This window comes from Natrix helvetica (assembly GCF_964273705.1).
Source record: "Natrix helvetica genome assembly, chromosome: 1".
NCBI lineage: Eukaryota > Metazoa > Chordata > Lepidosauria > Squamata > Natricidae > Natrix > Natrix helvetica.
The window spans coordinates 167,069,472-167,141,560 of NC_138548.1; the positions used below are offsets into that span (position 1 = coordinate 167,069,472).

Consider the following 72,089-nt stretch of genomic DNA (forward strand, 5'->3'; position numbering starts at 1 on the left):
GGAGAGGAAAACCAACAAGGCTACCTTTCCTGCCCTTGTTTCCTCTCAAGCATATATTGTTCAAGATTTAAGCTTTTAAGTTGAACCATTTATGCTGCTTTTTCACGATATCCATACAAAATCCCAGCACAGCCATCTCTCTCCTTAATTAGTTTTTTTCCCTCTCCACTAAGAAAAAAAAATAGCAGACATCATAAAAGGGCATATATTCCCTTTTTTGCCAATAGCTTCCATTTTTTCAGTGTGTTTCGTCTAGAGGACTGATGCAGCCTATGCAGAAGATGAATCTCTAGCCTGATTTTTTGTTGTTGTTGTTCTCATGTTGTCTAGCCGTAACTACTTGGCTCAAAGCTAAAAATCCTCGGATAACATTTGTCTTTTCTTGCAGAGGATCTATCTTGGTGTCCTAATAGTTGGTGTTGTCCCTTTTAATCCCCTTTCAATGTTTTACAAGGCCACTTTCAATAGCAGCACCCAGAAATGGTTTCATCATAATTTTAAATAAAGGTAAAGGTTCCCCTCGTACATATGTGCTAGTTGTTCCCGACTCTAGGGGGCGGTGCTCATCTATGTTTCAAAGCCAAAGAGCCAGCCCTGTCCGAAGACATTTCCGTGGTCATGTGGCTGGCATGACTAAATGCTGAAGGTGCACGGAACGCTGTTACCTTCCCACCAAAGGTGGTTCCTATTTTTCTACTGTCATTTTTTACATGCTTTCGAACTGCTAGGTTGGCAGAAGCTGGGACAGGTAACAGGAGCTCACCCTGTTACGCTAGGAATTTGAACCACCAAACTACTGACCTTTCTGATCGACAAGCTCATTGTCTTAGCCATTGAGCTACCGCGTCCCTCTTTTAAATTTTAAATAGGTTGTTTTATATCTAGGTTCCTCCCTAATGGTCCTTAGCACGGATTTTGCCTTCATCCCTCCACACCTTTTGATGCAGGAGCTGCATGGGGAGCTTTCCCCAATATTTCACCCTTTTTTTAGATTTATGGGAATTGAAAAGCTAAAAAATAATTCCTAAGACAATTGCAAACCACTTCTGTCCTATGACCAAGATAACTGTGTGAAATGTCCATGAATTCATTAAGGAGCAAACTCTACGCCCAGAGGACTGTTTACCTCTTTCGTACTTATTTTGGATTGGATCCCTATTTCCTGTAACAAAACTCCCACTAGAGGAAAAGGGGAGGGGGAGGGTAGCGGGAGAACAAGCCCTTCCTTCCCCTGAAAGCCTCCTATTCCCTAGAACAGCTGTAGTAGATATGCAAAACATTCCAAATGATAACAATCCTTCCAACTGTCCCAAAGTTGAAATGCATTTCAACAGTTTGGTCTATTTTAAGCAGCTTTTTCCCCCAAGTCTTCCACCTATAGTTGACTTTACATTTGTACCTTGTACCTTGAAATTGTGACAACCCCCCTTTCAGGCTAGTGAATGCAGCACCAGGAACCAGTCAGACCCTTAGATGGAGAGGGTGATGAGAGAGGAAATCAGTAGTTTGGCAGGTGGCCAAACAGAAGAGCATATGGAGCAGCTGCCCCAGGAAGTTTCTGCTCTTTTAAACAATTTTGTTCTATATAAGTTCAGGTGGGCGGGCAGGCTGCAGTTAAAACTTAGATGCCTGGATTGCAGTGTGTTGTATCATGCTTTACTTTGGTGGCAGGTAACACAAAGAAGGGCATGGATGATAGGCTATGTCAGTGGCCCCCAACCTTTTGGGCACCAGGGCACCGGTTCTGTGGAGAAAGGTTTTTCCGTGGACCGGAAGGGGCGTGGTTTCACGTGCTGCGTGCATCCCGCCAATGGGGCTTTGCTAGTTTGCGCGGCCTGGTTGCTGATATGCTATGGCCCAGTGCTGGTTCCCAGACCTAGAATTGGGGACCCCTGGGCTATATTTTGGCTTTTTTTGTGTGTAGTAATGCTGCTGAAATTATATAAATAAAAGCTTGACACACAAACACACACCCAATATGTGTTTGGCTTGTGGAGCTTTAGTATGTGTGCGCACTTCAAGCATGCTTTTTCACTGTATTGTAATATTCGTGCAGTTAAGAAAAACCTGCCTGCCTTCTGTCCTCTCTCTCCCCTTCCTTTTCTGGTGCAGACAAAAAGAGTGACATAAATCAACACAGTTCCTTTTGCTGAGGTTCTGCTTGGCAAGCAAGTTGCCAAACAACACCAAAACTATAACATGCTGAATCTGTTCCTTGAATTTGCTAAGTAGGTGAGGGGGCCATGTCCATATAAAAATTGGACAGGATTATTTCTTTAAAAAAAAAAAAAACCTCAGCAATCGAATGCAGTATGAGTAATAGCAACAGATTGGATTATGTTTAAGTTGGGATAGTTACATAGTATGAGGAATAATACATAGATCAAATTGGGGGGGGGTGATAATATCTTAACTAATAATTCAGGATTTAAAGAAGTACAATTTCTGTTTTGAAATAGAAAGGGAAAATACTTTTTATGTTAACACTAGTTGATAACTCGACGTTGGCCAGATATTTATTTATAGGGGGAAAATGTCTGGACCAAACATACTTTCTAATGTTGGATTTTTCCCCTTATCAGAGGGAGCCCACTTGTGGAGTACTGTGAAGATGTTACCATGGCAACTCCACTGAGCTGTACAGTAGAAGCCATTTTACGGCAGTAGAGTGGAAGCCATTTTAAGGCACAACAGGCTGTATGTTAACAGAACACCATCCCCAAGGGGTGTTAGGGGTGTCTTACCCCTACAGTATTTTTTTCCAGAGAGTAGGTCATCTGTGTACCAAGTTTGGTTGAAATTGCTTGAGACGTTCCAGAGTTATGCTGGAACACATACACACACACACACAGCCATATACATACATACATACATACATACATACACACACACATACATACATACATACACATACACACACACACATATATATATACATGCACATACATATATATACACACATACATACACACACAAAGACACATATATATTTGTACTTATATTTATACTTATATTTATATTTTTAATCCAGATCATTTTTCAGTAAATAAAAACACAGCTATGTTCTCACTGATTTCTATGAGATTTTGTTTTAGTGTTTGCATTTATATATATCCACCAATCTTTTTGTTCAATTTTTCAGCAAGTTTGCTGGATAATAGCAGTCAGCATGGATGGCATACTATCTAGTGGCCTTTTAGCCCAGGGATGAAAAACAAAGATATAAAGGGATTAGTCTGAATTCCAATTGACAAGATTTAAGGACAGCACTATTGTAAACTTCCATTTTGTAATAAACTCAACACAGTACCGAGGAAGTCAATAAAAGCAAAAACTTAAAAAATTTCCTATCAATACACACACACACACATGGGCTGGGGTGGGTCTGGATCTTTCTAAATAGCACTCAGTCTTTTGGGTCGAAAGTTCTTGAAGAAATTGGGAAAATCATCCCAAATTGATTGGATTGGATTTGATCAATTTGATTTGATTTAGAAGGCTGGCCAACTCTATGAAGACTCTGAGTGGATTTTATGATGAATCTTGTTTTAGTGTCCATGTTTTCTAAGGCAAATAAATCTATGCAATTTAAGAAATGGATTCAATTCCTTTGTTAGCTGCCAGGTTTTCTATGGGAAAACACAGGAGCATTTAAATTTGTCTTTCATTTGATTGGTGGCATTTAAAGGTCTGAGGATTTGCTCTTGTTGAAAAACCTGCCACTACATTAAAGTACTTAGAAAAACTGTACAATGGAAGATAAATTAATTCAGGCCCAGTTACCATTTAGTTTCAACAATGATTTTTTTTTTTTGGAATAGAATACCTTCATATTTACAAATGTCATTCTGATACTGTATTGAATATAAATATCAAATATAGGTGTTTGAAATCTTATTTTAAAACCTGTATTTCTCTGAACACAAAACATACAGAGAATTATACAAATATGCAAAGATGCACATTTATTTCATTTCTTGCAGTTATTTTTCTTTTTGCCCATTTGTCTACTTTTTCTTTGAATCACTGTTACCTATTACGTCTACCTATCCGTCTACCTGCCATCTATTTATCATCTATCATCTATTTAAAAATATCTAAGGCTGTTCAGCTTTATAACTATTGTGACTGCCATCCCTCAGCAGCAGTTTATGCATTACTGGCCAGAGATAATGTGTTGTGGCCTGCCAGTGGCCAGTGGAGCTGGTTGCAGACTCAGACAGTGAGGAGGTTGGGGAGGAACATGGGCCAGTCCTGGAGTCTGGGGAAGGCTCTGATAAGAGCTCTATGATGGAGACAGAGAGGGGGCCAGCTACCTTCGGAGTCAGAGATCAGTGGGGCAGAAGAAGAACTGGCGCCTGTTCCTGATGTGCCCATGCGCAGAGCTGCCAGGAGAAGGGAACAGTTAAGGAACAAGTGCCGACTTGGGAGTAAAGGCACAGGTGGACAATGAATGGCCCCTCCCATTGGGAATAAAGAGGAGCGAAAGGGGGGTGGAGTTTGCAGGATACAATTAATTTGCTTAATTAGTGTGAAGATTTGTTCGTGACTCTCAGAGACTCCTTGCCAGGTATTTTCTTGTACAGCATTGGGTACAATGGCAGGTCTCCAAGCATGATGAGGTCTGTGGTTGTAAATTCAGCCTTGAAAAACTGTTTGCCGGGACTTTGCTGGATGTGAATGAGAACACTTCACATTAGCTTTTAAAAAAAAGAGGGGGGCCGGTTGTTGGGACAAGGAGTCTGCCTCATGATTTTGTGAAGCTTAGGTCAGAACATAATGGGAGTTGTAGTGCAACACCTACCATATTTTTCGGAGTATAAGACGCATCGGAGTATAAGACGCACCAAGGTTTTGAATAGGCAAATTTTTTTAAAAAAAAAGTTTTTGCACTCTGCAGACCTCCCAAAAACGTCCTGTTTTTCATGAAAAGAGGCCCAGTGTCTCCCCCCAAAAGGCATGAATAGGCTTTAGGAGGCTTGTAGAGTGCTCCTTGGAGGTGGGGGCCCCAAAAGCGAGCAAAAACCAGGCAATTTTTCGCTCATTTCTGCCCTCCCCAGCCCCCAGGAGCACTCTGGAAGCCGTTTTTTGTCACAAAAATTGCATGCATAGCCTTTAGGAGGCTTATAAAGTGCTCCTGGGGGCTGGGGGGGGGGCAAAAGTGAACAAAAAACAGGCCATTTTTTTGCTCATTTCTGCCCTCCCCAGCCCCCAGGAGCACTCTGGGAGCCTCCTAAAGGCTATGCATGGCCATTTTTGCAAAGGGGGCAGAGTTTCAGGAGGCAAAAAATGATGTATTCAGTGTATAAGATGCACCCAGATTTTCTGCCTCTCTTTTGAGGGAAAAAGGTGCGTATTATACTCTGAAAAATATGGTATACCTGTTGTCAGATAGGAAAGTTCATTCCAAGCCACTTGTTCTATTTAGGAACGAAAAACCAATAGCTCACAGAAACCTCTTTCCCTGCATTCTCATCCCTGTACATGCTGCAAGAGAGAACTTGGCAGCCTCATCTGTCCATGGTATTCCCAATGACGCCAGTGGAAATGGGAGTTCTCTGCACAGGGTGAATGTCACAATGTGGCAGGAAACATTTCCTTCATCCTCCCCACCACCACCACCTTCCATAGTGTCAACGAGATGATTCCTAACGTGCTTGTGCAACAACCCATTTTTCATCTCTCTTTTTTTTTTAACTTTCCCAAATACAGCCAGACGCATCAGAAATAATGTACTGGGGCACTTTAAATCTTGGAAAAACAATTCCCATCTGAGGATGGGAACACAATTTGGCAGAGGCCTCAACCAGATCAGAAGGCAAAAGAAAAGCAAGTGGAATCATTTACTTGGTTAGTGGATTACATGTATGGTGCATTCAGAAAGTATTCAGACACACACACTCCTTTGCTTTTGTCAATTTTGTTATGCTGCGGTCTGATTCTACAGTTGCTGAAATTCATTTTTCCCCCTCATTAATCTACGCTCAGTACTCCATAATGACAAAGTGAAAACAAGTTCAGAAATGTCCGTAAGATTATTAAAAATAAAAAACTGAAATATCACATTGACATAAGTATTCAGACTCTTTGCAATAAGACTTGAAATTTAGGGCAGGTGCCTCCCATTTCTCTTGATCGTTGCTGACATGTTTCTACACCTTGATTGGAGTCTACCTGTGGTAAATTAAACAGATTGGACATGATTTGGATAAGGCACATACCTCTCTACAGAAGGCCTTACAGCTGACAATGCATATTGTAGCAGAGCAAAAGCCACGAGGTCAAAGGAACTGATAGGAGACAGGATTATTGCAAGAAAGGCTACAATAAAATTTCTGCTGCACTGAAGGTTTCTAAGAGCATAGTGGCCTCCATAATTCTCAAATGGGAGAAGTTTGGCACAATCAGGACTCTTCTAAAGAGCTGGTCTCCCGATCAAACTGAGCAATTGGGGAGAAGAGTCTTTGTAAGAGAGGTGACCAAGAACCCAATGGTCACTTTGACTGAGCTCCAGAGATCCTGTGTGGAGATGGGACAGAATTCCAAAAGGACAACCATCACTGTAGCCCTCAATCTGGGCTTTATGGCAGAGTGGCTAGACGGAAGCCTCTCCTCAGTGCAAAATACATGAAAGTCTGCTCAGAGTTTGCAGAAAAGCACCTCTCAGACTCTGACTCTCAGATTGTGAGGAACCATATTCTCTGGTCTGAGGAAACCAAGATTGAACTGTAGCATCAGTGCTAAATGTTATGTCTGGAGGAAAGCAGGTACCACTCATCACCTGTCCAATATCATCCCAACAGTGAAGCATGATGGTGGCAGCATCATGCTGTGGAGGTGTCATTCAGCAGCAGGAACTTGGAGACTCGTCAAAGTTGAAGGAAAGCTAAATGGAGCAAAGTACAGAGATATCCTCAATGAAAACCTGTTCTACAGCACTCAGGACCTAAGACTGGGCCAAAGCTTCACTTTCCAACATGATGCCTAGAATCTCCTAGTTACATACGTTAGGTTAAGGTAATATAGGTGTAGTCTGGTAAGATTCTGTCTACATAGTTTATGCAAATAAAGAAGTGAACTTTAGCGGGATTGTTTTATGTCGTTCTTGGGCTAGACCCGACAGACTCCCTATTCTGTTGCAGGAGAGATGTGTTAGTCTAGCACTGATGATGTTACCTAGTTAGAGTAGTGAAACGTCTGCAAGAAAACAAGGAAACTCAGAGAGCACCAAGGACCCCTCATTTCAACCCAGAGCTACAAATATTCTCCTATATTGGTACCCACTAATAATTACCCAAACTCACCTCGCTATTGATTAAGGACAGCGATTCATGTTTTGTTCTATTAGCAGGAGGTAATTCTTGATTGGGAACACGCAGCTTTTACTAAGGGAGGTCTACTAAGTACTACCCTTAGATCAGGGGTGTCCAAACTTGGGAACTTTAAGACTTGTGGACTTCAACTCCCAGAATTCTGTCTTAAAGTTCCCAAGTTTGGACACCCCTGCCTTAGATTGTCCCATACAAATGTTGCAGGGACAGCACCAGACAAAAGCTCATTTCTTCTGGTAATAATACACATAACAATAATGATGCATTATTATTAGAAATATATATGTTGGTTGAATGTAATAACTATGATCAGTTTTACTAGTTTTATTTGTATTAGAATGTATGACACCCAGGTGCCACACTGTTCACGCATTGATATGTATATGTAAAATAAAATAAAATAAAACTTGTGGGGGGGGGGCACTCATTCCCGAGACAGAAGAGACTCAAACTTTGGAAATGTGCAATTTATGTCTGTTGGTTTTTTCAGCCAACTCAGGGTCTGGGGAATGTGTGGCAATCTAGCTGTGAGGAAGTTTTAACTGAATTGCCAGGATGAAGAGATTACTAGATAAAAAGGGAGAGGAGAATGAATACAGTCTCTGCTCCCACTTTTGATTCTCCTGTTTCCAGTTTCTCCTTCCTGACATTCTCTCTTTCGCATACTTTCCTTTTCCAGAGCACATTTTGGGGGCCCTTTCTTTCCTAAGGAGTAGCAAGGCTTCTGCTCTTGTTGCGTTTTTAAAAGTCTGGCTCTGACCCTGGAGGCTTCCTTGGTGGTAAGACCTTAGACTGTTGTCCTAACTGCACTGTGTTGCACTTCACATACTATAATCCCCAGTCAGCACAGCCGTTGATGGAATCAGGGAAGATTTGGCTAGTCTAAAGAAAAGAAGAATTAGGGGTGACATGATAGCGGTATTTCAGTATTTGAGGGGCTGCCACAAAGAAGAGGGGGAGGGTGTCAAATTATTCTCCAAAGCACCAGAGGGCAGGACAAGAAACAAGAATTGGAAACTAATCAAGGAGAGAAGCAACCTGAAATTAAGGAGAAATTTCCTAACAGTGAGGACAATTAGTCAGTGGAATAGCTTGCCTTCAGAAATCATAGGCTCAGATACAATCTGAGATTGTATACTGTAGGTTCTCCTGCTTGAGCTGGACTAGAAGATCACCAAGGTCCCATATAGCTCCAGTTCTATTCTATTCTATTCTATTCTATTCTATTCTATTCTATTCTATTCTATTCTATTCTATTCTACTCCACTCCACTCCACTCCACTCCACTCCACTCTACTCTACTCTACTCTACTCTACTCTATTCTAAATTCTAAAATAGATGACGTCTAAGAAACTAGGAAGTTGCCAGGTTGGGAGACCATTTAGGATTCTGTGGGAACACTTACCCTACACAAAATTACAATGATCAATTAGTCATTCCAGACAGCTGGAGTATTTTATAAGAGAGAAAGACTGTGAACAATGCAATGAAAATAAAGCAACTTCACGAACTATGTGATCCCAAGATGGGATTCATCAAATTTGGCTGCCTCAGGACGTCCTCTTCAGGGAACAACATAAGAAAAGACTATGCCCTTAATCCTTCTGAACTGTTCCTTTCTGGGATACTTTTTTAAAAAAGCAAAAGAAAGGAAGGCAGCTGTAGGTGGCACCTGGTGAGGCCGGGAGGGTTGACTTCCATGTTTAAAATCTTGTTATCAGTCCCAAGCAAATCTCCTGTTTTGTATTAGTGATTTGTAGCATTGTTGTTTACTTTAGCTGTCAGTCAGCCAGACACACTGTTTAGATCCCGTGGCCTTAAGAACCATTTACAAGCTCTTGGTAAACTGGTTGGGCCAGACAGAGGAGGCATCTGGCTGTCAGTTATAATTGCCTCCTTTGCCAGGAGTTGTTTTCAGAGATGTTCTCTGTTCCCTTTGAACCTGATGCACAACAGTTTCCAGCCATTAACGCAAGAGGTAGAGTCAGCCAATGGCTTGAGCAGAGTTTAAAACAAAGATTTATGAGATATGCCAATCCAAAGAGGAAGGAGGGGTTGCTTTACAAAAGAGCTGCTGTTTGAGGCTCCTGGGTTTTTAATGATACAACAGCTTCCTTTCTGGTCTGGGCAATGTAGTCTTTGCACACTGAAAGAGAGGGTGCATCAGAAAATTATTTTAATGGTGTTACTATGTTTATAGTTTCCTCTTGTCTTTTCTTATAAAATCCACACCCCTGGATGAAAGGCTGTCACTTTTTAATACTTTCTTTTCTCTCTCTCCCATCTAACATGGAAGGACAGTGATTTAAATTTAAAAGCCTGGGTAGAATATGGCATATTTTAAAAACATAAATCCTAATCTTTGTAGTTTTTAATCACTCCAATTTTTGCAATCAGTTTTAAGATGCTGCTGACACCACATTAATTTCTTGCTGAGATTCCTGGATAAATCAGTTGCACAAAGTCTTGTCGTTTTGGTCAAGAGGCAATAGAATGTCTCAAACAGTTTTCAATGTCAAGACACTGAATTCCCTTTTATACCTACATCTCTTTTGCAGCACAGAAACCTGACTGAGGTTGCTTTAAAAACACACTATGCTAAACCAAGATAACAAAAAGCAATTCATTGGCGTCAACAAAACCCTTGATTTCAGTGGAAACACTTCTGTCCCCTTGAAGTCAGTAAAATAAGTAGATGCAGGATTGTGCTATATAACATGAATATTGCCTAATCATTCATCAAATGTCTCAGTCTTTAGACTGGGTATTTTCCAATGATTGAAGTTTTAACCAAGAGTCTGGAATCATGGAGGTGGGCTTGTGGTATATAGGAAGATCTGAGCAAAATGCAGTAAGCTTGGGGGCTTTCATTTGTTTCTTTTGCAAAATCAACAATGTTACATCTGATAAAATTCCTTCAGCAATTAAATTGATCGCTATTTGGAGTTCATCACATTTCATACATTTTTTTCTTTGCTAACTGCTCAGTTGCTTCTAGTTTGATATCCTGGAAAATTTTACTTGAAAGGACAAGGTATCATTTGTTTTGTTCAGTAATATTTGAACCCAAGCGTTTGTTTCCAGATTTTAGGGTGGTGGGTTTTTTTTTGAACCGTCTTATACAGTACTTAGCTTAAATTGGTAATAAAATTCCATCATCAATTGTTTTTCCAGTTTTCTCCAAATGATTCTTTTTTTTTTCTTGTCACCAAGTTGCATTAGAATCCTGTAACCTATTTAACTCAGAAGCTATAGCACCTTTGTTAATCTGGATAACAACTAATTCAGTATGGAAAGTGAATTTCTTGTTTTCACCATTATTAATAGGTTTTTGTGGTACTTAGTTTGAGAGAAACAATACTCTCTAAATGACTAGCTAGCTTTAAAATGTGTGTGGGCCATCCCATCGAAAATGTGCTTCTTGGGGTTTTCTAAATAGCTGAGTGCAACGTTCCTCAAAATGTCCATTTTGTACAATGTGTATAGCTGACAGTAACACATATGTGGAGGAAGATAGGGACCTAGAAGGAAGGAAGGAAGGAAGGAAGGAAGGAAGGAAGGAAGGAAGGAAGGAAGGAAGGAAGGAAGGAAGGAAGGACAACTCTACCTCTTTCAAGATTTTGTGCTTTAGAAATATAGCATAATCCCATTGTTGTGGTTCTCATGGCAAACATTTGTATACAGCTGAATAGGCACACTTTTCCTCTTGGTTTCAAGATTAATGGCTAGAAAGTATGGTACATTGCTCTTCCACTGCTGAATCCTCTCTCTCTCTCTCTCTCTCTCTCTCTGTGCGTGTGCGTGTGAATGTGTGTGTGTGTTTCTCTCTCTCTTCTCTCTCGCTCCTATTTCATAGCAAGATGTGGAGTCAGTCTGATGTTGTGGTAAAGGCATCAAGTTAGACATCAGGAGCCTGTGAATGCTCAATCTCTCAGTCCTTAGAAAAAGGCAGGGGAAAACCACTTCTGCAATTCTGCAGTAACTGCACCAACTGCATTCTGAATAGTCTCTTGCAGTTTTGGATGAAAAGCGTGGTTCTATTATTTCTTCACCACCATTTAATCATTTTCTGGTTGAAGGTAAAATGGTGGCTATAAGGACTTCTGCAAGCCAAAATGTGCACAATATTTAGCATGCTGTTTTGTTAGCAGGGAGAGGGTGCTCCCCCCCCCCAATGTGCCAAAATCCTTCATCTTTCCTTTAATTTAAAACCACATTGTGATGTTTTGCCTTTTAAGATGTTATGAAGTTCTGTTGTCTTGTCTTGTTTTGGTTTTGAGGCAATGGTCAAATACAGCTACAGCTTTCATAAATGTCTTAATATAAACAATTTGGGAGTTAAGAAGCCAAGGATCTGAAATCAATTTGTGCAGGAAGGGGGCTTTCTAATTGTTTCCCAACAATTCTCTTCAAATAAAGATGACCATTCTTCAGGCAGATGTGGAAAGAAAAATTACTCCCGAAGCCACCTGGATTTATCTGCTATTCCAAAAAGGGGAAGAACAGACTTGATCTAGTAGCCCATCTTTATTCTGTGCAGAGCAGCTGAGCGTTGTCTCTTTTGCTTGGTTTTCTTTTGGCAAATGGAAGATATATTCAAAAGGAAAAAACTTGGCCATGGTCTTCATCTAAACAGCAGAACTGAAATTTAAATGCAGCCCAAAATGCCACCCTTGGATTTGGAGCCCTTCCTGGGCCTTTCACTTTCCCACTCTAGCTCATAAACTTCAGAACAATACAGGGGAAAACTATTTTATATTGAAAAAATATTAGGAAGAAAATGAAGGGAAAATTAGTGATAATACTTGAAGAAATAAGTACAGGCCTGTATAGCTATTAATAACCTAAGCCGTCACACGAGACTGGCACTGCTTGAGGACAGTGAGAGATGTTTATCAATGAAAGAGGATACACTTTCTATGGTGTGTGTATGTGTGTGTGTGTGTGTATCTACATATCTGATATAATGCTATTTCTGACAGGAACAACAATTTTATTGTCAGTTTTGTAAAAACAAGAAAAGGGTACTCTGCTAAATTTATCAGTACCATGTTTCCCCCAAAATAAGACAGGGTCTTATTTTCTTTTGACCCCTGAAATAAGCACTTGGCCTTATTTTCGTTGAGTTCTTATTATTTTTGAGGTGCAGGAGGAGGTGAGTGTGGTGACCTCATGCCTGCTGCTGTGTTGCAATATTTTCAGGGGAGGTCTTATTTTAGTGCATGTGCTCAAAAGCCTGATTGGGCTTATTATCCGGGGAGGTCTTATTTTCAGGGAAACAGGATAGCAATTCCCAGTGTATTGTGCCAGAATAGCTGGAAGCTTTCTTTTTCTTTTCTACTAACATCTTTGTGTTAAGTTCTCTGATGAAAGGAGGAATCTGCGTGCAGTATTATATATTTACCACCTTAAGTTGCTTGTAAAGTAATAAAGACAGGATAACGATCCAATAAACAAGCACGCATGCATGCAAACAAACAAACAAACAATACAATATTTACCTTTCTATGAAGACTTCCGAAGAGAGACAATGGACAGATGTCCATTTCTGGAGGATGCCACCTGGTGGTCAAGAAGCAGATGGTGGGTGGCTGACTCATAAACTCAGGGAAGAAATTCAGTCACTGGGGAATTCACACAGTGCACAGCTTTAAATATCATGTTGAGATAGATTTATATTTCAAGGCGAATAAAATGGAACAATCCCCTGGAGTTTAGAATTTCACTGACTTGTCAGGTCTCCAGCCAAGTATTATCCAATTTTCACATGCAATCTGGTTTGTGAGCTGGCTGTGCATTTCAACATGTTTTATTTTGATGACACGGTCATATTTCTAAATAATTTGATCTCCAAATATCTGCATCCTATCATGACCTTGCCAGGAAGAAGGGAGAAGGAGGGAGGGAGTGGAATTTGCTCCATAGAAATTACTCTGTCTTTCTTTCACGCAGAATCCTAATGGGAAAAAAAATGTTGCTTTTTTCTTCTGGTTTCCTAATCTTAAGAGTAGATGGAGTTAGATTTTCTGAACAACAAGAAGAGAACCTTTTGTAAACCGACTCAGAGAAATTTAACTCACTAGGTGGTGCCTTATATTTGAGAGTGGAGGAGAAAGAGGATTACAGCAATAAAAAAAAACAACCCTTTCACATAAGGGGCATTTTTTCTCAGCACATTCCTAATACTGCATGATTAAAATATATCATACCTTTTTATATTTTCAGGTAAAAATCCATATTGTTACCCAACCCATATTCTGGCATATTCTGGTATAATAGGCATACCTTAAACGTGTGATGAATGAATAAATAAATAAAAATACCATCTAATGTTACGGCACATGTTTTTCTTATGTGCAGGTAAATGGAAGATGCCACAATTTTCACCTGACTAGCGTGATTGGGTTTTCAAATCATATTAAAGGTAAATTAGTGTCTGTGTAGCACAGTAAACACATATAGATATGTTGATATTTCTCTGCCTTTCATATGCACAAGAAGGATCCTAGTACTTCAGTTACTGTGCTGAGCATGCATATCATTTGCATCCACGCAGAACAATCCAGTCACCCTTCCTTGGGCATAGCTCAAAGCGAAACACTTTAAAATCCTATCAGATTTAAGTGCAAATGTTTTGAATATGTATCTGGTTTTTCTCACTGATTTAGCAGGATTTCGACCAAGCTTCAACTTGACTCGAGTGGGCAAAGGTAGAAAATGCATAGAGATGAATGAAAAAATATAGACACAAAGCACACACGCACACTTTTCTGTGAGACATAGGTGCATTTGTTTAAAGGATGTAGAAACCAGATCTTCCTCACGAAGATGAGTCCTGTAATACAACATGCATACTCTGCATCCAGACAGCATTAGACCACCAGATCAAACCCTCAACTGTACTAATGTTAATGGAGAGAGCAGTCAAGCAAAATGCTGCACAAAAGAAAGTATGTCAGGAGGGTGAGCTTGTTGTCTTTTTATTGCATGTACATATTGTACCGAGAAGCCCTGGGACTCATCATTTTCTTTGCTTCTATGCGCGCGGAAGCTCTGCTGCAGAAATGCTCTTTCTTTCTGACTTAGCTTTTGCGTTTTGTTAATATTTTTTTAGCAAACGCAAAATACGTGTCAAAAAACAACAACACCCAGATGCTAATTTATTTTTGTGCCCAGTTCCTCTGACACATTGTTAATTGCGCTCTGTGTAACTATTGTTATGCGTTATGTCAAACAGCTCCTCTTTTGGGATCACGGGTGAGGATATGCACATGTATACCTATGGATAATATACAGTATGCACATGCATACAAACCCAGACACACACAGAGAAGGGTGTTTAGCATTCATCTGAATCTCACTGCTTCAGCAATCTTTTAATATACAGTATTTATTTGGAAACTCCCCCTGATTGATAGCATGTTTTGATATATGCTACTCTTTAACGTGCTGATTTCCTATTTGGCTACTGCAAAAATAATAATTACAAAATCCTGACTGATTTTTCTTTCTTTCTTGTATTGATCTATTAAATTAAAGAAGACCTTGAAGGAGGAGGAGCTATGCACATTCTTTCCCACCTCTTTCTGTCTTGTGAGAACCTGTCAAATACAGAAGACAAGCTAACAGGGAGGCCAGGATTTTCTTGAAATGTTCCTTATTTCAGTCTAGAGGAGGAAAACCCCTACTGGGCTGTAACTGAATTCCTATTTTCATTTCTCTATCTAAACTAAATACAATCACCTGTCTATAGTAATTCCCTGATATTCATCTTTTTGAAGACGCGGATGATAATTTATCAGATTAAAGCTTGGTTTTAAGATGTTATAAACTAAGTAATGTTGGTAGAAATGTTGCGTTCTTTTTTGGGGGAAATCTCCACAGGAGAGCTTGTCTTTGTCATTCGAGATGGGATTAGAAAGTCAAAAACTTGGAAAGATACTACCAGTTGATAAAAAAGAAACAGAGCCAGATTTGGATGAAGGAAGCTTCCGAAGAACCTCGGGTCCCTAGGCAAGGAATTGGTGGCTCAGCTAAAGCAGATTGTTGTGCGACAGTCCTCAGACGTTCACAATGCTGACAAAGGACAAGGGCAGTGATAGTCCAATGACCTTATTTGTGCCTAAGGTTGTGTTTAGATTTTTTTTTTTTTAATTTGCAAAATGAAAAATAAATAAATAAATCCAGATGGCATGTACTTAAGACATTGGTTTTAAATGCCAGCATTTTAATCCTTAGAAATCCCTTCTTTCATATCAAAATAGCTCTGTGGCTCTGTTTTAAATGTGGTTGTAAAGTCTATCATTTAAGGGATGCGGTGGCTCAGTGGCTAAGATTCTGGGCTTGTCGATCAAAAGGTCAGCAGTTCGGCGGTTCGAATACCTAGCGCTGCATAACGGAGTGTGCTCCCGTTACTTGTCCCAGCTTCTGCCAACCTAGCAGTTCGAAAGCACATAAAAAATGCAAGTAGAAAAATAGGGACCACTTTGGTGGGAAGGTAACAGCGCTCCGTGCACCTTTGCATTTAGTTATGCTGGCCACATGACCACAGAGACATCTTTGGACAGTGCTGGCTCTTCGGCTTTGAAACGGAGATGAGCACCGCTCCCTAGAGTCAGGAACAACTAGCACATATGTGCCAGGGGAAGATTTACCTTTACCTAAAGTCTATCATTACTGTTAAGGGGGAAATATTGGCAGTAGGGAAAAATATTACGAAAGAAGTATTATGGGGGCTAAGGGATCCCCCAGCCTTGAATGTACTTCCACATACTGCATTAGAGTTATCCCCAAAGGAGTACATATTCAACAAGAATAGATAATCCTGAAAATATCCAGCTGTCCAGCTATATAGCCAAGATATAGGCAATAATCGGGATCTTGAATTGAAATTGGAAATAAACTGATAGCCACCCAGGTCATAAAATGACAGCATAACAATGCCCATACTGGGTCTGACCTGTTACCCCAGGGATACTCACATTTTGCACAAACTGAAGCTTCTGGATAATGTTCATAGAACGTGTCATGTGTAGCAAATTATACTTTCAGTCAAGAGATGACAAGACTATGAACAACTGCCTTCAGTGGCTCCTGTTCTAGAAGCGGCCATGATTGATATACTAGCTGATGCCATGTGAAGGACATCCTGGTCACAGCTTCTACCTGTTCTTCTAGCTAAGCTATGAATCCAGAAAGATTCCAGGTTGGAAGCTTGCATTTTTCAGGAGAGCTCAGTCAATATATTGAACAGGACACCTCAAATTTAGACCCAACTTTGCATGAAAGCTTCCACTGATTATCTGCTATCAGGTCCATATTGACTCTTAAGTGATCAAACAGATAGATTTTTCTCAGCAGGACCCGTCTTCAACCTGGTTCTTTAAGTCTTTCAATGGTGCACCCATTACCACTTGACTCCATCCACTTTATGGGTGGCCATTCTTTTCTCCTTTTTTTCTTTTTTGTCCTTTCTTAGCATTGTGAATATCTCTAAAGAGCAAGATCTCCACATGACATATCCAAAGTAGTATAATTTGAACTTAGTCATTTGTACCTCAAGGGAGGAACCTGGTTTGTTTTGTTTTAGTCAGTGTTTTATTTGTATGTTTTCATGGATTTCCAGGGAATTCTCAAAAGTCTTCTCCAACAGTTCAGAAGCATCAATACTTTTTTCTAGTCTGCTTCTTCAAAGTCCAACTTTCGCTTCCATAGAGAATCAGATAGAAAGCTTATAAGGGGCATTGAGTCAACAAGTCACAACAAAAGGATGTGACAAACATATTGTATTGCATAGATTTGGAATGAATTAATTGGTTTTTGTAAAAAAATGACCTTCCCTAGTAGGTGCCAAGGAACTGCTTCAATTGAGATCTTCCTACAGAGGATCACAATGTATATTGAAAATTATCGTCGAGGATAAATTTCTTTCCTGGATATTATTGTATGTTTTATTAGGTAAATCTCATTTACATGCTTTGTCCGTAGTGTTTCAACTAAGCATCTAATGAACCTGGCATATTTGCCTGCCTATTTTCAGTGAACAATGTGAAGAATTTATCCCATGGGGAAAGGGATTTGGAAGTACAGATGGTTAGGATACACTCTGCTAAGAATGTAAACAGAAAAAAATATCTTTGTTGACTTATTCTTCAGTAATCAGTAATAATTAGTTACTGTCAAGGGATGAATTACATTTTTCATCTCACAAAACATGCCAGGAACAAAGCTTCATGTGTGTGGGGGACGACGGGGGGGACAAGAGACACAACTGTGAACTAGAGTCATTTCTGCTTCCATCCATTAGTCTCTCCTCAGAATTATTTGGGTTTCATAAAGAATAAATGCTTATTAAAATGTACAGCATCTTTTCTTAATAGTTATTCAGTTTTCAAATGTCTGGCACTCTTCGAACAATATTAGCTAAAGTAGAAGTCTTTATATGACCAGTAATTTAAACTAGACTCATAAAGCTTTTACCCTTTTATAAATTGAAACAGCTTTATAAATTATAGATTTATGTTTTATTTGCCTCAGTCTGGCAGTTAAAGTTAGGTCTCCTTCAAGCTGAACTTAATATCTCGTGACCTCATGGACATGGACATGCATTTCCCCCTCAACTTCCCAGTCTAAGATCAAGGTCTTCCTGAGAGAATCTCATCCAACTACTAACCTGGCCTGACCCGGCTTGGCTTATGAACTCAAGAAGCTGAGCCCCCATTTAGGGAGACCAAGTCAGCAGTAACGTTATCCTTTAGTGAGTCTCAAGAATGACTCTTTCATAAACCAAAATGAGGAAATCTATAGATATTTCAGATATATAGCATGGGGAGCTTGGGTCTGCTGGTTTGAAAATCCTATTGTCCCATTCTCTGATACAGCTCCTAAACGATGATAATTTTAATCCCCAGTTTTTTGTTTTTGTTTTAGGAAGGCTCTATTAAAATAGCTTTTGTAAATATTGCAATTATGACTTTTTGCCATTTGCTTACTCTGCTTCCTATTTAAAGGCCTCTCAGTCTTTGGTGTGTGTGTGTGCTTTTATTTCTTGCCTGCCAACCACAGACTATCTGCCCCCCGCCCCCTTAGTAAATAGTCAATTAATATTTTATTGTCTTATCTTTCACCTTCATAACCTTACAGAATAATTAGTATCAATTGAGATTTATGCGCAATACAAATAGACAGAGCGCCATCTTGATTTTTGCGATCATATCCTGCACAGACCCCCAGCTATTCACCATAATTTTATTTATTTGTTTCTTTCTTTACTTAAATGTAGAGAACGGAACTCTGGGCAATTTACATGATCAAAAAGCCAGACCAAAAAAACTAGCGAGGGATATGACATGCATCCAGAAAAGGAAAAAAAGAATCGCAAAATCTTACAGAGGCACACTAGCCACCCAACCTCAAGGCCTAGTAGAACAGCCAAGTTTTCGGTGCCTTTGGGACGTCATGAAGCTCAGATTCGATTCAATTCAATTCGGTTTATTACAGCCATAGACCAGAGACCGATGCTCAGATTGGGGGTGAGTGGGGAATCTGTATGGCTTCCACCCTGATGAGGTATCTAACCAGTCAAATTAACATAATATGTGCTGATCTCACCGACAGCAGATAAGGCTGACATTAAATGAAGACAGTGATTCCAGTGAACATTTTTGTTCCTTTAATAAAGATGGCTCCTACCAAGCTGAAAACAACCCAAAAGTCCAAAACGTTTTTGGAGGGGGATGAAAGCTTTCTGTGAGAATCAGTCTACTTTCATGTCTGCCCTAGTAGAGAAGGTTTATGAGTGCAATAATGGAAGGGCCATAAAGTAGGAGTAAGAGTCTGGTACATTCCGTAGATATACCAGATTCTTATCTCAGATTCTTTTCTTAGAGAAAATAAGAAATCCCACCCCTTTGACTTGAATAAACAGATAAAAACATCATCAGGTTTGAAAAGCTACAGCTTTGCATGGTGGGCAAATGACTGGAGGGATGGGATGTGCTTGGAAGGATTTGGAGGCTTTGAGGAAGGTCAAAAGGGAGATGAAGCAAGAGGCAACAGGAGTGGATGGGAGAGGAGAGACCAAAGAATGAGGACTGGAGAAGTTTCAGCTTTCCAGGGACCAGCCTATGGATCACAGGGCTTTCATTGCAGCTTCATCCTTTTCTTTGTCTCGGAATGCTTAATTAGCATATTTATTTGTAATATGCCTCCTATTGGTTAGACTAATAGTCTTAAGTCTGTCATCATCTTACTTTTCTTCATTTCATGGATTTAACTCTCTCTCTCCCCATACCCTCCCTCCCGCTCTCTTTTGTCTCCAACTCTTGTCTCTCTCAGTCCCTCAGCCATGGACAGATTAGATAATTCAGAGTTTTGGATCACAATTGTATTTCCTAAATAACATACATACATACATACATGCTGCGAGGGGAGAAAAAAATCCATTGGAAAGTTGCAGGTAATAGGCCTAGGAATGAGCTTGCAGGCCTCACTGAACCAAAGTTTTAAACTAACATAAGTGTAAAATGTACCAGATATATTTCAAACGTGCTGAATGGTGTCTGACTTTTGTGCTGCTTTTTCTGCAAAGTTTGTCCTTGTATGGATATATATTGAGAGGAGGAAGAATGAGATGGTGGGAAATGAGGAACTGAAAAGAAACAAGTGTCTGAGAACTTCAAATGTACATGGGTGTTTGCTGTGATGGTTAGTGACAGTCAGTAAGAAAGTAAGAAAGAACAAGGAAGTGAAACTATGGAATGCATAGATCAGTAAAAAAAGAAGGTACAAGTAATGTGGCTTGAGATGGGAATGATGTCCTTTGCCAGATAGCAATCCTTGTAAGACTTGCTATTTGCAATGGATTTAAAATGTAAGTTTTGTTGTGCAATTGCATTGCTATGTTGGCTATTCATGTTCCAAATTGCTCATGAAACAATAAACCTCTGATCTTAAAGTAAGATTTATTGCTTGTGGTTGCTTGTGATTTCTCTTTGTTTTTTATCGGGATATTTTTTACATCAATACATATATATGTACACACATACACACACACACGTGTGTGTGTCTGTGTTAGATCTGGGCAACGAGAGACAGACTGCGGACACGAAGTGACTTAACAGCTCTTTATTAGTAGTAGTAGTGATCCAGCTTACTCTGTGGTCGGAGGGTTCCCCTTTTATAGGGATCGGGTACGCCCCTCGACCAATCAGAACGATACCTGTTTCCCGCTGTAGCAGCGGACCAGAGGGGAGACTTGCCAGGATATATGCTAATATCTAACACCCCTCCCCTCCTAGACGGAACGTTGCGGTAGGTAACATAGTCTTTTAGGTATGTGGGGGGTTGCCTTACTCGGGAGGAACGTCGTGGTTCTGGTTGGTCAGAAATGGTTTCCGGATCGGATGCTTTTCCCGTTCCACGTTCGGGAGGTTTCGTGTCCTCGTTGCTAGGGCGTTCCGGAGTCTGCTCGGTTTCATTGCCTGGGGGTTGCTCTGCTTCGTGCGTGTTTTCTTGTTCCAAGCTTGGTTCGCAGGTGTCGTAGTTTTCTATGATGGGGCTCTCGCGTGGCTGACTTTCTGTAGGCAGGAAAATCTCGTCTTCGTTTCGAAGGTCTGAGTCTGCTAGGCGACCCCGAAGTTGATCGATGTGCCTTTTCCAGTTCCGCCCGTCTTCCAGTTCCAGTAGATACGATCGTGGACCCGTGATGCCAATGACCTTTGCCGGCATCCACAATGTTCCCCCTGCATAGTTGTGGGCGTATACTGAATCCCCTATGCTAAAAGACCGAATTTTGCTTGTGGAGTCTGGGGGAGCTGTGGCAGAGTAATTTGGGTGAAGACGGTCCAGGTGAGACCGTAGACGGCGGCCCATGAGTAGTTCAGCGGGGCTCCTACCCGTCGTTGCACTTGGGGTGATATGCTGAATTAAAAGGTAATGATCAATGCGTGTTTGCCAATCACCTGGACCCATCCTAGCGAGGGCCTCTTTTGCGAATCGTACCATTCTCTCCGCCTGTCCATTTGATGCCGGATGGAATGGCGCGACGAGGGCGTGCCGAATTCCCTGACCTGCTAGATATGTCTCAAATTGCATGGCCGTGAACTGGGGCCCGTTATCAGAGACCAGGAGGTCGGGCAGGCCATGGGTGGCGAAAAGTCGCCGTAGAACCTTAATGACTGCCTCTGCCGTGGTTGAAGTCATTAGGACTACATCTAGCCATTTTGAGTATGCATCCACAACTATAAGGAAAGTCTGACCTTGGAATGGCCCTGCGAAGTCGATGTGTATTCGCGACCAGGGTGCTTTAGGTTTCTCCCATTCTGTGGCGGGCGCTTCCGGGGGTGCTGGTCTCGATTCCTGGCATGGGTCGCAAGTGGCCACCCACTCCTCTATTTCTTTGTCCATGTTTGGCCACCAAACGTAACTTCTTGCTAACGCCTTCATTCTAACAATCCCCGGATGACCCACATGTAAAGCATCTAATACATTCCTACGTAAAACATACGGAATAACAACTCGATCCCCCCACAATAAACAACCTTGCAACACTGAGAGTTCGTCCCGTTTTGACCAAAACACTTTGAATTCCGGGCCCACGTTTCCCTTCGGCCACCCCCTCCAAACCCAAGTTTGAACTTGCTTTATTAAATTGTCTTTAGAGGAGAACCTTGCAACGTCGTATGAAGAAACCGGTCCAGAGTCCAAACAGTCAATGAGCAATACCGGTACTTCTGGAGTGGGGTCTGGCAGAATGTCAGGTAATGGGCAACGGCTGAGTGCGTCTGCGTGTCCGAGAGTGATGCCCAGTCGATGAATCAATTTGTATGAGTACGCAGCCAGGAAAACAGTCCACCTGGTCATGCGTGGAGAAAGGGAGACCGGAGTGGGGCGGTTTCCCGCCAAAAGTCCCAACAACGGCTTGTGATCTGTAATTAGTTCAAAATCGCGGCCGTAGAGATATTCGTGGAAACGTTTTACTCCAGCTACAGCAGCCAGCGCTTCCCTGTCCATTTGGCTGTAATTCCTTTCGGCCGATGAAAGAGTTCTGGAGTAGAAGGCGATGGGCGCTTCTTTTCCATCGGGCATCCTGTGGCTGAGGACTGCTCCAACTCCGAAGGGTGATGCGTCGCAGGTCAATACTAGCGGTAGGGTCTGGCTGTATTGGACAAGCAGTGAGTCAGTGGTGAGCAGGCGCTTTACCCCGGCGAAAGCTGCAGCTTCGGATCGTCCCCATTTCCATGGTGCGTTCCTCTGGAGTAGACGGTGTAGTGGCTCAGCAACGGTCGCCTTCTGCCTCAGGAAAACGCTGTAGAAGTTAAGTAGTCCGAGGAAGGCCTGCAACTCGGTCTGATTTCGTGGTGTGGGGGCGTCCTGGATCGCCTTAATTTTCTTTGAAGTGGGGTGTATTCCCTGACCATCGATTCTATAACCCAGGAATTCTACGCTAGGCACGTTAATTTGGCATTTTTCCTTTTTGAGGCGGAGACCCTTTTCTCTGATTCTGGCCAAAACAGTTCTGACTCTTTTATTTAATTGCTCCTCGTTTGCAGCGGACACCAAGATGTCGTCAAAATAGGGGACGACTCCCGGTATCCCTTGCAAAAGTCGTTCCATGACGCTCTGGAACAATCCTGGGGCAATACTCACACCGAATTGTAGCCGGTTGCATTTGAATGCTCCTCTATGCGTCACTATAGTTTGGGCCTCCACTGTGGCGCTATCTACTGGCAGTTGCTGGTAAGCTTGTGCCATGTCTAATTTAGCAAATACCTTTCCTGGCCCCAACGAGTGCAATAAGTGCTGTACTACAGGCACAGGATATGCGCTCTGTTGTAGCGCGACATTAATTGTGCATTTATAGTCCGCGCAGATGCGGACTGATCCGTCTGGTTTGACTGGGGTCACGATGGGTGTTTCCCAGCGCGCGTGATCCACCGGCTCAAGGATTCCTTGCTCCACTAACTTATCTATTTCCTTATCTATTTTTGGGCGGAGTGCAAAGGGCACTCGTCTCGGTTTAAGTCGGATTGGCGCCACTTTGGGGTCTAAATTGAATGATATCGGTTTACCCACATACTTACCAAGACCGGGGCTGAACACATCCTCGAACTCCTTAAAAATCTGTTCAGCGCTGCTGTTTCTCACGGCGTTGATTCCGGTGACTTCTAACCCCAGGGCTTCAAACCAATCAAGCCCCAGAAGGTTCTGTAATGGCGCGCTGGCGATGGTCACGGGCAGCTGGGCTTCGATGTCCTTGAAACGGATTTGGAATGTGCCTTGGCCCACGATGGGGACTTGGTTCCCCTGGTAGTCTCGTAGCAGGACGTCTGGAGCGCGTAGTTGGCTCTTTCTGAGGCTAGGGATAGCCTGTTTCATGGATGCCCATGAAATAATCGTCAGGGTCGATCCTGTGTCAACTTCTAGCTCGCAAGGTGAGCCCTCCAAGAGGACTGTGACTCTCAGCCTTTTTGGCCGCTTAGGGCGGACCTGATGTATTGTGGTGAGATACGTTCGCAACTCCTCTCTCTGGGTCAACTCTATCTCATCGTCTACATCCTGAAAATACTCTTGTTGAGCGTCTTGATAGAACGCTCTTTCAGCTCTTTGTGTGTATTCTCTCTGGGGATACGCTCGCTCAGCTCCTTGTGAGTAATCTCTCTGGGGATACGCTCGTTCAGCTCTTTGGAAATTTTCTCTCTGGGTAAACACTTGTGGATTTCTCTCTGGGCGCCCTTTTTGATTTCGCCAAGCCCCTGGGTTGGGCTTCTGTTGGCGGTACATGGGTGGCTGCCGTGAGGCAGGGACTCCGCTCCGGCACACTCGTGCGATGTGCCCAAGTTTGTTGCAGTGCGAACAAACAACGTTCCTGAACCTACAAGTAGACCTGGGGTGATTCCCTCCGCAACTTGCGCAGAGCGGCAAACGGGATCCGGGTCTCCCCCCAGGCCTCAAGTGACTGCTCTGCATCATGTGACTGTCCTCGAACTCGGGATTCTCATTGTCGGGGCTTGTGTCCTCGTAGTGTACTCTGGTTTGCCTTGGTGCTGGCTGGTTTACGTTGGCCCCTCGTTGTATGGTCACCGATGATTTCTCTGCTGACTCTGATGCTCTTGCTTCGTTTAGCGCTATCTGTAGGGTTAAATTCGGGTTTGCCAACAGCTTCTTTTGTAGTGAAATGTCTCTTAACCCACAGATGAGCTGCGCTAAGATGTGCTCGTCCAGATCCCTGAACTCGCAGTGAGTTGCTGCTTTTCGTAGGGCTGCAACATATTGATTGATGGATTCTCCCGCCTTCTGGTTCCTCGTGTTGAATTCCTTGCGGCAGACATGGCGGGAAGGTTTTGGCGCGTAATGAGTTTGCAGGGCCTGTTGCAACGCCGTCCACGATACTGCCTGTATTGAAGTAGGCGCGGTGAGGTCTCTGGCCGTATTGAAGACTTCCTTTCCGCAGTAGCCGAGGAAGATGTTTTTCTTCCTCGCGTCGGTGATCCCCGTGTATTCGTTCGCTTCGAGGAAACACTCGAAGCGAATCATGAAGGCTTCCCATTCGTCGTTTGCTGGGTCGAAAGGAGCGGGGGGAGCATGCATCGCCATCTTCTCTGTTTGAATTTGCCGCGCTGCGGTGATCTGAGATGGCTGCCGGAATTTCTGCCGAATTCCTGGGCTGGATCAAATCCGGAGATTCTGGAGGTAGCGTTCTTCGTCCTATCTGCCTCTCGATCCCACCCTCGTCGCCAATGTTAGATCTGGGCAACGAGAGACAGACTGCGGACACGAAGTGACTTAACAGCTCTTTATAAGTAGTAGTAGTGATCCAGCTTACTCTGTGGTCGGAGGGTTCCCCTTTTATAGGGATCGGGTACGCCCCTCGACCAATCAGAACGATACCTGTTTCCCGCTGTAGCAGCGGACCAGAGGGGAGACTTGCCAGGATATATGCTAATATCTAACAGTCTGACTCTAGGATTTCTATCTGTCTCTAATCCAACTGTAGGATTTCATCTCCGTTTCTTAGCTGAGGGAGCCAGCATTGTCCGAAGACACTTCCATGGTCATGTGGCCAGCATGATTATATGCCGAGGCTCGGGGAGTGCTATTACCTTTCCGCAGAAGTGGTACCTATTTATCTACTCGCATTTGCATGCTTTTGTACTGCTAGGAGCTGGGCAAGTAACAGGAGCTCACCCCATCATATAACTGACAAGCTCATCATCTTTAACCACACTGGGCCACTGCCCTGAGAGTTGAAAAAAGTTGAAAGCTGAAAATAAACAGAGTAATGGAAGAGGGGGAACAAGACTTCCAAATAATCCATAGTGAGATCTGAATCCATCTTCTGATCCTCAGCTGTAACCTTTGGCTGCATGTATGATAGGGCTTTTCCATTCACTTTAATGGCGAAGGCTGCTTCACAGCCTGCAAGATATGGTTTCCAGGGTATCAGAAGAAAAGGGGAAACCTCTATTCTATATTTCCTTTGTTTGAAGTTGAGCTGATAGGCGCGGCAGAGCGGATTGCCACGCCTCATCTGTTTTACTCAAAGGGGCTGCAGTAGAAGATAAGTTTTAGAGCTGTTTTCAAATGCACTGTGCGTGCGTGCAAAGCCTGCACTCAACAAACTGGTTGTTATACACTGGTTGAATCCCACCACTGCATGTTTCCCCATTGCTACCAAGAAAATATCCATTAAGCCCCCAGAAGCTGAGTAAAACATAAGGAAGCAGCATGATTTATTTTAAAAGTGGCTCAATATTATCAGACAAACTCCTGGTAGCCCTCAGAGGATGGACTTCTTTTTCTTTTTAATGTAGGGTTCTCAGTTGCATATGTTTAAAAGCATATGTGTGTGTGTGTGTGTGTGTGTGTGTATGTATGTATGTATGTATGTATGTATGTGTATATATTTCAGATTGACAAATATTAGCCTATTTTAGAAATGCAAAGATTCCCTGCCCGCCTGCCCCTGCACACCTCAAACTGAATGGGAGAAAGGAAAATCTGGAACACATATTTGCTGAGCTGAGCTGTGCAGGGAATGCCTTTTCTGGGTTATTCTTTTATTTTACATGAACAGTCCATCTATAGAGAATACCGATATGCATGTTGAAAATGTTTTTGGAAGCAAGAATTAAGGGTAGTCTCAGTTCACCAAAGCAATTTCTCTTCAGATCCTGCCTTCCCCAGCTGGGCTGGGACTACATTATAGCTGGCACTTTTCCCAGCCCGCGATGCTGCTTTGCACCTTCGGAACTGGCTGCATGCGTGAGCGGTCCAAAGTTGTATGGTTTCAATTAATCGCCCAGATTCAATGATTGCCATCAAAGGAAAGAGTTAATTACTTCCCTCTTCGCTTGCAGAATGGTAATAAAATGTCTCTGATGCTTTAATTTAAGATGATTGTTACTAAGGAAAATATATCTAGAATTTATTCAAGCTATTAAATAGAAAAACCATGTCAAGAAGGGGAGACATTGCTGGAGGAAATGAAAGATATTCAACAGTGACAGTTGGATGAAAGGAATCTTTCTAATTCTCAGAACTTCCGCCTTCCATTTTATTCAATGCCTACAAAGTAAAATATTGGTATTGTTTTTTTAAACATAATTTTTATTGCAAAGTTTTACAGTGGAAAAAAAAATCAGTTGAAATCAGAAAAAGAAACACTAAGTGCAAAAAAGAAAAGAAAAAGAGAATAAAGGAAAGACAGAAAAAAAGAATAAAAAAAAAACAACTCTTGATGTTCCTTGCAACAAGTACAGAAAAATCAATAATCCTCCCATGAAATTATATACATCTGTCACTTCTTTCCAAAATCCCCTCATTTATTCACAAATCCAAAAATATGGTCATTTCTGTTGGTTAAATTTCATAAAGGGTTTCCAAAATTTTATGAAAATATTTCTTATTTTAACCATGATCAAAAAAAGCTAAACTTTTATTTATTTATTTATTTGCTTCTAACAACCTTAATATTTAATTTATCAAACTAGGATTAAATTACTATTCAGATTTTCTTTCTCCCATCTCAAAGATTTCTTCAAGGTTGTAAAGACTGTCTTTTGTAAATGCAACAATATATTTTTGTCCAGATTCTTTTTTATTTCTAGATTTGTCATTTGTATTTCACTCAGGCTGTTGTCTCTGATTTTTCTTAATTTCTTTATTTTCCAAAATTTGTCTATCGGCTAGAATTTGTTTCCTCTTTCATCCTGTCTATTCATAAACTCTTCATTATTATTGTTTGTCACATTTTACACTTCTTTATAATTTTATTCCAAAAACATTTACAGACTATTGATGTCAAATTAGTTATAGGTTTCTGTGCTAATTCTTCAAAAATACTTTGAAATGTCTTAAGTGTCATATCTTTGTCTATAATTTTGTAGATTTCACTTTTCTTTTTCGCACCTCAAATTTAGTCCTCTCTAATGGTCCATTTTTGTATTCATGAAGTTTCTGATTTCATTTTTTTTTTTTTGGCTTTGTTTTCAATGTTCAGCCAATGATCTCTTTCCTGATACTAAACAATTTGTGTTCCTACAGGAATGTTTTGTTTACTCAATTAATTTTTTTTAGCAAATGTTTTAATATTACAAAATTATCTGATCACTAAATCTGCATAAAATGTTCTAAATTGATTTCTTGTTTAGTTTTTGCCATTTGGTTTATATTCTTTAAGTTCTCCAAATTGCTAGCTAGCTTTTTCTTCTGCGTTGGAATGAAAGTTCATTTACCAGGTAGACTTTCAGACTTGCTGTTTGAAAGACCTCTTTTAAGGTGTAAACTTGTTATAAATTCAAATATGATTAGAAAATAAAGTGGTCAAATGCAGTGTTCTTAAAGGTTCCAGCATGGAAACTTGATGGCTCTCATCTCCTGCACCCAAATTTGTGGGATAATTGCTATCCTGCAGCTGCCTTGGAAGAAGAAACCATCTGGAACTTAAGTAGGCAATCTCTCATCTTCTCTTTATCCAGAGGAGTTCTTTTGGACTGCTCTTGCCATTGGTTGTTGCCATTGGTTGTTGTCTGTTCATTTGGAGATGTCTAGTTTGTCATTTTTCCTTATCTGTAAGGAAAACAAATATTTATATTGTCATGCTTTGGTAAACCTTTTCCAAATTTCCACTACGAACAGAGCATTCTTCTTAGAGCACAATTGACCTTCCACACCCACTGTATTCTTCAATAATCTGTTCTGTTTCATATCCCACTTCTTTTGATTCTGCCTCTTGTTTTCCCTTCTACTGCCTGGTTTCTCTTCCTTCCCTTTCTCTCATAAATTATTAATCTTTTCCTCTCTCCTTTGCTCTCAGGGTTGCTTCACACAGCTATCATTTTCAACCCTTCAGATTTTTCCCCCACACCCCCTGCAAGTATTCTTCCTGTTTTCACCAAATGTCTCCTATGAGTCCACCAACACTGCACTCAGCTGAGTAATAATGGAGCATTCAGCCAGTGTGATGCTCTCATCCTTTCCTTTCCTTTCCTTTCCTTTTCCTTTTCCTTTCCCTTTCCCTTTCCCTTTCTTTTCTTTTCTTTTCTTTTCTTTTCTTTTCTTTTCTTTTCTGAAAGCCAAATACTTGTGCAAGGGAGTAGGAAGTCTCCCATCTGATTGACCAAAAGTGTCATGGAAAGGATTCACAGGCATGCTGCAGAACAGTTGTCTGCTCCAATTCAGTTGGAAGATAATAAGCTGTTGTGGAGCTGATTCTGGATCAGCATATAGCATGGAAGGCCTCTCAATCATCATCATTTTCATTATTTCAAATTTCACAAATATATATTGACTCTGAAGAAAGGGAAGGTCCTTTTCTTAACTAGGTATATTCAGATGGTCAACCTGATTGGATATAGTGGCCTAACTGTTCCCTTCCAACTCTGATTCTATGAAATCTGTCAAGTTCAATTTTCTTCAATGGTTAGACTTCATTTATGGGTGCCATTTCAACCACCCATAATATTGTCCTGCCAAGGATGCAAAGATGAATATGTCCATCAGTAATAGGTTCCACTCAGAAGTGGTCTAGGACAACTCAGCATGGCCAACTTTTCATGGTCAGATTACCACAGCCAACTTGCCATAGGACAACTCTTGGCAGTACGAGACTTACATTAATATCAAAGAAACGGTGGAATAGAAACATTGAAGACAGGATGCAAAAGGAGGGACAAAATGAAATGTGAATGATAAATATTTTAAAAATATTGTAAATACTAAAATTGAATCTTTGAATCAAATGTAACCCAGCTTTCAGATGTGGTACAGTATTCAGAATTATGAGCCAAAAAATGTTTCCAAGTTGAATTCATATACAAGGGTTACAAAAGATTACTACATCACAAATAGACCAAATCTCTCCTCAAATTATTTATACCTTGGTGTTTATTCTGCCCTTCCTCTATTCCAGTTAATTCATATTTGAGGGACTTTATGAAACCACTTTTTTTCCTGAGTTTTCCTCCTCTGTGTTGAATTTCTGTCCGATTGTCATATCCATCCTCAGTTCCCTAGACCTCAGGCATTCAAGAGTCTTTGTTTTCTGAATCAGATACATTTCAGTCAAAGTGGGAAAATTTTTCCACATTGACATTTGATGTTTGAGTTACACTTCCTGAACCTTCACCTGCCGCTGCTGCTGCTGTAATTTATGAATAATAAGTCTAATAAATAACAAATAACCACAAACTAGGATTGTTCTGAAGAACTGTAGGAAATATGTCCCACACTCTTTATTACACTGTAATCACAATCAGGAAAGTTATCCGAAATCTAAGAGGAGAAAAAGGATGTAAAAGCCTCAAACTCCCCCATAACTGAACACAACTCATTTTGTTAACTCATTTCTTGTCTAAAGCCTTCAGATACTCCCTCAACTCTAGATATAGGGAGAACCTCACCTATCTTCCACCCCTTCCAACTCTCTTCTTCCAAATTAAATTTACAGGAAAGGTTAGTGATGAATTGAGGTAATTAATTGATGGAAGAGAATTGATTTTAAACAAGAACTGGTAAATGAATTGGAGAGAAACATTTACTGACAGTTGTAGGTGGGATACAAATTAAAGAAGTTATGTGTAGTGATTTGGAAGGAAAACAAATTAGTTCATTCTGTGTACAATTTAAAATTAGTTATGGCTATCTCCATATGTGTAAGTATATGCAGATATGTGTTCTTTTGCCCTTTTGTGGGGTTTATGGCCTCGGTTTTGTTGCAGCCATATTACTGATAATCTACTAGCCAAATCTAGCCAATTTATTTATCTCTATCCTTTATCCCATATTTATCCTTTGGGCCAAAAACTGGAAGCATCAACTGCAAGGGTCTTCAAACCACTCCAAGCCAACGGAGTGAAACCGTTTCTCTTAGACCTTTTGAAGGCCAATTAACATGAAAAAAGGCAGATGCTTAGCTTTTTATAGTTCCCAATGTTCTCTCATGTTTAAGGTCTCCAAAGAGTTCAAAAGAACTTAGCTGGCTTTATTTTTATGTCTTCAGCTTTCTTTGAATTCTGCCAGAAATTGCTCTCACCTATTGATCTTTGTGTTGCTCACCAAAGATGAGGTTCCACAATGTGAAACGAACATTGGCAGCAGCATCAACACAATCAGATTGAATTGGAGAGGCAGAATGGCAGTAAAGGTAATGACCATATGTTTCATCACAACACAGCATTAAAGTGGGAATTGTTAAATCTATTAAACACTTGCTAATTGAAATTCGCTATGATTGGGTCACTATCCCCATAGTGCTGCTACCTTTCCAGTTACGCATTAAAAGAGATAGGACATTCTTATTTGTCAGCTAAATTATCCCACGCATGATTCTTACTTTCTGTACAGGGTCTACTTGGCTCAGTACATAACGTATGACTCATGGAATCAATTTTAACAAACTCCTTGTTCAGTAACCTGCATTATGCTGATGACGCTACCCAACAGTCAAAAATGCGAAGGCTCTGTGAGCCCTAGTACTAACAGTCAAAGTGCCCAGACATGCACACACAAAATTGGCATTAAAATTAAATAGAAAGAAGGACAGGGATGTCAAACCCGTGGCCTGCGAATCAGATACGTCACACACGGGCCACGCCCATTCCTGGTTTAGTGAAAAAAGTCGTGATACGTCACGTGACGATGCTGTGATGACACAAGTTTGACACCCCTGGTCTAGAACAACTCGCCACACTAACTTGCCACAGCCAACTAGCCACAGGACAAGAGTTTCACTGATATAAAAAACCCCGATGGAATAGAATCATCATCCAGAGCTGCGGTGGCGCAGTGGTTAGAATGCAGTATTGCAGGCTAATTATGCTGACTGCCGGTTGCCAGCAGTTCAGATCTCATCAGCTAAGGTTGACTTAGCCTCCCATCCTTCCGAGATGGATAAAATGAGGACCCAGATTGTTGGTGTTAATATGCTGACTCTGTAAACTGCTTAGAGTGGGCTGTAAAGCACAGTGAAAGCAAATTATTATAAATACTTAAATTGAATTGTTGAGTTGTTCCATGGTGAGTTGGCCGTGGCACGTTGGCTGCACCAACTTGCCCCATTCCGAAAAAGAAAGAAAACCAAACAAATGACTAGAGATAGAAGGACCAGCCTTAGGACTGATAATGAAATATCAAGTGGTGGATGGCTTCTGATTTTTAGGACCACCATCAACATTTAAGGGATAAGAGTCAAGAAATATGCCTCAGACTAATACTTATGGATCAGCCATTTCTTTGATCCGCCATCTCAAGATCTCTCCCTTTTGTCTAATTTATTTTCAATTATAAATTGTATTTTAAGGACTTATAGATTTTTTTTCAGATGAACCCTCCCTTTCCTCCCAAATACTTCAAATTTCTAATTAACATTTTACCAATATAACATCCTACTGCCCTACATCTAGCAATGAAGCTATGCAACAATAATTCAGCTTTAGTTAATAAAGCGATGAAGAGGAAAACATATCTTAAATCAAAAAATAAGCTGTTATTATAGCCACCCTCGATAAAGAATAGTCTTAGCCTAGTTGTGGTGTTGATTCTTGGTTGGGTATATCTGGTAGGGCTGAGATCAGTGGCTAATAGTGACAAAATTGTACAAATCTAAATGTGTTGTAGTCCACCCCTTCTTATTCTCATGTGAATGAGACAAATTCTATCTGAGCCACTTCCACATACTGTATATTCTGGTTGTGTGGGATTTAAGATGTTTTCCCCTCCTTGCTTGGATAATGGATGCCCCTATCTTCATCAAAGTCATCTTTCTTACTGTCTATAGCAGGCTTCCCAAACTGGCGGCCTGCGCAGGCCACACCCACTCCGGCTCTGCAAAGGCAAAAAACATCCCGATATGTCACGATATGGCGCGATCTGATCGGGTTTGACATCTCTGGTCTACAGTATAGAAGCTCTACAGCAGCTGGTCCTATCTGGCATCTCCAGAACCCGTGTTTCTCAACCTTGACAACTTGGCATCAAGATTGTGAGGGTTCCAAGTAACAGCCCTAACGAAAGAAGACTCCGAGGCTTGAAATTCCTCAAAATTCCATTTTATTAGAGATGCCATATTGGCACATCTGGGAAAACTCAAAACTGAGTTTCCAGGTTTTCCCCACCCAAATGAATGTCTAAGCACCCTCATGTCCGTCACATGGCCCAATCAGGCACCGTCCCAACTGGAGATGCCTCCCAGTCACACCCCTCCAGGTGCTGAGCAAGCTGTCCTTGACTCTCTGAGGAAGGAGCGTTATTATGACTATGTATCTCCCATACTCCGTATAATCCCCCCATCCATTTTCCCACAACATGAAATGTGGCAGGCCTGAAGGCCCAATGCAAAAGATGGCTTCTAGCCCTGACAAAGATATGTGAACTTCAACTCAGAATTCTTTAGCCTGCATGTGGAAGTCCACACATCTTAAGGTTGAGAAACATGGCTCTTCACAGAAGTGATCAAGAGTCCTTCCATTAAATCAGCCTGAGAGCCCTTCAGATCTTTACCAGCTAAAAAAAACAGCTTCCCTTTCTTCTTGCACAAGTAAGGCTCTAGTCTGGCATCCGAGAAAGGGTTAATCAATATAGATGATATTATTCTAGACTTGATAGAAAGCAGCATCTTCCGATGAAATGGATTCACCACTGTTCTTATATGTGGGCTGAAGGTTTTTTGCTGTTACATATGTACACATTTTGTTTCCTTAAGAATCATGGTAGGAAAGCACTTCTAAAAATGGACGTGTTTAGCTGCCCTTGGAAAATAATTTTTAAAAAGCCCACACCTTTTTGTTTGGAGCTTTTCTACTTGGGCTTTTGCCCTTTGTTTAAATTTATTTTATTTTGTTATCACACAAAAGGCATTGAGGGGGGAGAGGCAGGGAGATCAAATACATTTAAGCTGACATATCCCCCACCTGGAAGATCCTGTCTGTTGATAATTTCACTAGCGCAGAGGATAATTTATGGCCCTAACAGAAAATTCAATACAATACATTTAATTCACCTATTCATTTATTTTAATTAGAGCATTTGTGCTTACACTAAGTAGACTTGAATTGCGGGATTCATGACTCCTGTTCTATATTATATCTTGGCTTTAAATGTTCTTAGACAATTCAATCAAACACATATATTTGCTTAGCTCTCTGAACTTTTCAGGAATTCTCATCCATGGTGAATTCCAATGTTACCCCAAATGCTAGGAGACAGAGGTCATCCTCATTAGAGCAAAATGCCTGTAAATATCTGGAGGAAACTTACTGATGGCTCATTAAAATAGCCATAGCTATTAAAGCATTGGGACGCAATGGCACAGTGGCTGAGACACTGAGCTTGTCAATCAGAAAGGTCAGCAGCTCGGCGGTTTGAACGTAACGGAATGAGCTCCCGTTACTTGTCCCGGCTTCTGCCAACCTAGCAGTTCGAAAGCATGTAAAAATGCAAGTAGAAAAATAGGAACCACCTTTGGTGGGAAGGTAACAGTGTTCTGTGCGCCTTTTATTTATTTTTTATTTATTTATTTATTTATTTCTTGGATTTCTAAACCGCCCCCTCTCCCAAAAAGGGACTCGGGGCGGTGTACAGTCAAATGCAGATAAAAATACAATAATATAAAACAGTTAAATACATTTGGATGGAGGAGATAAGGCTGTACAAGAAATAAATATACTATAAAAACCCTAAAAACATCCCCAATTAAAAAACATTTTACTAAAAATCCCCTTAACTTCCGGTTCCTGCACCTCTCGGGGTCCACGAACCCGTCCTCGAGGCGGGCCCTTGAAAGAGCCAAGGGCCAAACCTGCGAGAGAGGGGCCTCCCGCAGGCGGAGCAAGTCTAACCTCGAATAGGTTATTATCAAAATCCCAGTGGGGGTTAAGGTGCTGTAGATGGTAAAAATAAGTCAGTATGGGGAGGGGGGGTAAAAGGCATTAGTCCCATAGGTCAGTGGGGGGGGGGTAAGAGGCATTGTCCTGGATAATTCTTCAGCCTTTGATGTTTAGTCATGCCGGCCACATGACCACAGAGATATCTTCGGACAGTGCTGGCTCTTTGGCTTCGAAATGGAGATGAGCACCACCCCCTAGAGTCAGGAACGACTAGCACATATGTGCGAGGGGAACCTTTACCTTTACCTATTAAAGCATTATTAGTTATAGTCATGCAAATGCAACGCATATTAATAAAGGCAGCTCCAGTTTTGCTGGTATTGTTTTGCCATAGAAACAAAAATTGCTACAACATACAGACATGATTGTGTTGAATTCTTTATGCTGGCTTATTTGATATTGAGAGACCAATATAATCCTTCCTATCCTATGGATGGGTTAAATTCTATCAGCCCAGCTAGGATTCTGCTGATTTATTTCCATTTGCTAGTCACTATTCAGTTTCAAAGTCTTTAATTGTTGATCATGTTTGTGTGAAATACTATTTAGTCTTTGGAATGGAAGAAGGAAAGGCTGTTGGCCTGACAGTCATAAAGAGAACTCTGAGAGCAAGTTGTAGCTGTTCTTATGCAGTGGTTACAATGAAGCTTGTAACGTGTCAATAAAGCTATTGATGAGAATGTCCTTTGCACACTTCTGGTCTAATCCAGAATAATCACTAACCCAACTTATCTTTCACTTTTTCTCAGCAAATAATGTGTTTGCAAGCCCTGAGCTATAGACACTCAGGAAATTGTGTAAATGTTAAAAGAGATCTCTACAGGCATATTTGCAGATATTATTTTAATTTTGATTGGAATATTATTACACCTGGGCATATGTGGTCTATGCATTTTTGTTTGCTAGTTGCTGAGACTGAAACCAGGTACCAATAAACACTTTTTATTCTTTGTAAAGATAATGAAGTAAGAGTTGTTTAAGTTGTATTAGAATGCAAACTTATCCAATTCTGCATTTTTTAAAAAACCAAAGATGAACCAAAAGTTAACCTCCTCCCCTAGAGCCAGAGAGAAGGAAATTCTTTTAAATTACTTTAAAAAAATACAGCTTTTGCTATGAATATTGATAAACTGGAATAGGACATCAGCAGCTCAATGACTAATAGTACAGCTTCTAGCACGTCCCCTGTTCAGGAGTGAGTTCCAGCTTCTTCTACTGCCGATTCGCTCAAGGATGCACTTCGGGCATGTGCACACTTGATGCGTGCTACATGTACATGCACAATAGTGAAAAAATTGCTGCTGCATATGCGCAGAAGCAAAAAACAAGATGGTGGCGCCTATGGCACCGGTGGTAGAACTGGTTCGGAGGCGTGGGCAGCAGAATTACTATCTACTTGGCTGAACCGATCTGAACCAGTAGGAACCGTCCTCTGCCCCTCTTACTTTGAGACTTGTGGTACCTGCCAGCCAATGTGGTTCTCTTATTGGGAAAGGAGGCTGCAAAATCAAAGAGATAAGAGAGAGCACAGGGGAGCAGGTCCAAGTGGCAGGAGACATGTTACCCAACTCTACCGAAAGAGCTATTGCCATTGCTGGGATTCCACAGTCCATCATCGAGTGTGTCAAACAGATTTGTGTAGTCATGCTGGAGTATCCCCAAAGGGCGTCACTATCCCCTATCGACCCAAGCCATCCAGTTCTCCTGTCCTCCCAGCGGCCAAAGATTCGACCACTGACTAAGCCTGACCTAACTGAACACAACTCAAGATGGATACCAGTGTAATTGAAGGAGGTTTAAATGTCACACTTACTATTCGCCTATTTATGCATGGGAAGGAGGTTGGAAGCATCATTGGGAAGAAAGGAGAGTCTGGAAAGAAGATGCGTGAAGAGAGTGGTGTAAGGATTAACATCAGAGGTGAGTCCTTACCGTTTCGGACCGCCATCCTGTTTTTTTGCTTCCGCGCATGCACAGAAGCATTTTTAGCTACTGCACATGCGTGTATTGCGTGCGCCCGAAGCGCATCCCTGAGTGAACCAGCAGTAGAAGAAGCCGGAACCCACCCCTGATTAATATCTCAGAAGGGAACTGCCCAGAACGGATTATTACTCTTTCTGCTGCTGGACCCAAAGCCATGGTCACTGCAGGATCACTGGAGCACTCCAGCAGATTATTCATTGAGTCTCTATCCAAAGGTCTTTATGAAGGAGAACTCACTCCTTTGCATGAAAATCTATTCTGCTGGCTGATAGATCCTGCAGTCATGAAAGGTTTCTCTTGAGGTGTCACTTGAACCTGCTTCCTTATAGTTTTAACCTATTGTTTCTGGTCTTGTCTTAAAGGACGACACAAAATAAAACATCCCCGTCTTCTATTGACAGCCCTTTAGGTATTTGAAGATTGCTACCATACTGTCTCTTCTATAAGCCTGTTCTAGGATGCTCATAGTTTCCCAAATGAATCTATGATTAAGTCTGTCCCGGTTTGTGAAATTAAGGCGTTTACATTATGTCTTTGGACTGCTAATTGATGTTCATGGATGCCAATCTTATGCCTTTTTGCCTTACGTGGTGGCTGTTGCAGTCATCATTATGCTCTATATTATAGATGACTCCTGGGGTTTTTTTTTCCTTCTGGGTCTCCTGGATCTTTTGATTTACTTAGGATGTTTTGGAGGGCTTTAGTTGATTTGTGTGCTCTGATGATGTCATGTGGTTGTAATAGTCTGTTGGTTTTTGATATAGGACTATGTTATCCTTTTCACAGCCTGTATTGGTTGTGCAATCTAGGGTTGAGTGACCCAACACTTTTTAATAAAGTTGCATGGGGAGCCATTTTGTTGGAAGATGTTGTACACATGATCTGTTTCTTTTTTCTGATGTTCAGGGTTGCTACAGTGTGTTTGTGCTTGTCCAACAGCTTCTCTCGTGGATAGTGGTTGGTGTGGTTTAGAATTTGTTTCTAATCTGCCAATGGATTCTTTTTACAGTTCTTCCTTTCAGAACCTAAATGGGTAAGCCAACCCAGTTATGTCATCTTTCTCAATTTCAGCAATACATTTTGGTGATGCCATCAATATTCCCCGCAGAGGACAGGTACTATTTGAAATCTCCTATATATCTCTGCATCCTGCATCGGATGCTTGGATGGGGCATTCCAGATTTCCAATAGGCAAGTCCTCTGAATGAACCATAATAATATCATGTACTGCTGTAAGCTTTGCCAAATCCGTGCTTAAGGCTGTTACAACAGCCAGGGCAGTACAAGCAGAAAGTCTTCATGAACCACCAAATTGATGGCTCTTGTGGACAATAATCCAGCAGACACCTGGCAGCTAGCTCATCTTTTCTCCATGCTAATAACCATTACAGAGAGCTTGCTCAATTGATTGGTGGTTCACTTGGAGAAGCTGGACACTTTAAAAGAACCTGCGTGCCTATGACTGAAAGCAGAACTGGAGCACATTGATTTACTGTGACTCCTCATTATTTTTAAAAGCATTCCACTACCATGAAGATGTCTGCAACAGTCAGGGCTACTTTTCTACTCCAACAGAGAAGTTAAAAGCAGGAAAGACAGTGAAAAGTGAATGCAAAAAAAAAAAGGAATCTTTGTTTTAAGCTGGCGCCAGGCCATTTATTCCACTCATCCTCCGGAAGGAACCCAGAATAATTTAAAAGAGAAAAGAAAAAAATATTTTTAAAAATACACACAATAAAGGAACAATATTTTAAGTAAAAAAAAAGAATAAGGGAAAGGAAAAAGAAAACACGAAGAATAATAGAACAGAGCTAGTGACGTGGGAGTCTTCTCACCTGTCAAAGTGTGCACAGTGGGACTATGTGAGACAACCCAGGAGCAAATACAGTAAACAGAGGTTTGTATTTCAATAGTGGTTTTATCTACAAAGAATATATACATACACATACTTTAATCAGACCTCAAACAAACAGCAATCAGCAATTACAGCAGAGAAGCACACGCGGAGAGAGAGATATGTCCCAACTTCTTATTACAGGCTCTTAAAGTGATATCAGCCAAAAAAACCTTGCTGACTCATTCCCAGCATTACATCATTGTAGCAGCTGGTCAGCTCTTAAATCATTACCCTGACATCACTGATATAACTTCTATCTTTCTCTGACTGCCCAAAGATAAAAAAAAGATTAGACTCCTATACCATTAGCTTTATTTTCCTATCCATTTTTTCCCCTTGCCCTGTTAAAGAACTATAGACAAGCACCTGCCTCTTCCATTAACCTAGATCTGTTCATAGTTTGAGAACTTGCACGTTGCCCCAAAGCTGAACAGCAGTATTATCTGCTTAGCCACTGTTCCAGGCCCTTTCTTTTAAGTGTAAGAGGCTACTAGATGCATCTTGAACCATTTCCAAGTACAACTTCAAGGAGACTGGGTAGGAGAGATAAGCAAAGCAGAAAAAATAATAATTGTGGTTCACATTTTTATGTGAGTTTCCTAGATCTTTGTGCAGCCTGAGGTAACCCTCTCAAATACACGCTTTCATCATTTTCCAGTGACATTTGTAGCTCTGAAAATGTATACCAAAATATGCATATTAGGAAAGAATGGGCCCCAAAAGACTCGTGTTAGGTGAATTATGCATACAAATACGTGAGGGTGTTTATGTAAGCCTTTTAAGCTGAAAATGCTGCATTAGCCCAAAGCAAAGCTACTTATGGTGATTTTGGTAGAACAGGTGAACAGAGACGATTGTGGTGCTCAAATTCATCAATGACTGTGCTAAAAGGAAATTGAAGTGAAAGATGTGAAGCAGGGACGGGTTTGGGGAAATGGTATTTTTTCAGCACTTCAGATCACTGTGGAAAGGGCCGTGTCTTAAATGTAAGTGGGAAAAGGCATCACATAAATTGTTAAGTCTGGGATTTCAGTGGTAGGGAGGGTAAAAATTATTATTTTTTAGATCATTTGTTAAATATATTTGAAGGCCTAGACCAGGGGTCAGCAAACTGTGGCTCTGGAGCCGCATGTGGCTCTTTCCTCCCTCTGTTGCGGCTCCGTCACCGGTCGGCGCCACAATTTTGAGAGGAGCTTCTGGTGAGGTGGGGGGGGGGGAGAAGCACAGTGCACCAAGAGAAGACTCTATGGCAAGGGGAGGGTTTTCCAGTTGTCTCCACAATTGATAGGGCTTTCTGTTATGACAGGTAGAGGAAAAAGTATGCCGCGCTAGGAGGAGACTCTATGGTGGGGGAACTGAACTTCTGGTCAGCTCCAGAATTGAACAGGGGGCTTCCGGTTAGGACCTTTGTGGCTCCTGGTGTTTTCTTTTCTGTGGGAAACGGGTCCAAATGGCTCTTTGAGTGTTTAAGTTTGCTGACCCCTGGCCTAGACCATTGTTATTACCTTACATCAGGCCTGTCAAACTGGTGGCTGGCAGGCTGGATACAGTCACAGTCACTCCGGCTCCGCAAAGGCAAAAAACATTGTGATCCATCCCGCAACACAATTTAGTTTGACACCCTTGCCTTACATTTATATTCCACTTTTCCTCTGGAAATTGGCTAACTGGGGAATGTCCCCTCATTTTATCCCATTCACTGTGTGAGGTACGTAGATAAGGCTAAGAAGAGAGTGTGAAAACAGTCCAAAATGAACTACTCGGTGAGCTCCATATTTAAGTGTGGATTTGAATTTGGATCTCTATATTCCAAGTCAGTTTTCCTTAACCAAGACCACTTGAGGAATTACAGAAAACATTGCCTGGATTCTTGCTGCTTTGCCACTAGCTGTAGAATGAGTAGAAACAGGAAAGTGAGAGATATGAGAATGTATAAATCCCAAGCAATCCATGTTCTGCAAACTGTTCATCCCTAGTGTAAACCTCCTGTTGGAGCATGGGTGTCAAACCCGCCGCGTCACGTTGCCTTCATGTGACGTTTTGCAATGTTTTTCCCCTTCGCAGAGCTGGGGTGGTTATGACCTGTGTGTGATGGATCTGACCCATGGGCCGCCAGTTCGACACCAGCGTTGGAGGATATGAATGGTGCTGGTATGCTGCTTGTATTCTCTCTCTCTCTCTCTCTCTCTCTCTCTCTCTCTCTCTCTCTCTGTGTGTGTGTGTGTGTGTGTGTGTGTCTGTCTGTCTGTCTGTCTGTCTCTCTCTGTGTGTGTGTCTCTCTCTCTGTGTCTCTCTTTTCCAGAGAAGTTTTCAACTTCCCCATGAATGAAATTTCCACCCATCTTTGAATCAGCAAGAAGAAGCTATATCACATGCATTTGCTGTATGCATCCCCTCATCCTGTCGCTCTTGCTTCTATTCCCAGTTATTGTCCACTGATTTCCCTTCAAGATTATGGATGACAAAACCAGCAGTGCAAGGCTCCCTTTCAGTAGTGTTGGGCTAAGAGGAGAAATGCTAATCGCTAACCCCGCTTCAGCTCAGGATGATTTGATCTGTGTCATTCATGGGCTCGTGCTTTCAAGTGTGAATTTGGTTAGTTAGGTAGCAGTGGAAAAGGCTCTGGATTTAGAAATTGGTATGTTTTTGTATATAGAGTCCTTGTTTCCATTTAAACAATAATCTTACACCTCTCTAGCAGTGTTAGGGGGAAAAAACAGTTTCACAGTGGGATGAAATTACCAATTAAGGAAAGATTTAACTCAAGAATGCTGATAAAAATGAAGTGATAGGAAGAACATTTCTGCCAGAATCTTGCAGAAAATACATTTTCCAGGCATAGAATCCAGAGCATTCCAGAGAGGGATGACTTAGTAAACAAGAATTATGAAGAAATATTCTCATGACATGCACGGAGACTTATTTTCCAGGGTTTTCAGTCAAACAAACAGCTCTGGGCAGCTTTAAAATCCCATTGTACTTATTGATGGCTGTTTCTAAGATAGAAATAGATTAACATGCAAAGAAATATGTACATGCATCCCTGGTCCCCTACAGCTCCATATTCCCAGCTGCTTGAAAAGAACTTTAAATGTTTAACCTGTAGGAAGTTAAACACCCATCCCTCTCCCAGAAAAATGAAATATTTTAGGAAATATTAAAAGGGCAGAATATTTCCCCCTAAAAGGGAGGCGGAAACCCATCCCCCCCACCTTTGTCAATGGGGCATTAAGGCCTGAGCCAGTCTATTATACATAACAAAGGTAGGATTAGCCCTCTCCCCATCTCACCACATGGCACCTGGGAAGATTACATCAGCCAGCACTCAAACAAGCCTGGGACACAGACAAAGCCTGTGTCTGGAAACAGAGGTGGGGCCCAACAGAGGGTATAAAACTCAGGCTCTCTCAGTATCTCGGCCCCTTTTCTGCTCAGGAGCTCAATCCATGTGATCCTATCCACCATTAAACCATCTTTCCAAACAGCCTCCATGCTTCCAGTGTCTTTTCCCCCACTTGGAACTGAACCCAGATGGACATTTCTTCCAACAAACCTTATTAATGTTCCTAGTTTCAGATAACAGAGCACATATGTTCAGCCAAATATACCTGCAACCTTCTTACCATACATCATGTTTGTGTATGCATCCATGTTCCTTACTCTAGCTAGTTCTAACCGTTTGCTGGCAAATGCCCGTATATCTTAGATCAGTGATGGCGAACCTATGAGGGGGGAAGTTGGAGAAGGTTGATCTAAGACTTAGATCAACCTTCTCCAATTTCCCCCAGCCCCCCTCACTAAATCTTAGAGTTGATTCCACTTCTAGAATGTCAGGAAGGCACCCTGGTTGAAAAAGTCTGGAATTATCTGGACAATAAAGGTTTTCCTTGAACTCACTACGCGGTGTTAGGAAAGTAATTCTCTGCTTGGATCAGGCAAGATAATCATGCTGATATATCTTTAGCAGATAACTGAAGAACTATGATGTGGATTTAGATGGCCTTTGGTGCCCCCTACCCTCAAATTGCCAATACAACCTGCCCATTGCCTCCTCTAGCTAAACAAATATTGCCTGGTAGCTCTGAGGCCTTTCCCTACAATAAAGTGAAGATCAAAAGGAAAGGAGGAAGTGAGGAGAAAAAGACGGCCAGTTCCTCTGGAATGCCCTAACAGGAGAAGTGTTGGCCTTATGTAACAGTGGGGGGGGGGGGGGAGTATTGAGGGCTGGAGGGAATTGAGACACACTTCCTAACCACTGAGCAGTGCCAGATCTATGTAGGTGAGGATGATGAAATAATAAAGCATTTCCCGTGTGTGGTTTTCATTACCTCACTTTTTGTTTTTCCTCCCAAGCACGATGGAAAGAGAACAGAAGAGCCCAGTTCCACCTGCCTCCTCCTCCCCTGAGGATTGCAGCTGCACAAATAGGAGGAAGACCCACCATGGAAAGGATCCCAGCACCTTCCTGCTGGAAAGAATGATTTGCTCAGCCTCTTTAATGTCACTGATGCTTGAATAGTCACTGCAGAGGTTTCCTCATTGTCCTCCTGAAATAAAGCTAAAACTGACATTATTCCATTCTGGGTTCCAAGCTGGTAGCAGAGATGCAAAGCGGCAACTTTTTCCCTGAAGGGTCCTGCCATTGTCAATTGACAACTTCTCACACAAACCTTAAGTAGCCATGGCCATTATGTAGGCCCCTTTTAGCAGATTTTCTTAGGTTTCTGAATTAAACTGTGATGTCACAATCCTTGAAAAGAAAAGGATTCTAAAATTCAAGGGTAAATAACAGCATGCAAGTCCCCCAACAGCACACAACTCAAGGATGTAAAAGCATCCATTCACAGCCCCCAGGGTTTCATCTCTTCAGAGGTGCCAGATTTCTCAGCAGTATTCTTTTTTTAATATAACCCTTGTGGGAGAGAAGGGATAAAATGGGTCTATAAGCTCTCCTGAAAGTTAGTCTCTATAGCTTGTAAGGGGACATAGTGGCTCAGTGGCTAAGACACTGACCTTGTTGATCAGAAAGGTCAGCAGCTCAGCAGTTTGAATCCCTAGCACCGCGTAACGGAGTGAGCTCCCGTTACTTGTCCAGCTTCTGCCAACCTAGCAGTTTGAAAGCATGTAAAAATGCAAGCAGAAAAATAGGGACCACTTTGGTGGGAAGGTAACACATGACCACAGAGACATCTTTGGACATCTCTGGCTCTTCAGCTTTGAAATGGAGATGAGCACCGCCCCCTAGAGTCGGGAACACACATATGTTCTGGAGAACCTTTACCTTTATAGTTTGCAAAGCCATAATGTATAGTTTAGCACAAAGTGTGAATCAGGTTACCAGTAATTTGTCCCACAACTCACCCTTCAAAATGAAGCTATGGTTTAGCTTATGATCTCATCCAACATAAATCTAAGTAGACGATAATTATCTAGAATAAATAACTTCAAGGGCTCCTATACTTTAATATATTTTAGGCAAGCCTGCTTTAAGAGTAATGAGAAAAGATGGACACAACATCTGGACAATCAACAACACTATTTTGCAGACATTTCCCCCTACAAATAAGACCATGATGGAACTAAGGAGACAGTTAGAACAATTAATCAATGGAATCTCTTGCCTCCAGAGGTTGTAGGTGCTCCAACACTGGAGGATTTTAAGAAGAGATTGGACAACGATTTTTCTGAAATAGTATAAGGTTTCCTGCCTGATCAGAAGGTTGGACTAGAAGATCTCCAAGGTCCCTTCCAACTCTGTTATACTGTTATGGCTGAAGAACATTCCTAAAGGGAGAAATATTAAGCAGAGAAATAACTTCCTTTTACTTGTGATTTACAATACCTGCAATGCAGTTCTAAATCATCACTAAAGTAATTCTTGGAATGCTACTGATTTTATACACAGTTATGCTTACTTCAGGGTAGCAATTTATGTTTGTATTATGTGAAGAACAAACATTCAAAAATTGCTAGGATTTAGAAAATGGATTTTCAAGTGGCTTGGTTTTTAGCAGTTTAGGGAGCTGAAGCTGAGAGGTAGAGATGAAAAAATATAGCCCATTTGAAATCACAACACAGACCCTTAATTCTAGGCATGATACCAGGTAAATCTGACTGCTATTAGTTCCCCACTCAGTGCTCTTCCTGTGGGGAGACATTGGGCTGGCAACAAAAAATCTGCTCCGTTGTACATATTAGTGGCATTGTGCCAGGTAGACATACCTTTTTTTACGATGACATATGAAAACAATCCAACTTGTCTTGCAACAACTTAGTTGGTTCAAGTTCAAATAAGAAATTGATGTAACATAAAGCACAAGAAAAAATGATGAAGATGTTGACATCAAACAATTGTGGCTGAAGCCAAGTCTTACTATTTGTAAATCCTGGATTCGGCTATTTCCAAATATTGCCCTGTTATTTCCAAAAAGTCGTATTTTAAAAGACTTCAACTGGATTTTTCTATGTTACATTCTGTGGCCAGCCTATCAGTGTTCTGTCAAGACCAAATTTCAGGATACATAGAAACTGGATTTTAATTAGGATTGTCAATAAATCTTGGTGAGATTTCTAGAATCAGATATTTAAAACAAAGTATATTGATTTCAAAAAATAAAAACTTGACATATTTTACATCCATCGTCAGTTTATGGATATAGTACTAAACAAGTTATTTAGGATTATTTGTTTATTTAGTGTATGATGCGAACATGATAGAAGAAATTAAACATATGCACACAATCCATGTAATCTATCTATATAAAAAAGGCTCTGTGTGTGTGTGTGCACACGTATTCCAGCATAACTCTGGAACGCCTCAAGCAATTTCAACCAAACTTGGTACACAGATGACTTACTCTCTGGGAAAAAAAATACTGTGGGGGTAAGACTCCCCTAACACCCTTTGGGGTGTGTGTGTTCTGTTAAGATACAGCCTGTTGTGCCTTCAAATGGCTTCTATTGTACTGCTGTAAAATGGCTTCTACTATACAGTGCAGTGGAGTTGCCATGGTAATTGCTTCACAGTTCTCCACAAGGGGGCTTCCTCTGGTAAGGGGGAAAATCCAACATTAGATATTATGTTTGGTCCGAACATTTCCCCCCTATAAATAAATACCCAGGCAACACCGGGTTATTGGCTAGTTATGTATAAAACTTCTATGAGAATATGGCAGTGACCTCATAACTGGATGTCCAAATCAGGTAGCCAGGCAATTATCTCTGGCATTGCTTTATGCAGATCTTCCAGAGAACCAGAAAATGTATGTCATGGGCAATCTTACACATTATGTTTAATAGTTTGCAAATCAGTGCCATAATCGCAACAAGGATTTTTCCATCATCACTGATATAGGGCAGAGGCACTTCTTCCAGTGTCACATTACTTCGTGCAACTCTATTAATTCAGGACTCTACCAAACTATTGGAGGGATATTTAGATGAAAAGATTGCTGAGAAAGAAATAAGTTTGGTTCCATGTGTTTAGCATCAATTATTATTATTATTTTAAAAATTGCAAATAGTATTTAAGAGAGCGATCCAATGAATGCTTCCTTAGATTTTGTTACTTCAACCATTCTCAGTAAACTTCATTCTCTATGACCAGTTATGTTGTAACACTATAATTAGAACCCAGAAATTATATTTCATAGGGTACATTGTATTATTCCAGTCCATAACCATATCCTTATTCCTATCCAAATAGACTTTCAGAGGTGCTAATTTTAGCTTACCCAAAGAAACCACCCAGACTGAAGGCAGATCTACAATTTCTGTTTGACTATTGCTAGTTTGGATCATATCCCACTTCCTGAGGATGCTATCCGCTTCCTCAAATGCAATCTTTGTCTGTGTTTCCAGCTTCAATTCAAAATGGCTATTTTCCAGCCGGAGCCATCCTACATCCTTCAGAATAGAGGGTCTCCAATGCTTCCTTTTATTTTAGTGACAACCCTACCCGGGGTGGGTGGGTTCCGGCAGGCACTACTGCCAGTTCGCTTGTGTGCTGCTGCATGCGTGCGCGTGTATTCTTGATGCATGCTGTGCACACATGCACAATGCAATTAAAATTGTTCTACGCATGTGCAGAACTGAAAAACAAGATGGCGCCGCCTATGGCGCCGCCTGGGGAACCAGTTTGGGGGCGTGGCAGCATGTGTGGCATTACACCCCCTTCTTTCCAGTGCCTAATCCAGTGGCTAAAAAACAGGCTTTGTTCCCAACATCTGAATACAAGCATACACAGCAAAGGGGAACTAGGTTTGGTTCTTTCTAAGGTTAAGGTGCCAAGATCTTAAAGCAGCGAACCTCTGAGATTCATGTATGGCTGCATTTCAAGTCCCAGGCAACAGAGGCAATTATGAGGAATTCTGGATAGTGGTTCCATCAAAATCTGAAGAGGCAGAAATTCTCTGTTTCTCTAAAAATAAGGATTAAGTCCATCAAGTGTGGTCCACCTCCTGCCAACAGGTGCACATCAGGCTCATGGAAGGCTTACAAGAAAATGGACCTAGGATCTCACCGTCAGTCTGGTAGCTGAGACACATGGGCAGATACCTGAAAGGGCTGGTTGAGCTATGGGGTTGAGCTTTCCACAGACACCAATTACTACTTTGTCTCATGTGGTGGCTCTATTTTAAATCAACTGTGCTACAGAACCTGCCTGCTAGAAAAATACTTTGTGGGGCAGCCATTTTCTAGTTAGAGTCAATTGTGTTTTAACCTCTGAGGGCTATCTGGGTCACTCATGACTGCTGATGCCCTGACAATGTTTTCCCCTCTGCACACAATGTAGAATTATATCCCTCAGTGAGATTTCACAGAGGTACCTCTTATAAATAGTTTATAAAGGACTGATTAATGGTTAATAAAAGAGTTTGAAAAATTGTTAATCAATTGCAATAGATCACTACTGAGCCTAAGCCTTCAATAGGATACTTATAACCACAGTTTATAACCTTTTAATGTCTGCTGCATTTGTCATTATAATCATGTACTTATAAGATGCATTTTTGCACATAGGTGTTAAATAATTCACTCATGATCCCAGCGGTCACCAAAGTTTCACTAAATTCTAGCTCCAAAATAGTTAGACATATCTAATGGGTTTACTAGCCACTTATTATAAATGTCATTTTTGTCTATTTTTCATTTTAAAAAGAGCAGGGTAGCCTTAAAAGATCACTAAATAAATAACAATATGATTGCAACAGTTGGTTTAGTTTGCTTAATGTTATGTTGTGCAGTGTAGATTCATCACAAGACCTCTGTAAAGTTGCCACCAAGTTGACTTGCAAAGCAGTGTTGGGTTCCTACCAGTTTGGAATGGTTCAGCTGAACTGGTAGAAGTTTGGCGGCCTGGGTCACTGAAACTGGCAGCGACCCAGGCCTGCCACACCCCTGAACTGGTTCTCTGGGCACTGCCATAGGCGCTGCCATCTAGTTTTTTGCTTCTGCATATGCGCAGAACATTTTTTATTGTATTGTGCTTGCGCGCGCAGCACACCCACGAGCAAACCGTCAGTAGTGCCTGCCGGAACCCACCCCTGTTACAAAGAGACCGTTGTGCACTGTTCATATAACTGAGTGTAGGGGGTGGGGGGAGGAGACACATCACCAAAATAAGAGGACAGAAGGCTTGCACATAATTTTCATATTGAAATTTTTGCTTGCTAAAAATTGGAAACATATTATAAATCCAAACCTTTATTGTCAGAGTACAACATGTGTGCAATGAGATTGGCTAGCCTCCCTTCATGCAACCCCCCCCCCTCAAACAAAATACAACTCACAGTGAAATATATAATTTAAGAAATGCAGGCCACTTCATTTTAATATATGAGACTGTGACTAAGTAACTGTAGGAGTGCATCATGAGTCATGAGTCCTTGCGTGATTGCAAGAGATCTAAGTCCAGCTCACCTTGAATGCCTTTCTTATCTTTTGCTCATTTCCCTTCACCTCTAGTTGGTCAGATTCTTGTAGGCAGCTTAAGCTTGCAATAAATCTTTATTGTCATTTGAACTGCCTGAATCTTCTGATCTCCCCTGGTGTTTGACAGTAATTTGTACACTTGTTCATCAGGGTGGCTCACTTGGTTCAGCAGGATGACTGGGGAATTTTGGAAGTTGAAGTCCACAAATCTTAAAGTTGAAAAACACTGCATTAATTGAAAGAGTATCCAATCTTATGCAACTGCCATATTCACTATTTTTCTATTCTGAATCTCTAAAGAATATGTATGCATAATAAGTATGCATTTAAATTCGCAAAAAAGATTCCATGTTTAACTTCCTAGCATGGAGTGGCTGTGTGGATTTCTGTTCACAAAGATATTCATTGAAAGATATTTGGCTAAGCTTTTTCATGCAGCGGTGTGTGTTTTCTTTGTTACCTTCCCGATATGATTTCTAGAGCTAGAATAGGAAATAGGAATGATGAAAGTTCCATTAAAAATGATGGAACTTTGAAATAAGGATGTAGAGGTTTATGGTACATATATATGATAAATAAATCAATGCCACTAAATGCATGCTACTAGAGGTCATTACAATCAGGCCCATGCAAAGTGACTAAGGTCATTTCCTCAGGAGTGATTTACAGCATTCTCTAATCATTCAATCACCACTGTGCCAAATGAACAGTAATGATATAAAGGCTTTATATCAACTTCAGTGATGTGTTGCTATGAAGTTGCAATAAATTGCCAGTCAGGATAGAGTGGTTTCATGAATGAGATGACACTTCACTCAAGCTATCTAGTGGAGCTCTCTTTTGAAGAGATGTAGAGGTTTTGTGAAAGGGAAGATTTGGAGGCCCTTCTTGCGATGCCCTATTCCAAGGGATTCAAGTGTGAGAACCTGTTTGAAAGGATTAGAAATCCTACTCATTCTGTAGGAAGTGAACCCACTGCAATTGTCCAAGGCATAGCAGTTGCACTCTATATTTCTTTCCATATCATAGGGAGCGTTAAGCAAAGCTGTCCAGAGCACTTTTCCCAACCATAGTGCTACATTGCTAGAGTGACAATCCAGGAATTAAGAGTCAGGCCAAGCAAGGCAGGAATCTTCTCTAGCACTGATAGTTACACTCTATAGCAGAGGTGGGGAACTATGGTCCCTTTGTGACTTGTGGAGTTCAATTGAAGTCCACAAGTCATAAAAGGACCATAGTTCGCCACACCTGCTCTAGAGCAATAATCCACTGCTGCTTTAAAAGGGGGCATCATTTTATTTACTTATTTATTTATATCCCCCCGTTATTATTATTTTTTACCAATAACTCAAGTCAGCGAACATATCCAATATTCCTTTCTCCTCCATTTTCCTCACAACCACAACCAGCTGTGAGGTGGACTGGGCTGAGAGAGAGTGACTTGCCCATGGCTTTCATGACTAAGGCAGGTCTTTTTGGTCTTCCATTTTCTAGCCTGCTCCTTTAACCAATAGACCAAACTACCTTGAAAGTCTTTCTTCCTTTAAAGAGGAACAAAAAGTCAGCGTCGGTGGCATATTTAAATTGTTTTTGCTCTGCTCTTGTTTGACCATGATTGCAAGGCCACACTGAGCAGGATGGATCCTATAACCCAAGTGCTGAAACTGTACTATTGTGCAGCAGATCGATGCTTGTTTGTTTTGTTTGTTTTGTTTGTTTTGTTTGTTTGTTTTATTGGATGTATATGCCGCCCTTCTCCCAAAGGACTCAGGGCGGCGCACTTATGATTAGAACAAAGACTAACTCTGAGAACCTTTTGAGCTACGTTTTAGCCCTGTGTCTTTCCCCCGTCCGTCTTTTTGGCACTGCTTTTAGTAAACAACGGGGATTTTGTGATCTTGTGCAAATTACCCCAAGATTACATTCTGCATAAAGTGATTTGCGATTCCAGGGACAGAGGAATCTGCCTTGAATGGAGTCAGTGGCTCATTAGGATTTTAGGCAAGCTTTTCTTAGCCTTATTTGGAAATAGTAAAGGATGGAATTTTAGAGTAACTAAAGACAAATGTGAGGGTTGTTTTGTGGCTGGCTGTAAATCCTGAATTTTTCTTCTTGTAAGCTGCCCAAGGTAATTGGGGGGTCAGGTGGCATATAAATTTAATCCTCTACACAGCAGTTAGGTTGAAACAATAAATAGTATGGAAGAAAACTGTATTATTTCTCTTTTCTTGGAACAGATTTATAAGATACTTTTTGCTTTTAACATTTCTTTCTGTTATTTTTAAAAGGTATGTGTGCGGGGGTTCATTTGCAAAAGCAGCCATCACATCAAATGACATGTCGAGTCATATAATTTTCTGCTCCAAAAAATCAATGTACATTTTACCACAAAGATACATTTTTTTCTTTCAAACAAATGATTTATACATTAGCACTATAGCAATAGCACTTTAACAGATTAACAGAGTTGGAAGGGACCTTATAGGTCATCTAGTCCAACCCACCGCTCAAGATTTATATAATGCCCCATAGTGCTTTACAGCACTCTCTGAGCAATTTACAGTGTCAGCCTATTGCCTCCAACAATCTAGATCCTCATTTTGCTGACCTCAGAATGATCGAAGACTGAGTCAATCTTGAGCTGGTGAGACTCGAACTCTAGGCTGTGGCCAAAGTTTGCCTGCCATACTGCATTCTAACCACTGTGCCACCAATTTTACAATTTCTCATTTATTACAAACAACAGTCCCCAAATGCTTATTGACAATTCTTGCTGATTAGTTATAGATTTGAAGAAATGTCAATGGGAACACCCAATGTTACTGGTCATAATATACTGTGATGACCCGGGACAAGGCATGAAGGCCACACAGCCAGCTGAGAGTTATGCAAGTCCCAGAGCAAAGCACACACACACAGACACACACACATGGCAGCCCCTGGTTGCAAGTAGGCCAGAAAAATGCTGTTAGCAGAACGACTTCAAAGCAAGAAGTCCAGTGGGGCAAGGGAACAAGGAAATGAATCGATGAAGCAAGGAAGAAGGCAAGCAGTTTAGCAAACACCAGGTGTTGACAATGGCACACCAAACCGCAAAAATTCAGTGTTTGTTCCTGACAAATGCCCCTCCCCACAGCAGGGAGGGGCATTAAGTCTCAGCCCAGGTGTGCCTTGTGAAGAGGGGTGGGGTGCTATCCTCCCAAGTCATCTTGTTGGCCTGCGCTGTTCCTGCCTCCTCTCCACTCTCTGTGCTCAGGGATCAGGAGAGGGTGGTCCTTGCTCATTGCCTGAGCTCCGTTGCTCCTCATTTCCACTGCCTGCCCTCTTGGTCATTCTGCCCTTGTCCTTCCTGCTGGCAAGCTGTCCTGGGGCTGGGGCTGCCTAGTCCTGCTCTTCCTCACATTCCTCCGAAGCCAACGATGCTGCTCCCTCGACCCCAGCTCCTGCTTATCCTCCTCTGCAGATTCAGGCTCCAACAGGGGCATGACATATACAGTACAATAACTTCATCTTTATGTGACATTGACTTCATATTTTGTCTAGCAATAAATTGCTTATTAAATGCTTTAAGGATAGGAAATTTGTCTGCACTTTAAAATATATATGTTATTTTTCATTTCATTTTCATGTAATGCAAATTGGGACAATGAAACAATAGTACTCCAACACGTTGAAAGAATTGAACAGGTGTAGGATGAAGGTAGGTCTCAATCTATTGGCAAAGAATTCAGTCTCACGATAGCAACAGATGAGAAAGATTTATAGTCATAGTTACAGACAAATGTAAGTAGCAAAATCTTCCCACCTGGACAGTTGTACTGTTGAAATGGAACAAATGGCAGTTCCCTAAAGTCGATAGTCTTATCTGACTTCCATTCAGTTCTGCTACCAAATGTGTGAGCTCCAAATTATTGAATTCAAAAAATACATACAGGTAGTCCTTGACTTCTAACCATAGGCCAAAACTTCTACTGCTAAGCAAGGCAGTTGTTAAGTGGGTTTTGCCCCATTTTGCAACCTTTCCTGCCACAGTTGGTAAGTGAATCACGGCAGGTATTAGGTTAGTAAGATGGTTGTTAAGTGAATTTGGCTTCCTCATTGACTTTGCTAATCAGAAGGTCACAAAAAATGATCATATGAGACCCCAGGACACTGCAACATGTCATGAACACATGCCAGTTGCCAGGCATCCGAATTTTGATCATGGGGGTGCTACATCGGTCATATGTATGAAAAATGGTCGTAAGTCATTTTTTCCAGTGCAGCTGTAACTTCAAACGGCCATTAAAGAAATGGTTATAAGCCAAGACTACCTGTATGTGTCACAGACTCTGAATTGTGGGTCTTAGGACTCCAGGAAAAAATTAAAATAGGGTGAAAGATTAATACAATCTGAAGACAAATTATGATTTTGGTGCAATCCTCTCCCTCCCTCCCTCCCTCTCTCTCTCTCTGCCACCCATACACCATTAATCCACCAATCCCACTATCACAATTTATCTCTTCTATATCAGTAGCTGCAAGAGATTCCCATTCTTGTTATCTCGTCTTATTAGCAAGACATTTGTTAACTGCATATATTATTACATCATAAAAATCAGTGCAAAGAATAGTTTAACTCAAAATAAAAATAATAATAAATTCAATAAATAATAAATTCATACTTCAGCACAGAGAAGAATAGCAATAGCAATAGCATTTAGACCCGTGATGGCAAACCTATGGCACTTGTACCACAGGTGTCATGCAGAGCCATATTTGCCAGCACATGAGCTGTCAGCTCCGGTGCACATGTACACACCGGCCAGCTGATTTTTGGCCTTCCAGAGGGGCAGGTTAGGTGGTTTTCACCCTCCCCAGGCTTCAGGAAAGTCTCCAGAACCTGGGGAGGGTGAATATTCCCCCCTGTGGGGGTGGGTCATGCGTGCATGCACAGGGGTCATGCGTGCCTGCACAGGTGGGTGGGCGCATTGCATTGTGGGTGTGGGCACCCACAATTTTGGCACGCCTTTACAAAAAAGTTCACCCATCACTGACTTAGACTTATATACTGCTTCACAGTGCTTTTACAGCCCTCTCTAAGTGGTTTTACAGAGTCAGCCTCTTGCCCCCAACAATCTGGGTCTTCATTTTACTGACCTCGGAAGGATAGACGGCTGAGTCAACCTTGAGTCTGGTAAGATTCGAACTGCCAAATTGCAGGCAGCCAGAAGTCAGCAGAAGTAGCTTGCAGTACTGCATTCTAACCACTGCACCACCACGGCTCTGTGTATCTGCTAAAGGCAGCTGCTTCTGTACTGGAAGCCATTTTTTTATATTGTAAAATTTTATTGGTTTTTTACAAATGTTTTGAGGAAAAAGGTAAATAGGTATAGAAAATTTTGACGGCTACATCATGCAGAAGATAGAAATCCCCCCAAATCTCACCACTTTTACAAAAAAGAAAAAGAAAACATCAGAATTTGAATAAACATTGGCAGCTTTTTGTTTTTACATTCCATCATCAATATATTCAATCACTTTTGTATCCCTTCCAGGAATTACATTATAACAACAATTGCAATAATGTTTCAACTCATTTTTGTGACCTGAGTCTTCTGAGTGTTGCATCCTCCCCCCTGTCTGCCGGCAGAGCCGTGGCCCCTCCCTCCTTCATATCTTGTGTACTGTCCCCTGTTTCATCTAGGAGGGCACTGTGTTTCTTAGTAAAGGCCTCCGCCTCCACAACTGTGTTGATTCTACTTCTGCTGCCCTCCCAGAAAATCAGCATTCCTTCTGGCAATAGCCATCTAAACCAGATTCCATTATTATATAATTTCTTTGCTAAAGAGGAATATTTCTTCCTCTTATCTCTTACTTTCTTTGGAATCTGTTTAAGAATGGTTATTTCTTTGTCTTTATATTTTAGTGGTCCCACCCTTTGAGCTCCTAAGACCTCATCTCTTGTAGTCTTTCTAAGAAATTTAACATGTATTTCCCTTGGCACGTTGTGTGTTCTAGCGTATGCTGAGTTAATTCTATAGATCAAATCAATATCCCACCATAGCTGTTGTTTATCTCTTTTAATATATTCTGCTAAGATTGTGGTCATGATCTCCTTGAGATCTTCAATCTCTGTTTCTGGCAAGTTTTGAAATCTAAGAAAAAAAGACATTCTCTCAAATTCCACCTTTATCATATGATTTTCAAATTCTACATTCCCCTTCTGGATTGTCTTAACCTCTTCCCTTAGCCCAGTCGCGCCCTCCTCCAGCACACCTATTCTCTGTTTATTTTGTGTTGTTTGTTGCGTTTCTCTGAGCTGATCACTTAAATCTGCCAGTTGCTTTTTCAGTTTGTCCTGTCCCTTTATAATAATTTGAAACATTTGCTCCACGGATAATTCCTTTGAGCTCTCTTCAGTCACTTTAGGTTGTAAAAATGAAGCCAATGGTGTCTTTTGGGTGACCGGGCTGGACGTAGAAGATGTTGGGGCCGAAGATGGCTTGCCAGGCGATAATTTTTTAGGACCCATATCAAGTTCAGAGATAGCTATAAGTCTGCACAAAGAAATGGTGTCTGTGGAAAGACACAACCGGGAAAAGTCAAAAGTCAAGCAAGTCTAGAGGAGAGCGTTGGTCTCTATACAGCTCCAAGCCAGGTGATATAAATCAAGTGTTCCAAATCCAAGGGAAATATGTGCAAGGAGAGGCTCCTGGAGATCTCTAGGGTGTGATATAATACAAAGCCAGAAATTCTTTCAAAAGGAAAACTTCATTCATAAGTGCAAGAAAAAGGAGGAAGTTGGCCATCTTGGCTCCGCCTTCACAGGAGATCAGAAAGCAACGTCCAAAGTTTCCATAAAATAGTTTAAAAGAATCAACTCAGCAGTCCTCCTTTGCAGTTGTAGCAAGAAATCATCCTCCCATTGGTTAGAGGAAGAGAAAGTAACTTTTAACTCTCTCTCTCTCTCTCTTCTGAGAGAGAGGGATTTTCCAATTGCCACTTTTCCGAGGGGGGGGGGTGAAAGCCCCCCCTCCAGTCTTAACACTTCAAAAGATTGAAACCACAGTTTAAAAAGGGCTGCTGTTCATCGATTGAGTAGTTATAAAGGAGATTGAGGGAAACTTCCCACCTCACCGCATTTCAGCTGTAACGTCCGATTAGTTGTTTCCTTCCAGGCTCCGCTCGGCGAAGGCACGCTGCTGCGCACCCCCCACGCTCCCCAGCTCCTGGGGCGAAGCTGGAGACCCCCCCTGCCGCTGCTGCTGATCCAGGGGGCTCCAACAAGTTGCCCTATGGCAGGGATCCCCTCCAAGGTTCCCTGTGCTCCCCCTAAGCTTAAGGGGAGCCCATTGAGAAGACGAGCAGCGGATGCAAACGTTCGTCACCTTCGGGGACCGGAAGCTGACCTGGAAGCCATTTTTAATCGTCTTTTATTCACATATGCCTCCCAAACCAAGCAGGGTGTGTGCGCAAGGCTCCTGGGACAACATTCCTAAAAGTGTCCCGTTTCCCTCCCCCCCTTAGATCAGTGTTCACTGCTGCACTCAGCGATATAGAGGGGAGTGAGGTGGAACTAGACAATCCCTTGAGGAATTGCACTTCGGAAATGGCTTTCAAAGGAAACACCTTTTCCCTGTCCTCAGAAACAGATCCGTAGAACATTTCTGCAAGCCGGAGCAGTGGGACACGTAAACAATCAATTTAAGTAAGAATAATTTTCCAGTTCACAGCAGTGGGATGGTGGAACAGCAACAAAATGTGAATTGCCATCACTATTCAATTGCCTCTTTCTCTGGAGGTAACTATTTAACTTACACTGCGGTAACAAATCCACTCAGTTGTGTGTGTGTTTATATCCCTAGCCTTGATGCTTTTTATTGGTGAGCCACAAGTGGTCATTCTGCCAGGCCCACCAAAAACTATTGGGATTATGTATACCAAATGTAGATGCAGGTGTGTGCTTGTGAGAGGTGGTATTCAGCAGGTTCTGACCAGTTCTGGAGAACCGGTAGCGCAATTTTTGAGTAGTTTGGAGAACCAGTAAATGCCACCTCTGGCTGGCCCTGCCCCCATCTATTCTCTGCCTCCCGAGTCCAAGCTGATCTGGAGGGAATGGAGATTTTACAGTATCCTTCCCCTGCCACGCCCATCAAGCCATGCTCACCAACCATGCCACAGAACCGGTAGTAAAAAAATTTTGAATCCCACCACTGGTGCTTGTAATCTTTATGAATATACCCAAACACAAACGTGTTGAATTGCAAATTGCGGTAATGAAAACTTACCAACTTCCATAATATTTTATATATTTATTTGTTAAATTTATATCATGTCTTTCCTCTGAAAACTTATATGGGAGTCTGTGGTGGGATTCAAATTTTTTTACTACCAGTTCTGTGGGTATGGCTTGGTGGGCATTGCTTAGTGGGCGTGACAGGGGAAGGATACTGTAACATCTACATTCCCTCCCCACTCCAGGGGAAGGTTACTGCAAAATCCCCATTCCCTCCCAATCAGCTGGGACTTGAGGCAGAGAATAGATGGAGGTGGGGCCAATCAGAGGTGGTATTTACTGGTTCTCCAAACTACTCAAAATTTCTGCTACCACCTCTGATGGGAATCCCCCACCATTTTACTGCCTGCAGTAGCAATCCTTTGAGGCAAGGTGTGCTGAGACAAATACAAATACCCCCAGGGACTTTTTCTGATTCATAATAGACTTGATCTTGGGACCTAGTCCAACACCTTAGCTATTATATGATACTCAGCTGAAACATGGAAGAACAGAAACAATACTCACAAGAGCAGGCGCATGATGTCATATCATGTTTATTTATAGCATAATGATGTCATTGATGCATGGCTTTTATGGCATTGGCCACATGTGAGCAATGGGATAAAATGGGCAGGAATGCAGATGTATCAGCAGAAGAGATTCTGGGATTGCTTTTTCAGATTTTTTGGGGAGGTGGGGTGTGGTGGGGAGTAGGATCACAGTTTTTTTTCTTTAAAGAAAAATGTATTAAGCTTATGTTAGGGCCTATGTGCTGCTGTGTTCATTTGTTTTCCAGCTCAAAATGATGTCGGGCATTATCACATTTAAAGGATCCCATCTGTGCACACAAAGGGATGGATCAATCATCATTCTTCTCAACTATAGTGGGAAAGTTCCACATAAATATGAATATTTTCGTGGAAAGGATGGCTTGACCAAAGCATAAAGAGGGCAAAATCCAGTCCAAATCTTCCCTATGCAAATACAAATCTCTAATAAATAAGTGGTTGATATTCCCTCAGCAGCCTTCCTTCCCCCACTCTGGTACCTTCCCCTAGTTTCTGTAGGATAGGCTAAGTTGCTTGGAAGATTATGGGCATGGTAGTGTAATTATCAAGAGCATTTCCAGAAGCTCATGTTTTTAATAACATCACTCAGGCTTCTCTGAGGCAATAGAGATCCTGTCGGAATTAGTGATTTATCTCCATAGCAATGGTTGGACGATGCTATAAATTGCTAGCATAGAAATCCCCAAAGACAGCAAGTTAGGGCTGGCTTTTCTAAGCAAAATAGATTTTAATACTATTTTTCAAGATGCAAGCATTCTGACATAAATACAATGCCATAGTCTGGGAAAGAATATTTCTAAAGATTTCATAAATGGGGAGCACTAAAACAATGAAGATCTCACCAAGAAACATTAAGAGAAGCCTAGCAAACAAAATAAAAATGAGAGGGGAAGGAGCAAAAATCAGTTATCAAATCACAAGGGGGGAAAAAATCCCATCCATCATTTTGCTTGCTTGATATCTTTTCTTCCTGCATTGATCTTTGACCACTGTTGACTTCTGGTATTCACAATTTGTTATGACTTTTTCTTTGTTTCACTTAATATTTGTAGTTATTTTATATAATTGATTTATGTCTCAGGATATGTTTGAGAGCTTCCTAGAGATATAAAAAGAAGACTATTCAGCTATAAGTAATGAGGCATACAGTTGTTTTTGAGTCTTCTTGGGCAAGTCACCATTTGTAATAACAACAATAATAATAAACAAGTTGTCCCCAATGGATTGTAAGTGGTTAAAGATTTTGCTTGTTGGCTGGAAAACATTTGCGAGCAGGTCATTTGCATGAGCAGAGTGATGTTATATGGTTAAGTGGTGGGATTCAATATTTTTTTTACTACTGGTCCTGTGGGGGTGGCTTGGTGAGCATGGCATGGCTTGGTGGGCATGGCTTGGTTGGTGTGGCAGGGGAAGGATACTGTAAAATCTCCACTCCCTCCCCACTCTAGGGGAAGGATACTGTAAAATCTCCATTCCCTCCCCACTCCAGGGGAAGGATACTGTAAAATCTCCACTCCTTCCCCACTCCAAGGGAAGGATACTGTAAAATCTCCATTCCCTCCCCACTCTAGGGGAAGGATACTGTAAAATCTCCATTCCCTCCCCACTCCAGGGGAAGGATACTGTAAAATCTCCACTCCCTCCCCACTCCAAGGGAAGGATACTGTAAAATCTCCATTCCCACCCCAATCCAGGGGAAGGATACTGTAAAATCTCCATTCCCTCCCCACTCCAGGGGAAGGATACTGTAAAATCTCCACTCCCTCCCCACTCCAAGGGAAGGATACTGTAAAATCTCCATTCCCACCCCAATCCAGGGGAAGGATACTGTAAAATCTCCATTCCCTCCCCACTCCAAGGGAAGGATACTGTAACATCTCCACTCCCTCCCCACTCCAAGGGAAGGATACTGTAAAATCTCCATTCCCACCCCACTCCAAGGGAAGGATGCTGTAGTTTGCCTTCTTCTCAACCTATTTTGAGAGCCAAGATGGCACATTGGTTAGAGTGCAGCACTGCAGGCTACTTCAGCTGACTGCTAGCTGCAGTTTGGCAATTAAAATCTCACTGGCTCAAGATTGCCTCAGGCTTCCATCCAGAGGTGGGTAAAATGAGGACCCAGATTGTTGGGGGAAATAGGCTGACTCTGTAAACTGCTTAGAGAGGGCTGTAAAGCGGTATATAAGTCTAAGTGCTATTGCTGTTGCTATTTCATAAGGCTTCATTTGCTTATTAAAAGTCAAGGCCCCTTGATTGTACTGAGCTGTCCTTCTCCTGGATGATTCTAAAAGGAAAATGCTTCATCATTATGATCATCCTTAGAACTGTCTGGAAATGTGAAAATTCTATAACATTGTTGAGCTTTTTCCTTTTTGCTAATTGTGTCTTACTTACCGGCATATTACTGTGGTTTAAATATTAATATGAGCCCTCTTGGGAAAAGGAATAATTTATCTTGGTGGCGTTCTTTTTGATTTCTCCATGCTAAAAGAATTATAAGGATCATTGCCAAATAGAAATGCAAGAGAATTATTCCAACCCAGCTTAGCTCTTTCCAACTAGTGCCTTCCAGGCAGATGAAGGTCCTCCATGTCCAGTCAGCATGGCTTGCTGGCTGGGGATAATGGGAAGTGTTGCTTGTGAACCAGACTGGAAGAAAGCTTCAGGAACCTAGCAGTATCCTGTAGTCACAGCATATAATAAAAGCAAAAGCATTGTGGTATAGATCAGGAATCCAATTCTAAAGATGCTCCGTTCATGTTCCCAATAGTTTTGAGAGATTCTGCCCCATTTTCCTCACGCCTGAGCCTTTCCCCCACAGACCAGTGGTGGGATTCACTTACCTTCCCTATAGGTTCTCAAATGTGAGTGCGCACCACCTTCTGTGCATGCGCAGTGCTTGTGCATTATGTCGGGGCAAGTGGGCGGAGCCTCCCGCAGCTGCTGCTACCAGTTCACTCAAACCAGAGAGAACCGGCTGAATACCACCTCTGCCACAGACACTACCCACACCCTGTCCTACAGGGAAAGGAAGTTTCTATCTTCTGACTCCAAGAGATTTTTTACATAACCCTTCATTTAAAATAACCACTTTATCCATGGTGCAACACAGGTCTAAGCCTCACAACTAACTCTTTGAGCCCGCATTGAAAAATTGCTTTAGAATTACTTTTACTGGCAATTGCTTAATGGGGTGATTGTAGTTGTGTAGGTGAGAAAAACAGAGAGTGAGGGAAAGAGTGTGAATTATGGAACATGTCAGGGGTGGGTTCCTGCCAGTTCTAACCTCTTCTATAGAAGAGGTTCCACAAATCTACAGTGCCGTTTAGAACAGGTTCCAGCTCCCTCCCCCTGTCCGTCCGTACCACGCTTGCCCCACCAGCCGCTCACTGATTGGCTGGCTCACCAATCACCCCGCCTGTCTCTAAGAGTCCTATCTAAACCTGAAAGTCTTAAAGCTGTCAAGTTTGACCATCCCTGGGGTTTTTTCTCTAAAGGGTTAGGGATGCAAGGGTCTTGTAACTTGACAGCTTTAAGATTTGCACACTTCAATGCCAGAGTTCTTGACTGGAGGAGGAATTCTGGGAGTTGAAGTCCACAAGTCTTAAAGCTGTCAAGTTTGAACACCCCTGGGGATATTTTTCTAAAGGGTTAGGGGTGCAAGGGTCTTATAACTTGACAGCTTTAAGACTTGTGTGCTTCAAATGCCAGAGTTTCTGAGCCAACATTTTGGTTGCTAAGCACCAAGCCACTCCCACTCGGTCACATGGCTGGCGAGCCACTCCCACCCGGTCACATGGCTGGCAAGCCACTCCCACCTGGTCACATGGCCGGCAAGCCACTCCCACAAAGCAGGCCATACCTACAGAAGATGTTCTAAAAATTTTTGAAACCCACCACTGGAACATGTGTTAAGTTATAACGTGCAAGGATAGGAATGGAAAGAACTTAATGGAAAGTGACGGAGCAGATCTTTGTAACACCTTCAATACTACTTCCTCTTATTTCTCCATATACACAGGACACATAGAAACAAATGTAGCTTTATAATTTTCACTGTTTACTTCCTGAAGTTTCATACATGTAAATACTAACTGCTCAACTCAGTCTACTTGATAGACTGGTGACAATATATGAGTCTGTGTTGGTGGTGGGAGAAGCATGAAGAAGACCTCAGGCCTACAATGGGGTATTTCTGCGACAATTTAATGTGACCATGCCAGGGGTGAGTTCCAGCAGAGACTACTGCTGGTTTGCTCAGGGGTGCACCGCGCACGTATGCGCAGTACAACTAAAATTGCTCTGGCATGCGCAGAAGCAAAAAACAAGACAAACTAGTTCGGGGGCATGGCAGGCCTGGGTTGCTGCCGGTTCCAATGACCCAGGGCACCAAGGTTCGGCCAAACCAGTAGGAACCCACCACTGGACCATACCCACAGCAGGGATGAATTCCTGATGTAACTGCCCGGAATCAGTTCAGCCATCAGGCAAGATTAGGCTCTGCACTCTTGCCATAAATCACGGTGTTTCTTATTGATATCAAAGAGACAGCAGTCGGATGGAAACCAATGTGCTTCTAAGACAGCAAATCAAGCAGCAGAATAATCTTTTCAGCTTGGACATGGAAGCTCCCCTGTGAAATTAGGGAGTCCAGAAGTCCAGAAATTAGGGAGTCTAGAAGGAGGTGGCACCTGTGGCCAGGAGAACCTTTGCACAACTACATCTTCTGTGCCAGCTGCACCCATTCCTAGATTGGGAGGTATTGTTCATGGTTACTCATGTCTTTGTCAGTTACTGACTGGACTATTGTAATGCGCTGTGCATTTTTAGAACATTGTCTCTGACCAAGACACTAAGCTTCCACTGTTGTCTTTAGTGTTTCCATGATAACCTCATAGAAAACAGCCCATTCCCACTGCATGCATGGCTTCTTTCTCTCCAGAGATTAGATGTTCCTGCTGCTGGCATACTGTGCTCTTCCAAGCCACTTGACCAAATGGAAAAAAAAACAATCTTATAATTGTCCAAGCTGCCTCTTAGGAGCACAACTGTCATAAACACTTCATTCATGAGATTATTAGCTGAAGTCTCTTCTATTATAAAGAAAATTATGCTCTCGGCTATATCTTGCTTTCCTCATCATGCTTGGAGGATATTTCTCAACTGATCCATTAGCCTTGGTTCTTTCTCCTTGACAACCATGCAAACTGAGAATCACATTTAAGTGTTGTCACCACCAGAGGTTTATCTCAGGAATGTAACTGGTGGTTCTGTCCTTACCATTTAAATGCACGACAAGTCAAAGAAGGCAATTTGCGGATTCTTCTAGCTTTGTTTCTCTTCCCACTGAGGGTTACCTGCTATCTTCAAGTGTCCTTTCAATGTCTGGTGGAGAGGACAGTTGGAGACAGGTGCTTTCAACTTCTCAATGAACAGAGTATTTCTAGGTCCCTTAAAAGAATGCAACACCTGTACCTCCAAATACCTGACTGACTGGTGAGAGGCACAAGGGAGGAGTGCACCAGGCATAAGGAGTTCTCCTTCTTATTTCTCTCCTCTATATCACCTGTCAATCAGTGGCAGATAGAAAGGAGAGGCACAGTGGAAAAATAAGGGTGAGTAATTAATACATTAATGAGCAAGTTGATGGCTGGGCTACAAACAACCGATATAGTCCAATACTTACAAAAATAATCTGTGGATTGGGAAGAATGCAGGGTGGGCTGCTATAGGTTTGTCTGAGTTCGGGAGAACTCGTAACTAATGTTATGGCCTGTTTGGAGAGCCTCCACTCCTGGCTGGCCACACCCATCCCACCCCATCCTTCCCCTCCCAGGAGTCTCCACATGGCCCATTTTGGGTATGAGGTAAGTGCAGGGCATGTCGGAGGCTGGAGGAGGGGGGGAAAACAGGCTTCCCGGAAGTTCTGGCGGCCTCCGGAGGAGGAGATTTTCGGCCCACCGGAGGCTCAAGGAAAGCCTCCAGAGCCTGGGGAGGGTGAAAAGCACCCCCCAATGGTGCAGGAATCCAACTAGGCCATGCCCACCCAGCAACTGGGCAGAGAACCCGTTGCTGAAATTTTTGACACCTACCCCTAGAAGAATGGGAGACAAAGTGGCAGAATTTACCAAATTGTACAGCCAGATGAAACCCTTGTTAGCAGAATTAGCGGATTCGCTGGTGACCGAACATACAGCTCAACTTCTCCAGGGTTGAGATCACACTTCTCATTCCCAGTTTAAATTGGCTTTCTGTGCAGCACAGGACTGGTGTTCCTTCAAGAGAGCATCAGCCCTGTTTTTTAAACACAGGTCCCGTGTGAAAAATCCTATTACTAAAATTATTGTTATTATTATTATATTCTCTCCACCCCCAATGACCATGGTGCCTATGATGCAACCATGTATTCGCTTTACAACCGGTGCAAAAATGGTCACAAATTCAGATTGGTCATGTGGTGCCTTGACCTACAACTGCTTTATGATGGAAATTCCAGGCTTCATTATAACCATAAGTTAAGGACCGCCTCTATTTGGTGTGAGGGGAGAATCCACTAATCAGGGGCCTAGGTAGGCATGCTCTGGACAAAACCTGAAGCTCATCATTGTAACCACAGTGGAGGAAGGGTTTGAAATCCACAAAGGAATTTCTTATGTCAGCTTCATTTCTATGTATGTTTGAGACTCAAACAGCTTAAGTGTTCTGACCCAGCTCCCCAAATATGACAAACCCTCTGTAATCAATCAACGATTCCTTTATTGGGAGCGCCAGCAACCCCAACAAAAAGTTTGTCTCTCACAGCAGGATAAGAAGTCTGTCCGGCAGGGCGATGAATAGTTGTCTGTCATACTTATTCATCTCTGCCCCCCTGCCATTTATCCCCAGAGCTAGGGTGGGGCTTCGCTAGCAGCAGTGGCTCTTCCACCCCAAGGATCAGCCCACAGATTTCCACTGCTCTCCTCTCCTCTGCCTTCTGCACATCCGTGCATCAGGCACTGGACTCAGCTGTTCCTCCTCTTCCTCATCAGCCATCTTCAGACCTGGGGGCTGTTGACTCTCCATCTAAGGCCTGACAGACGGCCCAGGCTCTCCCTCCCTCCCTCCCCCTCTCTCTGACAGCTCCATTCCCTCTTCCCCCTCAGAGCTCTCAAGTTGCCTTGATGCAGGCCCTGACTCCCACACCTGCTCATCTGATTTGGCTGCTGGTGGGGCCACCGGCCAAAAGGCCACAATATGAGAAATGCCCAAACTTAAATAGCAGCTTGAATCATGCCATTCTGCTCCAGATTCAGAATTCAAACTGAACTGGGGTATAGCTAATTATTTATTAGCTGCATTAATGGTACAGTATTTGATTTACAGCTCACTTTTCTATTCAACAGAAATGCTTACAGCAGCTGATAAAAGAAAAAACAGAAAAATAAATGCAATTAATGAATTAAAAAGCAATTAAGCTATAATGAAAATGCACAAATAAATAATAAAATCTAAGTATGAGCTCATAATACAGTTACATAATTACATAACACAATACATTATTTCAGAAGTCGTCCCAATTAACCTATATAGAAGGTCAATACTGTATTGCTAGCTGACATATTATATATAAAAGGCTGAAATATAGGCTTTGGCAAAGCAGTTTTGCTGTTGCTACTGTAAAACAAGAGTATAATTTAGAAAATATCCTTTGACTGATCATTTCAAAGAAATAGAGTAGAGTAGAGTAGAGTAGAGTAGAGTAGAGTAGAGTAGAGTAGAGTAGAATAGAATAGAATAGAATAGAATTCTTTATTAGCCAAGTGTGATTAGACATACGAGGAATTTGTCTTTGGTGCATATGCTTTCTGTGTACATAAGGAGAATAAAATACATTTATCAAGAATAAAAAGATACATCAATCAAAAATAAAAAGATAGTCAAAGTTACTAATAAGCTATCAAATCGTATTAGGAAAATAATAAAAACAATATAAATTGAAAGATACAAGCAACATGGTTATAGTAATGAATATTGGTTTAGCAGATTTTAAGACCCTCAAGTGAGGGTTAGGGTTAGGATTAGGGTTAAGGTTAGGGTTAGGGTTACCATTTCCCCAACTCCAAAATAGAAAAATTATATGCACCAATTTTTAATCATTATAATGCAATATTATTTCATATGTGATAGTATTTCACAGTTGAAATGCACAAATCATTTTCTTTTACAGTGATGGTTTGCAATGACATTTAATATAGGAGTTTTGGAAGAATATTGGAAGTCCAATGTTTAATTACTAGATTCATAAGTTTTATTCATGTGTCTCATCTTATTACTGTAAAATACACATAAGTGTACTTCAGACAATCACCCATGCCCTGGTCACCTCATGGCTGAACTACTGCAATGTTCTCTACGTGGGGCTGCCTTGAAAGAGCACTTGGAAATTTCAACTGCTCCAGAATGCAGCAGCCTCAGCAATGACGGGCATGTATCCACATTTAAAACTAATCAATTAAACAATTCCTAATTGAAAGTCTCAAATCCCAAAATAATTAAGAGGTAGCAGTAAGACACAGCATTCAAATGTTTCACATTCAGGATGCTAATTCAAAGTTTGAAACAATATCTTTAAAAAATGAGCCAGTGAGGTTGAACAAAGGAGCACTTGGAAGTAAGGAATGGAAAGTTCCCTGAGAAAAGGGGTACCATTAGAATACATGGTCATTAGAACCATGCTTTATATTTATCTTGCATGTTTTTTATCCAGTTATACACTCACTATCACTCTGTGTTATACAGGGGAATCTGTAAACCACTCATTATCAGTCTGGCTGGAACATAGAAGCCCAGACAATAATAATAAATATATTGTTGTGGGCTACCAGTGACCAGTGGAGCTGGCGGAAGATTCGGACAGTTAGGAGGTTGGGGAGGAACATGGGCAACTCCCGGAGTCTGGGGAAGGCTCTAACGAGCGCTCTGCATCGGAGGGAGAGATGGGGCTAAGGCCGTCTGACAGTTATCAGCTGCCTTTGGAATCAGACATCAGTGAGGCAGACGAACAGCTGGAGCCTGTTCCCAGTGTGCGCATGCACAGAGTTGCCAGACGAAGGGAAGAGCTAAGGAACAAGGGTTGACTTGGGAGTAAAGCCACAGGTGAATGGCCCCTCCCATGGGGAATAAAAGAGGAGCAAAAGGGGAGAGGTGTTTGCAGGAGACAATTAGTTCATTCTGCATTCTTGCCAAAGTATTGCAGCGTCTGAAAGATATCAGCCTGGCCACTCTCCAAGCCTGATAAAGATCGGTAATTGTGAACTATCTTGAAAGACTGTGGGCCAGGACTTTGCTGGAGAGGAATTCACTGTAAATTAAATAAAAGGGGTTTATCAGGATGAGGACTCGGCTTCGTGCTGCTGGGGAAGCCTAGGTCAGAACATATATTTCCTTGACCTGTTTAACTATAACAAGAATTAAGAAGATAAATTTCCAGATATTTGCTAATTTTGTATTGAGTGTGTATGAGTCTTTTGTATAACACTGGAGCTCATATTTATACGCTTTTATTTTCGTGGTAATTATATTATCATCATCAATATTTAATTCTATGTTGAACAGACCCCAAAAATGTGGAAATTCCCACTAGCAGAAAAGAAGATGGGAAGGCAGAGATAGAAATAAAGGCTAATAACATTTGTTAGCCAGCCTGAGAAGTTTATTGGACAACTTCTGTTATCTGACGTTGGCTTTATGCTCAGATTAATGGCAATAACTCTGCCATCAATATCTGGAAATATTACTTCTGGCTGGAGATTTTATTGGCTACTGCAGTTCATTGAAATTTAATTGAGATGGCATATTTACTCTGAACTTGGTAAAGTAGATTATGAGCTACATGATTAAATTCACTTTAAACTAATTTTAATAATGGCATGTTATTAAAAGCAGAATCACTTCCAGCTCTTGGCGGATGTACTTATGGCACAGAGAAAAGCATGACAACTTTGAAAGAGTGGCAAGAGCACTTTGAGAAAGTCACTGCTGCCTTAAACGAGTATTTGGAACATGATATTCCTCACCTTGAGCAGGTCAGGAGGTAGTGGCTAGCAGAGTCTTGAAAGTTTACCGACACTGTGACAGAGAAACAAGAAAGACACCTCACAGAAATTTAGACTCCCTGTCATTTCCATTCACTAGGGCAGGGGCGTGAAAGTCAAGGCCCGGGGCTGGAGCTGGCCCATGAAGTGCTTAGAACTGGCATGCAGGGCAGTCCTGGAAATAGCGAAGGACTGGTCCACAGTGCCTCTGTCAGTGAAAACGGAGCTCGTGAGGGCCGTGCATGGTTCCCTGAGCTCTGTTTTCACTGACAGAGGGTTGCAGGAGGCTGTCCCAGGAGAAAATGGAGCTAGAGAGCCCGTTTTCGCTGGCAGAGCACTCAGACCACCACAGGAGCCCCCTGACACAAGTGTTGTCATGCTGGCCATGCCCACCCTGATCTCACACACCCTTGGTGCCCCTCCTGAAGTCAAACACAACTCTGATGTGGCCCTCAATGAAATTGCGTTTGACACCCCTGCACTAGGGCATATGGTTAGTAAATCTCTTGCAGTCATTAGAGGCGCTGAAGGAAGCGCAACTGATGTAGCTGCCGTGGTCTCACTGGAAAAGCCCCCCCCCCCCTCACAAGCAACACAACAGTGTGAGTTTATAGATGAGCAAGGGCATGAAAACAAAGAGAACAACTTATCCCAGAAAGCATTGAGGTAAGTCCATCCACAGGTTCACAAACTCCTATATTACCAAGATAGCTCAGCCGTGTGTGTGTGTGGGTGGGTGGGTGGGTGGGTGTGGGTGAGAGAGAGAGAGAGAGAGAGAGAGAAGAAGAAGGAGGAGGAGGGAGGGAGAGGGAGAGGGAGAGAGAGAGAGGGAGAGAGAGAGAGAAGGCTGGTAAACAAAATAGCTGATGTAGCTCTGTGTGAACTGGTTTGCTGGTATGAAGGGTTGAGGGGATTTTCAGGGAATCTGGTCAACACAAAGACTAACCCAGCTTAGTTCTAACCAACTAATAAATAAGGTCATTGTCTTAAGCAGAGTTTTAGTGGGTGGTGACTTTTGTAGGCAAGTCAAATGGTCTTTGATGCATGACCAAAATTGGGACAAGAAAACTCATTGTGAAATGTCATTAAGTGAGACCTCATATGACAGCAGCTGATTTTATGACCTCATTTGATACAAGCATGTCACCGAATTCATTAAGCAAGATTTTTAATCTTGTTACTGTGACTTACGAACTTTCTTCCCAGCTTCCTCGTTGACTTTGCTTGCCTGAAGCCGGCTGAGGAGGGAACAAATGGAAATCATGTGATTGCAGGATGCGGCAACTACAGTAAATGTATGATGGCTGTCAAGTGCCTGAATCACAATCACATGACTGCAGGAATGCGGTGAGGACCAGTAATAAATCACCTTTTTCAGCACTGTCATAACTTCAAACGGTCTAAATGAATGGTTGTAAGCAAAGACTTCTTGTACCTTCTTCTAGATCAATTGAATGTCAAACTCAATTTCATTGAGGGCCCCATCAGGGTTGTGTTTGACCTTGGGGGACCAGGTGGGCATGGCCAGGGTGGGCGTGGCCAGCTTGATGTCACTCATGTCAGGGGGCCTGTGGTGGCCTGAGTGCTTTGCTAATGAAAACAGGCTCCCAATCTCCATTTTCAGCTGGGATGGCCTCCTGCAACCCCCTGCCAGCGAAAACGGAGCTCGCAAGGGCCCTCCTGAGCTCTGTTTTCACTGGCAGAGGCACCGCAGGCTGGTCCCTCGCTGTTTCCAGGGCCGCTCCACGGGCCAGATCTAATCATCCCATGGGTCGGATCTGGCCCATGGGCCTTGAGTTTGTCACCTCTGTTCTAGATCATCTTTCATATGTCTGGTTCTGTGAGTCTTACATTTTGAATATAGTCTCATCTTATTTTGCAGCAATCTACCTGCAGTATTACTAGAGCTGGGATCAGCAACCCACAGCTCTGGAGCTGCATATGGCTCTTTCATCCCCCTACTGTGGCTCCGTCACCAGTTGACTCCACAATTGATAGGGCTTTCGGTTAGGACATATAGAGAGAAAAAGACGCTGTGCTAGGAGGAGACTCTATGGTAGGGGAACAGGACTTTTGGTCAGCTCCTGAATTGAACGGGGGGCTTCCGGTTAGGACCTTTGTGGCTCTTTGGGTGTTTAAGGTTGCCGACCTTACTAGTGTTTCTCAACCTCAGCAACTTTAAAATAAGTGAACTTCAACTCCCCCAAATTCTGGGAGTTGGAGTCCACACATCTTAATGTTGCTAGATACAGGGAAACTCTTCCAAAACCATCCCCTTGGGTGGTTTTAAAAGCAGAATACAATGAAAGCAAGGAGGGCGTTCAAACTGTATTACCAGGATATCTGTTCCTCTTCATTTTCCGTCTCAGAGCATGGACACCTGGGCTTCCTCTTCCATTCCCTCTTTTCACTGACTCATCCTGCGTGCGTAAAAATCTAGCTGGGGATTTTTATTAGAAGGAACCATCAAAATGAAAGATTGTTGTTATGCAGAAGCTGTAATTCGCAGAATGAAATGGCATTTCTTTTCTCAGGGTTTGCTGCTTCACTGGGTCTAATAGCAATGCGGAGTTGAATGTCCCCATCAAGAACATTGCATTTCATACAGGCTGTCAATTATTAACGTGCAGTGTCCTGTATCCTACTTTCAGGTGAATTCATTTGTTAAAACCTACTAATTTTATGCAAATGATCCTTAACCTGTTAACTGCCTGGCATGGATTTCTCAATACCTTTGGGGCCTTTTCCCGGCTTTGTAACAGCCTCTTCAGAGGAGCGAAATAAATGTCCAAATAATGTCTTATACTTATGGTTTAGATCTGAGTCAATTGCATTTTAGGACAGCGGCTATTAGCAGACAAAGAGACACAAAACTAAAGACAACTAAAAAAAAAGAGCTGCTAGTGAAACAGAGATAGCAGAGAGATATAAGCACACAATGGGCCTTTTCAGCCATAATATTTCCGCCTTAATAAAGGTTTTATTTAGCTGCCCCTAAGCACTGAATCACTGTACCCCTTTTTCAGGCCTCCTCCCATTTCAAGCAATGGCTATGCTGCATTATTTTCAATGTATTTAAACAGCAATTGCCTGGCACATGGTGTGCGACTGTGGCATTACGGAATCTCTTATGCAGAAAAGTTGCAAGGGTAAAATAGGCAATCTGAAGTGGATCAGTCATGGAAAGAACCCATCTCATGATTTCTTTCTATTGTACGCTCTGCACCATTCATTGTCTGTCTGTCTGTCTGTCTGTCTGTCTGTCTAAAATGGTTGTGTGTGTGTATATTCCAGCATAACTTTGGAACGCCTCAAGCAATTTCAACCAAACTTGGTACACAGATGACTTACTCTCTGAAAAAAAATATTGTGGGGGTAAGACACCCCTAACACCCCTCGGGGGTGGAGGTGTTCTGTTAAGATACAATCTCTTGTGCCTTAAAATGGCTCTACTGCAGTGCCGTAAAATGGCTTCTACTGTACAGCGGAGTGGAGTTGCCATGGTAACGGCTTCACAGTACTCCACAAGGGGGCTCCCTCTGGTAAGGGGGAAAATCCAACATTAGAAATTACGTTTGGTCCGGACATTTTTCCCCTATAAATAAATACCCAGGCAACGCCAGATTATCAACTAGTGGTCTATAAAACATTAAGCCAGGAAGACTTTAAAGATGTCAGTTAAGTTATACCGGTTGTGAACATTTTGGAGAATGAATTTACAGCAGTGGGTACTTTCCTTACCTTGAGTCTTATCTTAAGATATGCTTATCCAGGTGAAGCTCACTCTTTGCAGAGGACTAAGAGCTAATCTCAATAAAATTGCCCAAATCAAGGCGCAATTTTGAATGCACCCTGCATAAAAAGGTAGCAGAGAAGCAGGACCTCACAACATGCAGGCTAAGACATTAAAAATGTTGTTCTGTAAAGTCATTTCTGGATTCAACACTAGCTTAAGGTTTTTGGAAGTGGAAATAGGTTTAAACAGCAGCCATGTATGATTTCAGTCATCAGGTTTTTTTCTGTTAAAAGTAAATTGGGTATACTAAAGGCATGCTAAACTAACACTACACAGCTATATTGAGACACCGATGCTGCCATCACTAGCTTATTTGGAGTGATCCAGATGTCCCAAGGTAAATTGGAATTCTGCTCCTGCCCAAAGAAGAGCATGGAGGACCATGCCAAAGGCCCAAAGGGGCGTCGGGATGGATAGTGGTCTATAAGAGCTAAAATTAGAGAAGAGGTACTAGGCAGATACTATGGATTACGTGACTATAACATCAAATGGATGCAAAATGGAAGACCATCCAATTAAACCTATGTCAATCACACAACACCTTTTCCCTTCTTTAACCAGAACAGACTCAGAACAGCTAAAAATGTTCATTTTTCTTAGCAGTGGGAATGGGTATAAAATGAAAGCAACATCATGAGGACATGGCAGAAAAAAAGGTTGCCAGGGCATGTTTATGCTATGTCTAGATACAAGTGGAGAAAAGGGTTTATCCTCCTTCTGCACTTCCTATTATCTCTTTCAGAAATGGTTCCAGATTCCATCTAAAAATTCTAAAGGATGGGAAGAATAATGAGCAGTTAAAGTGTTGATACTACTGGTAGGAGGTTTATTGGGGAGAAGAATCAGAAAATATTCCCCCAGTT

General features: G+C 41.8%; 1 long non-coding RNA gene across 1 annotated transcript; it reads right to left on the reverse strand.

Moving 5' to 3' along the window:
• Nucleotides 1-26,970: 26,970 nt before the first annotated feature.
• Nucleotides 26,971-42,305, reverse strand: LOC309385471. The gene is made up of 3 exons (XR_014174231.1): nucleotides 42,211-42,305; nucleotides 40,101-40,154; nucleotides 26,971-28,401 (listed from the first exon to the last, which is right to left on the reverse strand). It is a non-coding gene; the product is annotated as an uncharacterized lncRNA (long non-coding RNA).
• Between the last annotated feature and the right edge of the window lie 29,784 nt (nucleotides 42,306-72,089).